This window comes from Abramis brama, assembly GCF_963993115.1.
Source record: "Abramis brama genome assembly, chromosome: 13".
NCBI classification, from domain to species: Eukaryota; Metazoa; Chordata; class Actinopteri; order Cypriniformes; family Leuciscidae; genus Abramis; species Abramis brama.
Genome location: NC_139975.1, coordinates 33,682,543 through 33,754,338, shown reverse-complemented (window position 1 = coordinate 33,754,338; position 71,796 = coordinate 33,682,543). Strand labels below are relative to the sequence as shown.

The following is a 71,796-nucleotide window of genomic DNA, read 5'->3' as shown; positions in this document are numbered from 1 at the left end:
AGTTGAAGAGATAAGCTTGGATTTGGATTTGCTTCTCCAGCTTTACGAGGCCCTAGTAAACGCCTTCTTTGAGGCAGCGTGGCCGTTGATGATTTCGGTGGGTCTTTGGGAGTCTAACCTGATGTTGTAGAGAGATGGGTTGAAGCCCTCTTATTTGGTGCCCAGGGGTGCGGAGTGGGGAAGAGTACGAGGGCGCCAGCGGCCCCCCAATTGCTCTGTCGCTCCCAACCCCGCGCGCTCGCTTAGGGCCCGTGGAGTGTGCGCGCGTCGAACTGTCTGTCTGACCCCTCAGTCGAGCCAAAAGCTGCTTCTCAAGGCCTTCACAGTGAAATTTGACTAGAGCTTGTATATTTCGGCCTGTTTTCCCTCAGTTCAACTTCACATCCCCCTGTTTTAGAGACATCTGAAATGTGGCTAACTGGGTTCGGGAGGGTTTATGTGTTCCCAACACTGTGCATCAGCCCTGGGCTGTGCCAGGCAGACAGATCGCTATTTGCACTCCACTGCACGCGTCAGACACCATGATAGAGAGAGAGAATTATACACGCGCGACACAAGCGTTGACCTCTTTATTTCAGAGCTGTGGAGGCTTCTAGATGAGTATGAAGTCCTTAAACACCAAGGCTTTTTTTCCCCCCCTTATCCATTGGCCAGGAGTCAAGAAAGCAGGAAAGGATAAAGGTATTAAACCATGTAAACAAAGAATACAGAAAAGGAAAACTATCTTTGATTACATTTCTTCCCCCTGGTATGTTCTGATTTATTAATAACATTCCCAGAGCAATGTGATCAGTTCATTTGGGTAAGATCAAGCCAGTTCGCCTTCCTCTTTTATACCTGTACTTGAAAATGTGGAACGGTTATGAACAGTTTGAGTCTGTGTGTAAATCTCAACTCAAAGCCTTTCTTCACTCCCTTGCGAACATATATTCCTGTTTGTAAAAAATGTAAAACCCTTTTCATTGCATGGGTTTAAACTGATGTTAGGTCATTTTTATATTTCGTTTTCTCCTTTTTTGGTTTTTTTGTCTTACTTGTTTTGCTTTGTCAATACAAGTTTTGATATCGATATGAAATGTCAAACTTTTACTAACGCTCTTGTTTTCTTATTTTGTCTCTTTTGGTTTTCCACCACTGATATTGTTATTGAGAAGGTTTCAGGTGGGTGACAGTATTCCTGCGTAGGTGCGGTCCGGTGGACAGGAACACTAGGACTATCAGTCTTCTCCTCTTCCAGCTGTGGCCGCCCCCCCCAGACAAAGTCCCAAAATATGGTAACGGGTTTGTAACAAAACAGAAAGAAAAACACCTTACTCCAATGCCTGAGTTCTTCTGTCTTGTGGCTTCCTTTGAAGAAGAACACAAAAACAAGGAAAAACAAAACCATAGTATTGGTAACAAAACCCAAGTTTTATTAGCAAAGAACAATGATTGGATGCTGTATGCAAATACAAAAAGCACAGTAAGAACCCTCTAACTCTCTTACTTGTTGATATTTTTTTCCTGTTCATTTTTGGATTATGATTTATTTTTTCTCCTTTATTTGGAGTTGCAGACGATGCGCTGTGAGTCTGCAGCGACGCAAGGGCTGCGCAGCGACAAAACCGCGACCAAAACGCGCGCGCTTGAACCGCACTTTCCCCTTCCCTCGACCCCCGGCTTGCGGGTTGCAGACCTGCACGCCCTTTTCCTGCTAGCATGGCACCCAGTGGCTACACAGCCCTGAACATGACTCTATTGGCATGACGAACATCTCCTTTAGGGCTTTAATGGATTTGGCCGTGGGAAACGAACTCTAGTCGAGTGCCTCAAAGGGTAGAGAGTTTCATAGTTTCGTGTGCCAGTCTGGTTGGGAGTGGGATCGCTCCAGGTCTGCAGTCTTCACCCTGAGCTGGCGTTAGCGCAGGCGAATGCGGGCGCTAGCGGAAACTGCGCAAGCGGCAATCTCAGTGCGGGTTGCCCGCGTGGCTTTGTGCGCTTGCATTACAGGGACCTCCACCTGCACACCGCACTTGCATTTAAGGTTGTGGGAATTAACTGAAGTCGTGTAAGGTCAATGATCTAAAGCCGTCTTCTCGGCACTCAATGTGTTTTATTTCTCTAGTCATGTAAAGTTAATGTGAAACTGCATAACTGAAGAATGTAAGTCTGAGTGTAGGTGTTGGTTGGATTTGCGCAGCGTAGGAAAAGTGTGCAGCTTAGCGCGGCAGATCTGGCGCACGCGAGCCCATGCTGCAGACTCACTTTTTGCTTTTTGTGAGAATAGATACTAACTCTATTTCTGTCTGCCCTTTTTGTTTTTTCTTCCTTTTTATTTGATCTTTTGTTTTTTTTCTTTTACAACCCCCTCCCCTGTCTACTCTCCGTTCTTCTCTCTACCTCCTCCTCCTCCTCTTCCTCCTGTTTTTATTTTATTTTCACTGTTAACCTGTTCAAGGCTTGTTACCTGAAAGCAATCGAAACTCAGCCAAACTTCGCCGTGGCCTGGAGTAACCTGGGCTGCGTGTTCAACGCCCAGGGAGAGATCTGGCTGGCTATACATCATTTTGAGAAGGTTGGTTGTGTATGACAGTCCCACTTGAGATGAATGATATGAATGAGCGCCATGTTCACATGGGCTGTTCTATGGGTTTACAGGCAGTGACCTTGGACCCAAACTTTTTGGATGCTTACATCAACTTGGGCAACGTTCTGAAAGAGGCTCGTATCTTTGACAGGTAAACAGTCACTTCTTCTGTCACTGCAGTTCCAGGATTACAGTCCTGGAAAACCCCTGAAAACGCCGTATTTATGAAAACGTACTTGAAAAGTGCTTGAATTAGACAATATATGTGAAATTAGTGTTTAATTTGATTGATAAAACAATCTTTTCACGCAAAATTAACGCTGTAGTCCGTCTCTGATATAGATATAGAGCCATTCTGCATGCCTATGAGTGATGTTTCTCATATAAATATCCAAGTCTCTGACACAGCTTTAATTTTTCAGGTAAATCATATATTCATGAGGAAAAAAAATCAGTTTGAATAAGGAAAGCTATATCTAGTATCCTTTCAATGATTAAAGTTTCCACAGTCATTGCATGTGCTGCACTTTATTTTATTTAGTTTAGTACTATTTTAGTACTTTTTATTTATCTGTGTACCTTTTTTTTTTCTTTTTTTTGAAGGCTTAGTGAGATCTCTGATTGTATTCACTTGAATTCCTTTAAAGTCCTGGGATTTCGTTTTGCAGTGTGTGTACGAACCCTCTCTGCCTCTTTCAGCCGCTCTGATTGATGTCATTTCCCCCACAGAGCCGTGGCTGGTTATCTGCGTGCCCTCAGCCTGAGCCCGAACCATGCTGTTGTTCATGGAAACCTGGCGTGCGTGTACTACGAGCAGGGTTTGATCGACCTGGCCATCGACACCTACCGCCGTGCCATCGAGCTGCAGCCACACTTCCCTGATGCGTACTGCAATCTCGCTAATGCGCTGAAGGAGAAGGGCAATGTAAGAAACTATATTCAGGACCAGAAATTAATAATTAAGCCTAAATGTAAAATAACACTATTTGTTCACTGTAGAAATTAAATATAGTTTCATATTTGTTAAAGCTGTATTTTGATGTTTTATTAACATTAATAACCGTACGGATCAACTGCGATCCGTTTCACCCCTGATGTCTGTATTCATGTCTTCATCTTGCTGATAGCAGATTTCTTTTGGTCAACGAGGCGAATCCGCTTGAACCCGTTGCAAACTATTTTGTCCTCTTGTGAAATGCTCAAATGTGTGGATTCCTATTGAATGAACTGAATTGCCCATGAAAGTTTGCAGAACAGCGGTAAATGAGCGGTCCAGTACCTTTAAAGTCAGCCGCTAACTTGCACATTTCCTGTTAGGTTTCTGAAGCTGAGGAGTGTTACAACACTGCTCTCCGCCTGTGCCCGACTCATGCCGACTCCCTGAACAATCTGGCCAACATCAAGCGTGAGCAAGGCAACATTGAGGACGCTGTGCAGCTCTACAGGAAAGCACTGGAGGTGAGGGGACCAGTGACGTCCACTGGAAACACACATCCGTTATTATGTGCCTTTAAAAAAGTGATTGGTTTTTAATCATGTCTTGGTTTTCTTTGTTGTAAAGGTTTTCCCTGAGTTTGCTGCCGCCCATTCAAACCTGGCCAGTGTCCTGCAGCAGCAGGGGAAACTTCAGGAGGCTCTCATGCACTATAAGGAGGCCATCAGGCATGTTCTTGTGTCTAGATACACTCATATGTTGTTTAGTACAGAGGGTTTGCACTGACGTCACTCCCTCAGCCGGACTGAGTGGCAGAAGAGCTGCTGTGTGACTGGAGTTAATAGAGGAAACTGCGAAAACACGAGTTAAACAAACCATTCTCAGCTTAAACTAAAGGCTGATCTCCATATAGTGTTTCTTACAACTTACCAAAGATCCAGTGATCCAGTGATCCAGTGATATTGACATGCATCAGGAATCCTGTTTCCTGACATTTATATGAGCCTGATTTCAACACCGGGGAAATAAAGCAAATTTGCCTGTGAACAATTTAAATAAATACAATATAGGTGTAAATCCACATATAGGTGTAAATCCCTAAAACTTGTATAGTTTTTTGTCAGTGTTTATTTAAAAATGTCCAATTATGCTGAATATACGAGGGTAAATATTTAATTGATGAGTTGTCAATACAATATATAACAATACAATATATAGGGAATGATTTTACCCCATAATTCAGCATATTGACACAAAAATGATAAGTGCAAATCCCGCGTTCTCTGCCTGGATGCAGGTGTTTCTGTGATTTGCAGCGATTCATTTGCTTCTCTGTTCTGTATCTTTCAGCAGTCTGTAAAAATTTACCTCAGATTTCTTGTCAAATCAAGTTGTACATTCAATCTCAAAGCTCTTGCTAGTTTTAGATGTGTTTTTCACGGCATTCACGCTGAACCAATGCTGCCGCTCCGTGTTTCTGCTGCTCAGTGTGTGTGACCGCAGTCACTCTGGCCGACGCTGACGTCACACGCACACCCTCTATTGGCGTCTTTCAAAGCCTCACTGTCTGTTTGTACTTCATGAACAGAATCAGCCCCACGTTTGCTGACGCCTACTCCAACATGGGTAACACTCTTAAAGAGATGCAGGACGTTCAGGGGGCGCTGACATGCTACACTCGAGCCATTCAGATCAACCCCGCTTTCGCCGATGCGCACAGTAACTTGGCTTCCATACACAAGGTGTGAATCTTGAGCCATGAAGAGTAATACTTATTTTCAGTGTTATTTTGAGTTCTAATGGTGCCACTCTCCCCTTAAAGGATTCTGGGAACATTCCTGAGGCGATTGCATCTTATCGCACTGCCCTGAAGCTCAAGCCCGACTTCCCTGATGCCTATTGTAACCTGGCTCACTGTCTACAGGTCTGTCATAATCACTCGTTAACAGACACGTGTGCATTACTTCAATGAGCTCGTTGTTTCTGCCTTAAATTATTACATCGTTTAAATGAATACATTTTTAGCTAACTGTGAATTGTATATGTGACCCTGGACCACAAAACCTGTCACATGGGTCAATTTTTTTAAATTGAGATTTATACATCAGCTGAAAGCTGAATAAATAAGCTTTCCATTAATGTATGATTTGATAGGACAATATTTGGCCGAGATACAACTATTTGAAAATCTGGAATCTAAAGGTGCAAAAAAATCAAAACATTGATAAAATCTCCTTTAAAGTTCTCCATTTATGTTGTTTATGCTGCATTCACATGTTTTATACATTTACGGTTGGAAATTTACAAAATATCTTCATGGAACATGATCTTTACTTAATATCCTAATGATTTTTGGCATAAAGAAAAATTTATAATTTTGACCCATACAATGTATTGTTGGCTATTGCCACAAATATTCCTGTGCGACTTATGACTGGTTTTGTGATCCAGGGTCACATGAGGATTTCTGAAATGCATAGCTTAAAACAGTTACCTCTGATAACAGATCACTCTGAATTGTAATGTGGATTTTCTGTAACGCTGCTTTGAAATGATGTGCGTTGTGAAAAGCGCTATGCACATAAATGTGAATGGAGTTGAATGTTAGCATCATGAACGTGCACATCTTCACTCCGCTCTCGGGTGGGAGCGTTTGTGTGATGCTGTGTTGTGCTCTGCTCTTCAGATCGTGTGTGACTGGACCGACTATGATGAGCGTATGAAGAAGCTGGTGAGCATTGTGGCGGATCAGCTGGATAAGAACCGCCTGCCGTCAGTGCACCCCCACCACAGCATGCTGTACCCCCTCTCGCACGGCTTCCGCAAGGCCATTGCAGAGAGACACGGCAACTTGTGTCTGGATAAGGTGTGTATATTACACTAAAGGGATTTACACTGGCCTATTCTGCTATAATGTCAGATCTTTCACTTGGCTGAAAGTGTATTTTTCAATGTATGAGCATCAATGTAATACTTCTCTTGCTTTATAGATCAATGCTCTTCACAAACCTGCTTATGAGCACCCGAAGGACCTGAAGGCCAGTGCAGGCCGTTTGCGTGTGGGTTACGTTAGCTCAGATTTCGGCAACCATCCCACTTCTCACCTGATGCAGTCCATCCCTGGCATGCACAACTCCGAGAAGTTTGAGGTGAAGAGTCTGTTATGTAGAGGTCTTTCTGTTTGTGTTGCATATGAGAAACGAAAGTGGAATGAAACTGCGCTACTCGTTTGAGCTCAGAACAGGTTTACTGGCGGGCCAATCTCGATCACACATCACCGTTACGACACTGTGCTGGGAGATCCAGTGAGGAGCGTTTGATTTCACAGCAAAATTAATAACATCGCAGCGAGATCTAGTGAGAAGTGTTCAAATTTGGCGTGAAATTCTCTGTTATAAACCGCATCGGATGAAACGGCGCTGACGTGGAAACCGGGAGAAACAATTTGCTGTGAACGAACAAGTTATAGAAGGCTTTTCAATCCACAAATCACCAACATTCACCATGGATTTAATGTAGTAACGCTAACTGTAACCATGGTATTGTGGCAGAAATGGTCGAATGTTTTTACATTATTCATCTCAGTGTTCGTACAACCTTTTGAGAGTGAAATTCAAACACTTTTCAAGGGCTTTCAAGTGCTTCACACTTTTTCCAGCACTTCAAATATCTCTCTCTCTCTCTCTGTCTCTGTCTGTGTCTCTCTCTCTCTCTCTCTCTCTCTCTCTCTCTCTCTCTCTCTGTCTCTGTCTGTGTCTCTCTCTCTCTCTCTCTCTCTCTCTCTCTCTCTCTCTGTCTCTATCTGTGTCTCTGTCTCTCTCTCTCTCTGTCTCTCTGTGTCTCTCTCTCTCTCTGTCTCTCTCTCTCTCTCTCTCTCTCTCTGTGTCTCTCTGTCTCTCTATATCTATCTATCTATATATATATACATGCACATACAATTTTATTGTTATTTTTAATGTGATGATTTTTTTAAAATTCAGTTTAAAGGAGCCGTATGTAAGATTGTGGCCAAAACTGGTACTGCAATCACTTTCAAATTACTGTAGAGCAGTGTATCCCCTCCCCCTCCCCCCTGACTCGAGGTTGCCAGATAGGCTGCAGGATCCAGCACGAACGTTTGTAGCTGCAGCTGTGGTAACTAGAGCTGAGCTGGCAACCCGGATGCTGAAACACTACTGACTTCGTGATTGGTAGATAGGTGGAGGGTGGCGCTTCAGGCCAAAACACAACATGACAACATCAACATCAGTTGAGGGCTGCAACTTCACTTTTTAAATGACAATATCCTGGCCGGACTACTGTTGTCAGTGATATAAGTATTTGAAATTAACATGATTTCTTAATGTCTAGTGACATATCAGGGCCATTTTATGATTAATTGAAATACATTTCTTACATACAGCTCCTTTAAAGATGTAGGAAAACTAACACTTTGTGGCAAACAAATACTTAAAAAAAAAAAAAAGACATGAAATAACCACTATAACCAGTAGATGGCGGGAGAGGACCACTTATTGATTATTAGCCATTTTCACTCTCTAATATATGGAAAATAAGTAGGAAGTCGCAAAGTCTCATGAAAAACACAAACTTTTCTCAAATTGTGACTGAATTGCACAGAAAACAAGTAAAGAGCGCTGCTTTTATAATCACTGAATCTGTCGGTCAGTTCAGCATTATACTTTAAAAGAACAATGGTTCATTTAACAAGAGTAGAATATTTACATTTTAGGTTTTTGCAAGTTACTGTTATTAATAAGTTAATTTTATCTGCATCTCAATTCATGCTCAGTGCTTTGACAAATTTCCAATAAACAAACATGTAATATTATTAGTAACTGAACTTACTAATGCAAAAATAGTAATTTTATGATTAAAGTAACATGATTAAAAATCCCCCTCATACTGTTGTGTTTGTGCAGGTGTTCTGCTATGCTCTCAGCCCTGATGACAGCACCAACTTCAGGGTTAAAGTCTTGGCAGAGTCTCATCACTTCATCGACCTCTCACAGGTGAGTACAGGCAGTGCATCATCATCATCCTCCTCTCAGGGGATCTGTTGTGATTTCATCACGCTTTCATCTCTCCACAGATCCCCTGTAATGGAAAAGCGGCCGACAGGATCTTTCAAGATGGAGTCCACATCCTGGTCAACATGAATGGTTATACTAAAGGAGCGCGCAACGAGCTGTTCGCACTGCGCCCAGCACCCATTCAGGTTGGCCTTTCAGAGTCATAGACTTGCATTGATGGAGAGATCTGGGCCATATTTAGAGGAGCCATGTGCAACAGATTCCTTAAATAAAAAAAATTTAGTGATAATTTTCTTACAATTATAATAAGGATTGTCTTGCACATTGGCTCGATGCAGCCAGAACAATTAGCATCTTGTGTGACCAATAAAATAGCTATTTTCTGATGTAATATATATTTTAAGATCTCATTACTGTGTTTAAAGCTGAATTTTCAGCATCATTACTCCAGTCTTCAGGGTCACATGATCCTTCAGAAATCATGTTGAAGACAGTTCATATTTTTGAGGAAACCGTGATATTTTTCAGGTTTCTTTGATGAATAGAAACAGCATTTTATCACGTCTTTACTGACACGCTTGATCAATTTAATGTGTCCTTGCAGAATAAAAGTACTAATTTCTTTAAAATAAAAAATAAAATAATCTTTCTGACCCAAACTTTTGAACGGTAGAGTATATCAGATAATACATAAAGATTTAGTTGAATAATAACTGTATTTTTTCCAATCCGCCCAGGCCATGTGGCTTGGATACCCAGGCACCAGTGGTGCTCCCTTCATGGACTACATCATCAGTGACAAGGACACGTCGCCCATTGAGTACGCAGAGCAATACTCTGAGAAACTGGCCTACATGCCCAACACCTTCTTCATTGGAGATCATGCTAACATGTTCCCTCACCTCAAGGTAACACTCAGTCTCGCATCACATGATTTTATTTTGGTCAATGACAGAAAAGAAGGTTCACGTTTTTCTCTTCACCCAATAGAAAAAAGCAGTGATAGACTTCAAGTCAAATGGACACATTTTTGACAACCGCATAGTGCTGAACGGCATCGATCTGAAAGCCTTTCTGGAAAGCCTGCCGGATGTCAAAGTGGTGAAGGTTAGTCAAGAGATCACAGCTTTAATCTACCTGTCATTCCTCTACCCTGCTAAACAGACATGCTAACGTTTCCCCCCCCGCTTTCAGATGGACTGTGATGGTCAAGAGGTGGCTGACAGTAACGGTGCCCTTTCCATGCCCGTCATCCCGATGAACACGGCTGCTGAGGCCATCATTAACATGATCAACCAGGGCCAGATCCAGGTCACCATCAACGGCTTTACCGTCAGCAACGGCCTGGCCACCACTCAGGTACGGCCCGAGGACCTCGTCTCACTGATTTCCCTGCTTCTTCCTGGCTGTGCGGGTCCTGGCTTGTGTTTACTCCTGTCCTTCATTCTCAGCATGACAGATCTGTGTATAATTGACCACGTTTACATGCACAACACCAGCCTTCATCCTGTGAAAGAGGGTTACATGCACACTGTTTTACATTCTTTTGTGATCCTCTATATTTTGACAAAATTCTGATTTGTGTCACTGGAGTATTTAATGTGTTCACGTGAATCATGCGCACAAACAGAATATATCACTCTAATTAATACTTCTGAATATGGCTTTGTATGTAAATGTGGTCCCTGACACCTCAATCATGCCCGAATTGTCAATGTCTAATTCATTATGGCGATTAAAGCAGTGTTGAGGTGCTCTTATCGAACGCGGCTGCGTTTGTACTCTCACGCGAGAGCCTTGATTTCACTCCGATTGGTGATGAAACGACTCTAATCACCTCAGATCAGTTTCCTCCTTCGATCAGCTCCTGATTGACTCCTGCTTTAAGGGAAGATCTGGCTAAAGACGATTTGATGACAGTAGGCGGAGTCAGAATATTACCACATGTTGTTGTTTTTCAGATTTTTACATTGGAGGAGGTTGTAGTATCTGGGACTGTAGCCTTGCAGGTATGGCACACTCGAGCTGGCTGAGAAACGCACACTTTGAGCAAGGATATGTGCAATAGGCATTTCCCCTTCACTTGGGCCTTCACACACCACTGCTGTAGGGCACAAACACGGTGGCGGAGAAGCTGGGATGGGCGACACTGTTTTAGGGAACATGCTTGTCTTCTCAGTACCTAAACTAGCAACTCATGTGTTCTTCAACCTTTCTGTTTAGATTAACAACAAGGCAGCAACCGGAGAAGAAGTTCCCCGAACGATTGTGGTGACCACCCGCTCGCAATACGGCCTTCCTGAAGACGCTATCGTCTATTGCAACTTCAACCAGCTCTATAAGATTGACCCTCCCACCCTGCAGATGTGGGCCAATGTAAGATTTAAAGGGGGAAGATGGGCTTTTATTGACAACACGTGTCTATGCAGTGGAAACGCAAATTGGAATCAGCACTTCATGATTAGAGAAAACAGACAAAAAGAGCTGTGGCATTACCTTTTGACAAAAACACCCATAATGCACTTTTGATTTTGGCGCTGCCCATCTGTCTATCCGACTGTCCGTGGGCAGTAATACAAAAATGCGGAAGTTCGATCTGTAGTTTGAACTAAAGCTCTAGAGTTGCCAAAATCTGCTGGATGATGCAAAACGGGTCATTTTGACTTTTGCTGACTCATAAACAGGGGTATCTGGGTGCAGATAACACAGAGAAAGTGTACATATTATTTATTTCCTCATTTACGCACAATAATAACATTAATAATACAAAGCTAGTTAAATCTGTCAACTTATTGAACTATTTCTATATTATTTACATAGTTTAGGGCTGGGCGGTGTAGCTAAAGGCATTACATCTACATAACTGTTTCGCTGTTGTTTCTCCAGCTAAATAATATCTTTGTTCATTAATACTGAAGTTTTAGCAGTTTTAAATTTTGAAGCCCCCCTGTGGTGAAAATCCAGCTTTTAATGTAGTTTATATGTCTGTGGTGTTTTTAATATGCTTTAAGACACACCGTGTGTAAATTCATCAAGGGTGTGATTCTTCCGGATAAATCCGACCTGAAAATGATGCTCTCGTAAATCATGCAAATCCGCTTTTTTTTTCTTGCTTTTTTTCGGGTTGCGCGCAAAGCACAGTTCGGGTGTTGGTAAGCATTATGACCGCTCACCGCTGTCAACGTTTTTTGTGCCTCTGATTCATGTCTTCATGTCACTCTGCAAGTAGTCCATTCATTTGTCACGATGGATCTTCATTCAGAGCAGAGCTCCACCAGAGAGCCTGCACCGCAGTCTATGGCCTGCACTCGTTGCAGAAGGTTATCTAAAGAATTTTGGACGTGTGGGGCGTACTATTTCTTTTCTTAGCTGAAGCCGACAACGGGACAAAATAAATGTAAAGAGAGACATAGTGGAGTTTCTATTTTCGTTTTGACAAGTATAATACATTCTGTAGTCTACCCCTTACATGACCTGGCAAGTGACATTATTCTAAAACTCAGAATAGCCTACGGATGCCCTGAACCGCAACGCAAAAAAGAAAGAGAGAAAGAAATCCGTAAAAAAAAAAAAAAAAAAAAAATCTAGCATTTCGAGATTAAAGTTGAAACACAAAGTCGGGTTTGAACGCTGTATATTTTCCTGCTTTTTTGTCCTTTGCCAATCACACCTATGATTCATAATCAACACCATTGCTGAGTATTTTCTCCCTAAAACTGCAGCGAACCGCGTAGAACTAACTGAGGCGAGGGTGTCGAGTTACATTCAAGATATTTTAAGGCATGAATAACTTTTTTCAAGGAAAAAAAACTTTTAAATATGTAATTGACCCTTCGCTAAGCCACGCCCGAAAACCGCCACAGGCCAATCGTGGCTTAGCAACCGTAACTAGGCGCGGGAGGTCTGGCAAGCTTTCGAGCGAGAGGGAAACATGCCGAAGCGTTGTGCGTATGGATTGTGCAAATCTGATACCCGGTATCCTAAAATTTTGGACGGGGTGGTGGATTTTGTTCCCTTCCCGAAACGTAAAACCCAAGGGGAGAAATGCCGGGCGTCATCTTCATTTATATAGCGCTTTTAACAATGTAGATTGTTCCAAAGCAGCTTTACATTGATAATAGGAAATTAAAGTAAAGTGTTTTGGCTTTATAGCAGCTCTAGAATAAAGTTATTGTCCAGCTCGTGGATCAAGCAGTGTGATTAAAGGCAAGATGGAGGCTCACTGACATAATTTAACGGTACTTAAAAATATATTTCAGCATTTTGTTAATCGACGGTCAAACTAGTAACGTTACCCCAATCCGATCGCGACTCTCCCGGTGTTAGTTCTAGTAAAAGTAAAATGAGGGAACATCAGGGGTCTTGCCGGAGATCTCCAAAGAAAAGGTTGGTATGCAAACTTAATCAGTTCATAACAGTAGTCACTAATGTGACCCACGACGTGTGAGCAGTAACGTTAGCCTGGTGCACTACAAATATAAGCGGGAGAATGTTATCATTGCAAAGTGGTCAGGCTAATGTCTTGTGTTTATTCCACAATACATATGGATAAGCTGTTTGATTTATAAATATTAGAATATTTTCACATTTCACTTACCCTGCTGTGCATGCACAAAGCTGTTCCTCAATTTGTGTGTTTCCCATTTGAATGGTCAGCGTATGCTTGCTTGCGCTGAGACCTAACGTTATAGACTTTAGCTTCAATTTTGATGAAATTATTCTCTAATCGTTTGCATATTATGTCGTGGATATAGCCCTCGAATGCATACTGCAGTCTTGCTCTCTCAAATTTTCACCTGTCCGCTAAAAATGACTAATTATCTCCTTAGGAATGTCTGAAACCAGTGCATACATACTGTAATAGACGTGCCAGGCGCAAAAGCTTGACAGGCGTAGCAACAGTAACTAAGGAGGGCGGGGCTTAGCGAAGGGTCAATTTTGGTTTTAAGAGATCACATTATTGACTACAGGGGGACTTTAATTATTTCAACCAAGCAGCCATTTTTGCAAAGCACATTCAAAATGAATTATGTACAAAACGTTCACAAAATGTGAAAAAAAACTATAATTTTTGTTCTTATATACACCTACAATATGGCCCGCAACTGTAGTGACCAGCAGAGGCTTCTGCAGACATGTTTTGAGTAATCTCAAATCTTTGTAATCTTCGACTCAGAGTAAATTGAAATGGTGGTGTTTATAATGGCTTCACTGAAGCGAACAGCATGTGCTGGTGGTAAAGCAGCTTCTCTCCGCTGTGCAGATCCTGAAGCGCGTGCCCAACAGTGTGCTGTGGCTGCTGCGCTTCCCGGCCGTGGGCGAGCCCAACATCCAGCAGTACGCCCAGAACCTGGGCCTGCCCGCGTCCCGCATCATCTTCTCCCCGGTGGCCCCGAAGGAGGAGCACGTGCGGCGAGGACAGCTGGCCGACGTGTGCCTGGACACCCCGCTCTGCAACGGACACACCACAGGCATGGATGTGCTGTGGGCCGGGACCCCCATGGTCACTATGCCAGGTAACACACACACTAGGAGCGAGGGGTGTAACGAGACCCTCATGTCACGATTCGATACATTTCACAATACTGAACTCACGATACCATATTATTGCGATACTCCAAGAAATATGATAAAAGATTAACAAAAGGGTTGGACTTGGTGCTGAAACCCAAAGCACAGGACAATAGAGACGCCAGAATAACAATATTCATGATTCTGAAGATGAAAATACAGGATTATTGTAGATGAATATGCTTGAACTCTGTCACTGACTAGATATGCCGCATCCTTCTCACCTTTTTTACCCCTGACCTGTTTTCATGCCTGAGTTTTGATACACACACAGTCGAACACGTGTTGCAATAGTTGGTATGTAATTCAAGTAGTATCTCCAAATTCACTGTATTCATAAAATAGTACTTGAAAAGTCCCCGGATGACCTACTTCTGGTGAGATTCTGAGGTGTGCATCTAATGGACACTTTGCTATCCCATGAGGCCACAGGGGAGGACTTGTGAATGGCTGGATCAAGCTAATGTGTATGTGTGCGTCTGACTCCAAAGCTTCTAACGGCAGCTGCAGTGACGCAATGACTTTACAAATCACCGATTGGCTCTTATTTAGGAGGCGGGACTTATTCCGCCATATTGAGCGTTGCACTTTTCTCATTAAAAACCACACAATTGATGCGTCTGGTGTTATTCTATAGTCTTCGGTACTACATTCACTTTTGGGGCTTTCGCACTGGATTTCTCTAGGAACGAGCCTCCAGGATGGCTCCCCGAGAGCTAGTGGTTCCCATAGGAAGGTTTTCCTCGTTGCGTTCGCACCGCCAGTAGGTGCTCTGAAGTGACGCAAGACACGCTTGTTCTTCTTCTGCGGTACGGGCATGAGTGGATGCAGAAGATCCGGAGGGATGACTTCAACCCGACCACATTTTTAAATGCATATAATTTTCAGTGTAGTTCACCTGTGCGTTTCTATGCTTTCTATTACTGCATTTTTTTTATTTTTTTTTTTTATTGCAGCATGAGTCAAATACAATCTTCTGTTCGTGAACAGTTGTATTTCATTCATTAATCTGACTATGCATCCGTGCATTTAATTGCCATTGGCTCATGTGTTAGTAATATTGATCTTAGTAGTATTTTAAGTGATAATTGATTCTATAAACAACTATAAAAGATAATTTTCGGCTTTCTCCGGCTCCCTGCACCGGGCGTAATGCGAAACCGGAAGTGTCTACCTGCACACTCGCTGATCCAAAATGACGGCCACGTGCAACTAGCCCATTAGTTCCTCCACAAGAGTTCCTAGAGCTAACATCGTTCCTAGATCCTGCGGTGCGAACACGCCGACATCCAGTTCTAGGAACTATGAAGAGGTTCCTCCGGTGCGAAAGCCCCTCGTGATGTCATTATCATGTGATCTACCAGCGCCAGTTGTGTCGCTTCACTGTCATTCACAAATCCTCTCCTGTGGCCTCATGGGATAGTAAAGTGTCCATCAGATGCGCAGTTCATGATCTCGCTGTAAGTATAAGGTCATCCGGGGGCTGTTCGCCTGCTGTTTCTCAGATATGATGTGTTTGGACATACTTCTGTTATAGACGCCCTGTTTTTCCCCTGATATATATAGAAGTATTCGCTGTGAAAGTACATCCAGCCAAGTGTGAGTTTAGCACAGGCCAACACCTGATGTTTCCTCCAGAATATGTGTGATGTTTCTCCTGTGTCTCCTGTGTCCTGCAGGAGAGACGCTGGCCTCGCGGGTCGCCACCTCTCAGCTCACGTGCCTCGGCTGTCTCGAACTCATCGCTCAGAGCCGGCAGGAGTACGAGGACGTCGCTGTGAAGCTCGGCACAGATATGGAGTTGTAAGCTCATTTTTCCAATTTCCACTTTCAAAACCAGACATGTTTGATAGGGTTGGGCTGATAGACGATGTCATCATGATCTCTTGATCTGTAGCGTAGGGATGGGACGATTACCGGTTTCACTATAAACCACGATAAAATGCACTGACGGTTAGTAATATCGTTTAAAATTTAATTATCATTAAAACCGTGTTTGATTATCGCGATTTTAGATCCTGTTCAGCCAGCAACAGTCTGATGCAGGCGCAGCGCGCAATGTTGTTGTTTTTTTTTATTCAAGAAGGAATTGTGGAAGGCAGTGACCGTGCTCGGGAGATTTTTCTGCCTTTTAAGAGAACCAATTCTGAGGTGTGGTCATATTTTGGCTTTAACAAAAATCCTGAGGGAAACTTAATCGAGGATGGTCACCCTGTCAGCTCTAACATGCACAAGAAAGTAGCCGAGTCGTCTTGTGTGACCATTACCCACTGTTGTATAGCGAACGCAAGGCAAGTTAACTTTGACCTCAATACCAAAACTACTAGGAAATAATTGGGCATAAAATGTTGTTTTAAGTTGAACTATTTTATATCAATCACTTGAAATAAACGTGAAGCTTCCGCAAAGAAAAGTTCGCAGCAAGTGGCTTTGAGCCAAAGACGAACGAACAAGTTCAAACAAGACTATGTGACATTTAAGGGATAATAATTTATATTCATTATACACTTATTACACCGATTTTTTTTAGCACATAATTACGGGGACATTGAATTGAGATTAATGTTTTAAATCTTACCTGTTTATAAATCCATTACAGCGTACAAAACAATCGTTCAGACAAGATGATCATCACAACAATATTATCAAACTCTGTAAACAATAAATCAACTCTGATTTAATTTTAAAATACAATTAAAAACGGAGACGCAAGACGGCAAGTTGTATTTGAATGAAACGAGAGAGCGCGTCCATTGTGATCATGGTGTAACGTCTGTCAGAGAGTTTGAATACTAACGTTACCCAGATACAAGACAGTGCAAATGAACTGTTAGTTCCACGAGACTTTTATAGATGTTTTCTCTCAGTTAAGCGCACACTTCACATACATGTCGAAGAGCGAATGTTAAAAGGGAAAATAAAACACTCTAAAACACGCTACAAATCAAAGTGGAAGTAAACACATTATAATAAAACAACGGTCAGCAGTAGAGGTCATCTTCCTCTTTGCGCGAGCAATCTCACTCTCACTGTGTGCGTGCGCGCTCACATAAAACCAGCATGCATACAATAACGTACGCCATAGAAGAAGTTATCTTAAAGGCACATCAACATTCATGTCATGAACACTACTTAACACTAGGCGGCCGTTACAATGGATGTGCGCGGTGTTATAATGCATTGCTATTGACGACCGTCATTATAAGGAAGGAAATACCACATAATAGAATCTTGCTTTAAAAAGTGCATAGAGCTGCTTGTTTTATTTGTTGTTTGTTGATTTTCAAATATTAAACTTCTTGAAATGTCTTCAGTGTGATCATCAACTCTTTTTGAAAAACTTTCATCTCGTTTTAACAAAACCGTGATAATATTGATAATCGCGATAATTTTGGTCACTATAATCGTGATATAAAATTTTCATACCGTCCCATCCCTACTGTAGCGTGAGATGGGCGCCGCCATGTTTGTTTGCGCAGCTCAGAGAGTCCTGTCTGTCGGACTCATTACAGCACGCGAATTCATCTCGTTTGTCCCGAAATACATGAAATTAAGTGGCCGATGAACTGGGAGAAGAATAGAGTAAACTTTATAGTTACTTACGCTATGTGTGTCTGATATTAATAAATCATGTCGGCAAATTTGTATTAAGAAAAGCATCTCAAGCTCAGTTCAAGCATCAGGTTGTTACATACCCCTTTTCCACCAACAAGAACCGGGTGCTGGTTCAGAGCCAGAGCCAGAGCTGGTTCAGAGTTGGTTCGACTGACGAGCTTACTAAGAACCGGTTTGCCTTTCCACCGGCTAGAGAGCCACAACAGAGCCAGATCTTACGTCACTGTATACGTCTCATGTTGCCCAGCAACCGCTAGTGCGGTAGCACCGAACACAAACACGCCAGGCTTGTTCGAGATGCATCGGCTTCTCGCAGATCGATCGCCGCATGACATCAAAGCACTGCGATAGCGATCTAAAAGCACAACACTCCCGCAGCTCCGATCGGTCCTCGCCGCTCCGATGCATCTCGAACAAGCCATCAACAATAACGGACGTTGCAATACTATGGATGCTCATGGGTTTACAAAAATACATCGGACTCCAACGCGTTCGTGCAGCTCGCCGTAACTTACATAGACGGATATTATAATCGAGCTGCTATTAGCTCGACTAGCTGCTATTTAAAAATGGCGGTCACAAGTTTCTATTCGTCTTGTTGGTCACGGTAACCCCGCCCCCAGCCCCTGACGCAAGCGGTTCTTTCTTGGCTCCGTTCTAGACCCTGCAATGATTTGGTGCTACTTAAGAACCAGTTTTACTGGTTCGGAGCTGGTGCTTTGGCGGTGGAAAAACAAAGAACCGATTTGAAACTAGGCTCTGGCTCCGAACCAGCACCAGCTCTGCCTTGGTGGAAAAGGGGTAACAGAATTAAATGGAGGGAAAAAAGCAAAAAACAAGCGTAATAAATGCTCACATACAAATGAACATATAATCACAGTAATATATGCATAGACATATAAACAACTAAATAAACTAGAAACAAAAATAATAATAAATAAATTACGTTTTATCCAGAGCTTGTCTCCTTAAAATAATCTAAAAATGGGCTCCAAGATTTCAAGAAAAGATCGGGTTTCATTCTGACTCCAAAGTTCATCTTTTCAAGTTTGAGGGCAGATCAAAAACCCACTTCAAAATTGTGTATTTTACAAACTATAAATGTATTGTTTTGCTAGCATGTATGTGCATTTAAATGTCTGAAACCTAAAATGAACCTTATGTGGTTGAAAACCCTGAATAGTGAGAGATGACCAGCGCTGGCTCAGCGTGAGAGCACAGTTCGACACCCGCTCCTCAGGGGTCAGCTGATGCACAGCCTGCCCACATCCAGACGAATCTAGTGGAAAATGAGAACGTTACGTTTTTAACGTTTAATGTTTCCCCTCCTGATGTCATCGGCCATCGCGATGTCTGAATGTGAAGATGCGCCACTTTGGTAGACATCGCCCAGCCCGTGTTTAAAGGGGTCACCGGATGCCCATTGTCCACAAGTTGGTGGGACTCTTTAGGGTCTTCATGTAAAGTGTGTAACAGACTTGGGTTAAAATTCCTCAATGGTCGTGTAAAACAGCTCCCTTTTACCTCCCCAAAAACAGCTCTGTTCACAGCGACCCGTTTCAGTGCGTGTCTCTTTAAAGGGTAACTAAACACTAAACCAACTTTTTTTATTTAATGATCTGTAAGAATGAGGCTTTATTAGTGCTGTTCATTGATTCGAGTAACTTTTTTGACATTTGGGTATAAAGTATTTTAATTTTACAATATATGGTGTAAAAACGTCTGAGTGCTGCCCTCTTAAGGTTGAACGGTGGCTACTGCAGTTGAATTTTCCTATTGGATGTTGCGGTGGCAAGTGACGTAAAAGGTGGCAGGTGACGTAAGCAGGTTCCAGCTCTACCACGCCCCTGGTACAAGCTCACCACGCCCTTGGTATGAGCTAGCGTAGATTTATCTGTGTACAGTGATGCTGGTTGCAACAGCACTGATTGCTGGACTGCATAGCTTTCCAGCAGACTTGGAAAATAGGCGCCAGTGTTTGCATGCACTTGGCCTGGAAGACCGTGAGTGTGAAACCTGCATTTTCGCGGGATTGCTTCTCCAACGCAATAGAGGTGGAAATGAGCTTCTCCACACAGCTCGCGCTGAAAAGCGACGCAGTGACAAACGCACGCTGCTCCTCCTGCATGGACTCCACCACCGCAGCGCCGTCTTGATGTGAGTGATCATATATATTTTAATCACAATTTATGGTTAGGCTAAAGTTATTCCTCTGGGGTCGACAAACGCGTCGGCGCATTTTGCTGGATTTTTTCACATAGCGGCAAAATATGAATATGCCTATATAGAGAGCGCGCGCTATTGACATCAACTCGATAAAACCTGAGAATGACGGGCTCTGATAAAACTCATCAGATGAATGTACTTTACGTCGTCTTGCGACCCTGTGAGCAAACTCCATTTTAGAGTCTGACAGCAGGTCTCAGGTGCACGCCCTCCCGCTCACGGTTCGTCCCCTCTATCTCCGCTGGGGTCTGCCCACTTTTCTAGCATTTTTCAAATATTGACAGTGGGTGGAGTCAGGCTCTGACCAGGGGTTTAGTTACCCTTTAAATGATAATGAGCAACTGCCCCCCCTCCCCACCCCCCTCATGAGCCGTGTCGACACAAGACGCGTAAAGTGCTGCCTTGGCGGACAGTATACAAATGGCTGAGGGCGGAAATATGCTAATACGGGAAATATGCTAATACGGGACAGTCTGTCAGTGGTTGTGGGCGGAGCATGAGCATTATGACATCATATTTCTCAGAAAGTCCAAACGGCCTGATTATTGAGAGTGTTTAGGCTTTTTGAGGATTAAAAAACGAGTGAATGGATTTTTTCCATTGTATGGTGGCTGTGTCCACACACTGCAAACACACATTTATATGCAAACGCCACATAAAAGTGAATTTTGCATCCGATGAGCCTTTAGGATAAGCGCACCTTAACCCCGCTGTTGTCCCTCTCTTGTGTTCCCGCTCAGCCTGAAGAAGGTGCGCTCCCGCGTCTGGAAGCAGCGCATCTGCAGCCCGCTCTTCAACACCAAGCAGTACACGCAGGAGCTGGAGAGACTGTACCTGCAGATGTGGGAGCATCACGCCGCCGGGGCCAAGCCCGACCACCTGGTGAAGATGCAGTCTGTGGAGAGCAGCGAGAGCACCTGAGCATGTGTGTGTGTGTGTGTGAGTGTGTGTGTGTGTGGCAGTCGATGAGAGACTCACAGGTGAGCACGTCACGATCACCCCGGCCCGCCGGACCGAGACCTCGCACTCTTCCCCTCGATGTTTGTTGGCTCCGCTGATTTTGTTTCGTTTTTCTGTGGTTGATTTGAAGTGGATCTGGAATACGGAAACGATCCTGAAATGTAACCGTCAGCACAAACATAATCAACACAGATAGGGTCTTCTTTTGTTAGTTAGTTAGCTGGGTCATGTGCGTCTTGAACTCTTTTAACTTCGTCATCATGGCTTGAACCCGGGTGACGGATGCACACCTCGGATCTCCAATGCTTCTCCCCAGATGAATGCCAACTCTGTGTCCGTATGCAGTCAATAGAAAAGAATCCCTCTCTTGTTTCTGAGAACACGCTAACCAGAGGAGTGTATCATTACACACACTGACTAAAGCCCTGCGCACCGCTCAAGTGTTGACTCCCGCTTCTTCTTCTTGATTTTTTATGGTTTTACCAGGAAAGGTGTAGGTAAGTATGTTGTAAGATGTTTGGTTTTGTACACTGTCTTCCTATGATCTGCTTTTATTTAAGCTCTGCCCGTGTCAGTTCTGCAAGGCTCTACATGAACTGAAATAAAGAGATGTGGCAAACCTTGAGGAGAGTTGCACATACTTGGCTGCGGTTTTCTTTTCTTTTTCCTTTCTCATCGTTCCAGTCCTTTCAGGAGCCGACACATATGAAACTAACAATAGTAACATACTGGTTATTGTGATGATATTGCTGTTACGTTGTTGCTGACTGAACTGTGATGTGCACCCATTGTAAATTTGATCGCTGTATTCAGTTTAGTTCAATAAAGAAATGCTGAAGATGTTTCTACACTTGGGTGGCCTGTCCTAGATCCTTCACAGTGGGTTAAACTCTTTTATTAACTGAGCCCTTAAGATAATTTGTGATGGACAGGGTTCGTACAAGACGCTTTAAGTACTTGGATTTCATGGAAAACCCATAATCAGTCATATTCAGGAAGAGGTGCTTCAATTATTAAGACAATATATGAAGAGTTCAGATAGTGAACTCTGACATTTTCTTCTAGAATGATCATTTTTATCAAGCTCGTATATTTAAGTTCAGCAATTTCACTTAAATGACAATGAAAATTACCTATTAATTGTCATTTAAGTGAAATTGCTGAACTTAAATATACGAGCTTGATAAAAATGATCATTCTAGAAGAAAATGTCAGATGGTGCTTAGAGGCTTTAGCATCTGAACTCTTCATATATAACATTAATTTTACACTTGTTTAGTTTTAATGAGTGTTAATACTTTTCACACAGAATGAATGCTGAAGCCGGTCTTGCACAGATATAGAGCCGTTTCTCATGGTTATGAGTGTGATATTGCTGTGGGATTCTCACAAAACCTTTGTTTCGCCGGGAAACTTTGCATTCACTTGCAAAGAGCTCGTTTGTGAGCAACATTTGTATTTATTTTATTTTTTGTGATCAACTTTTTATTATCTTTAGATATAACAGAATAACATCCGTTTGAACAATCAGACGGGGAGCAACAGACATATCAGTAATTTACAGAGCCGGACAGTAACGGAGTACATTTACTTGAGTACAGTACTTAAGTACAATTTTGAGGGATCTGTACTTTACTCAAGTATCATTTTTGGGGAGTACTCATGACTTTACTCAAGTACATTTGAGAGGCAAATATTGTACTCTTTACTCCACTACATTTCTATCCATAACTGTGAGTACCCGTTACTACTACTAATAAAAAAAAAAAAAAAAAGGAAAAAAGAAACATCTCGGAAACCCTCAATTTGTTGTTTCCCTCTCAAATGTGATTGGATTGTGCAGGCGCCACTGACTGGGACAGCCTATCAGCAATCACCTTCAGCTTTCCGCCAAAGTCAACTCCATGGTCAGATTTAGATAAGAGACGAAACCATGGACGAAACAATGGATGAAGACGCAGCAGGTCCACCCCGGGAGCGATATTTTTTTTCCCAGGATGGTAGGGGAAGACTCATGAATATTCATTAGGGAAGTCATCCCTGATTGGTCTTAACCCCAGTAACGGGTAGGTTTAGGGGCGGGGTTAGGGAGGTCATAAGACCCCCAGTGACGGGTAGGTTTAGGGGTAGGTCATCAGACCAATCAGGGATGACTTCCCTAATGAATATTCATGAGTCTTCCCCTACCATCCTGGGGAAAAAAAATATCGCATCCCGGGAAAGTGCCAACCCGTGCTCCACCTCGCCAGACTATTTAAATTTTCTGAACAAGTTAATGATAGTTTTCGCTTCAAGTGTTTGCTGTGTTTACCAATGTAAGCACTGTGGCAGTAGTAATGCAATATTTAGAAAATGTACTCTTTATACTCAAGTACTTTTAAAAACAAGTACTTTAGTACTTTTACTTAAGTAGACATCTGACTGTAGTACTTTTACTTGTACTTGAGTAAAATTTAGTAAGGGGTATCTGTACTTTTACTCAAGTAATGTAGCTGTGTATTCTGTCCGCCTCTGGTAATTTAGCAATCTGAAGAAAAGGGAAAAAAGAGAAATGTTTATATGGTCATTCCTTTATGTAATCCATTATGTCGGAAGAAAAACACAGGCATGCATTGCTGGATCTAGGTTTAGCTGTGTTCACTCGAGCTGTCGTCCATCCACACATCACTGTAATGAGGAGGATCATGGATCCAGCACACACACCTCCTGTGTGATGAGCGTCTGCAGGAGTCAGAGTCATCACTGAGAACACACACATCAGTCTGTAGGAGGAGGACTAAACTACATGTGCACGAGTCCACAGGCTGAGGACAGCTGGACAAACACGTGAAGAAAAGACCCTGATGATTCAGTGCCATCCACATCTGTAACATTTCATTTAGAAACTTTGGAAATACAGTTTAAAGATGATTGTGTGTCTGTATGTCATACTCCGCATGTCCAGCATCTGTTGACTGATCATCGTTCATGCTGACGAATACATAACTTGTGTGTTTTTATGTGTGCTTTAAATGCATTTAATACAGTGATTTTATATGTTATGTTTGCAGCCTCAGAATAAAAGTGTTTAGTAAGTAGTTTGACAACTATTTCTAGTTGTAATATGACACATGGAAAACACTCTTCACATTAGATTTCTAAATGTTGGACTAAATAGAATATTTCAGTTATGAAACTATGTATTTATGTATTTAAAAATTGGCGTCAACTCAAAACATTTGAAACATTAAGTTTTAAACATTAAGGCTAATGTTTACACTCACAAATAATATTTTATATAATTAAAAACAAACAAATAATGTTTTTAGGTCTTTGCATTATTAGCCTACATAATTGATAGAAATGCTGCAGAATAAAAATATTTTATACGTGAAATGTACCTTGCTTTAATTTATTCTGTTTTCTACACTTCACCTTCACAGAAACTGTCGTCTCTCTTTGGTAAATGGGAAACACTAACTTTTGATTAAACTTTACTCGTGGCAAAACTGCAGTCTGGTGTAAATAAAACATTGAAATGTTTATTTATTTTCAATTTATCATAGTTTTTCAATGAATCTTCAAAGAGAAAGTCTCCTCTACTTACTACTGTAAATCTGTATTAAATTATTATGGGATCTTCAATGCTTTCAGAATCTTTTTAAAATGATTTAAATATTATTCTATATTAACATTTCCATGACTGTATTTAATGAACAAAAATAAAAAGTGCAAACTTCGCTAAAGTGATTGGCTTGAACAAGTATTAACTTAGACATTATTAAAAACATTTTTTTTAGCTAAAGTGTTCAATCAATCCTGTGTGTGTTTTGCCCCGCGTGTGTGTGTGTGTGTGTGTGTGTGTGTGTGTGTGGGGTGGGGGTAAAGGCCCTCCTCGCCACATCATTTATATTAATACGATTTTTAAACAAAATCAACCACTTTTATGATTTATTTTCACACAAAATCTGTTGCTCCATCAATGTTCAACACAAACACATATTTTCCTCTTAGCCCCGGTGTACCCTACATGTGTAGCCTACATGTGTACCCTAATTTGACACCAAAAGAGAAAGCTTGACTGTCACTTGATGAGCTGCTATAGTCACACTAGATCTGAAGACAACTGGGCCCTGCTTACAACTATTTGTTGACAATGACATTATTTAATATGGCCATAAAATACAAACATGAGCCAGATGTTTTCTGCCATATCTGTGTTTTCTGCGTTCACACAGCGGCAGAACATTATAGATATGAAAACGGCTTATTTATTCATAAACTTGTGTTAATGTAAAGATATAAACATTAAATTGGGCATTTTTGGGCATACTATCCCATTCCTTTGCAGATTGTAAGTTAAATGATACACGTTGAATAGGCTGCTACTTTCTGTCGTTAAAAAGGAAACGTTTGATCAGGGCATGCAGATATAGCCTAATTAGAAAAGCCTTAAAATTAAAAAAACTGTTCGTGATGTACATTTTTTGTTTATTAAATTAATTATTAATGAAATATTGGGCCTTTTTGCAAATCAGCGAAGATGTAGGGTTGTGTTGTATAATTATAAACCCTTCTCTAGGAGCGCTGCTGAGACCGGAAGTTTTGATTCCTCACACTGATGACGGTTTCCGGTTGGCTGGATTTGAATGTGTCGAGTGCGCTGAGCTGATGATGGTTTAAAGCTTATACACTTCTGCTTATCTGACTGAAGGCGCGATATATATCAACCCGCTTTTATAAGGTATGTTGAACAAACAAAACATGTTGGCTAAAGCTGAACTTCTGTTAGGTTTGTTAGTAAGTGTGTGTGTGCGTTTGTCACATGCTCGATAGTTTAAACCACATTCATGATCAGTAACGTTAGATATGTGTTCACAAAGATATCAAACGCTAATAAATGTTGTTATTTGTTATGTTTAATTCTAGTTTTGTGTTATATTAATGTTTATTATCTATAAATATATAGCTTTAGAAATGTTGTATTAGTTATAATGTTGCATTGTATAATACTGCTATAATTGTACTCGTTTTTTTTTTAAAGTTAGTGTATTATTCATCATATATTTAATATTTTATTCATTTTATTCATCCATTTCAATGCAAACACATAATTCTACTCGTTTTTAAAAGTTAATGTATTGTATTTATCATATGTTTCATATTTTATTAATTGGATTCATCTAGTGTATTTTAATATTTTATTAATTTTATTCATCCATTTCAATGCAAACACACAATTTTACTCGTTTATTAAAAGTTAATGTAATGTATTCAACATATATTTAATATTTTATAAATTTTATTCATCCATTTCAATGCAAACACATAATTTTACTCGTCTTTTAATAGTTAATGTAGTGTATTCAACATATATTTAATATTTTATTAATTTTATTCATCCATTTCAATGCAAACAACATAGATTTAATGTTATTAATTTTAATCATCTATTTCAATGCAAACACATAATTTTACTCGTTTTTAAAAAAAGGAAATGTATTGTATTTATCTTGCCTCTAATATTTTTTACATTTTATTCATCTATTTCAATGCAACGTGTCACGTGACCGCAGGAGTGTCGTGTTCAGGAGCCGATCCGCAGTCTCCCGGTGGCGATGGATGCCGGGACAGTGTCTCTGTTTCAGAGAGTCTCAGAGAAGCTGGGCTGGGACAGAAACGGGGGTCTTGATGAAGCTGAAGAGAAGGTAAGTGCTTATAATCAACATGTACGTCTTTTACAAAACGACCCGTCTCACCAGAGCCTGTCCCTCTCTCCCAGCTGAGGAAGAGCCTGAGGAAGAGCCGGCGTCCAGCGCTGGGCAGCTCGGGGAAGGAGAATCGCACTCCAGAGGAACACCTGACCTCAGATGATGAAGACTTCGATCAGTGTGAGGCTGCGTCCCACATCACACACTTCCCCACTGTACACACCGCCGTTCAGACCAAGGCTGCATTTATTTGATTAAAAATACAAGCAAAACACAGTAATATTGTTAAATATTATGACAATTTAAAAAGCAGTTTTCTATGTGAATATACACTCACCTAAAGGATTATTAGGAACACCTGTTCAATTTCTCATTAATGCAGTTATCTAATCAACCAATCACATGGCAGTTGCTTCAGTGCATTTAGGGGTGTGGTCCTGGTCAAGACAATCTCCTGAACTCCAAACTGAATGTCAGAATGGGAAAGAAAGGTGATTTAAGCAATTTTGAGCGTGGCATGGTTGTTGGTGCCAGACGGGCAGGTCTGAGTATTTCACAGTCTGCTCAGTTACTGGGATTTTCACGCACAACCATTTCTAGGGTTTACAAAGAATGGTGTGAAAAGGGGAAAAACATCCAGTATGCGGCAGTCCTGTGGGCGAAAATGCCTTGTTGATGCTGGAGGTCAGAGGAGAATGGGCCGACTGATTCAAGCTGATAGAAGAGCAACTTTGACTGAAATAACCACTCGTTACAACCGAGGTATGCAGCAAAGCATTTGTGAAGCCACAACACGCACAACCTTGAGGCGGATGGGCTACAACAGCAGAAGACCCCACCGGGTACCACTCATCTCCACTACAAATAGGAAAAAGAGGCTACAATTTGCACGAGCTCACCAAAATTGGACAGTTGAAGACTGGAAAAATGTTGCCTGGTCTGATGAGTCTCGATTTCTGTTGAGTCAGAATTTGGCGTAAACAGAATGAGAACATGGATCCATCATGCCTTGTTACCACTGTGCAGGCTGGTGGTGGTGGTGTAATGGTGTGGGGAATGTTTTCTTGGCACACTTTAGGCCCCTTAGTGCCAATTGGGCGTCGTTTAAAAATGCCACGGCCTACCTGAGCATTGTTTCTGACCATGTCCATCCCTTTATGACCACCATGTACCCATCCTCTGATGGCTACTTCCAGCAGGATAATGCACCATGTCACAAAGCTCGAATCATTTCAAATTGGTTTCTTGAACATGACAATGAGTTCACTGTACTAAAATGGCCCCCACAGTCACCAGATCTCAACCCAATAGAGCATCTTTGGGATGTGGTGGAACGGGAGCTTCGTGCCCTGGATGTGCATCCCACAAATCTCCATCAACTGCAAGATGCTATCCTATCAATATGGGCCAACATTTCTAAAGAATGCTTTCAGCACCTTGTTGAATCAATGCCACGTAGAATTAAGGCAGTTCTGAAGGCGAAAGGGGGTCAAACACAGTATTAGTATGGTGTTCCTAATAATCCTTTAGGTGAGTGTATATATATATATATATATATATACACACACACAGTGCAATGCATAGGCTAAGTGAATACACCCATGCTAAAGCTGACTAAAAAGAGGAATAAAAAATCATATTTTGGAAATTGAACTTAATGCCTTAATTTAAAAAAATAGGAAAAATCCAACCTTTAAGGACACCAATTTTCTTTGTGAATGAATAATGTATCGTAAATAAATAAATGTTCTTCCTTAAAATACATGGTGCATAAGTGAGTACACCCCTATGTTAAATTCCCATAGAGGCAGGCAGATTTTTATTTTTAAGTATTTTTTTTAATTTTTTTTTAGGATACTATGCATCCTGATAAAGTTCCCTTGGCCTTTGGAATTAAAATAGCCCCACATCATCACATAGCATTCACCATACCTAGAGATTGGCATGGGGTACTTTCCATAAGATCATCTCTCAATGCAAATCAAACTAGCTTTTAGGCTAACTGAAATAAAACCATGCCAATCTCTAGGTATGGTGAATGCTATGTGATGATGTGGGGCTATTTTAATTCCAAAGGCCAAGGGAACTTTATCAGGATGCATAGTATCCTAAAAAAAAATGTAAAAAAATACTTAAAAATAAAAATCTGCCTGCCTCTATGGGAATTTAACATAGGGGTGTACTCACTTATGCACCATGTATTTTAAGGAAGAACATTTATTTATTTACGATACATTATTCATTCACAAAGAAAATTGGTGTCCTTAAAGGTTGGATTTTTCCTAATTTTTTAAATTAAGGCATTAAGTTCAATTTCCAAAATATGATTTTTTTATTCCTCTTTTTAGTCAACTTTAGCATGGGTGTATTCACTTATGCATTGCACTGTGTATATATATATATATATATATATATATATATATATATATATATATATATATATATATATATATATATATATATATATATATATATATATATATATATATATATATTTATATATTTATTCATTCCTGTGATCAAAGCTGAATGTTCAGCATCATTACTCCAGCCTTCAGTGTCACATGATCCTTCAGAAATCACTCTCATATGATGATTTGATGCTCAAGAAATATTTATTATCAATGTTGAAAACCGTTAAAGAAATCACTACTTTTATTCATCAAGGATGCATTAAATTGGAGTAACAGGAATAAGATGTATTTTTAATCAAATAAACACAGCCTTGGTGAGCAGAAGAGACTTCTTCTAAAGACATTAAACTCTGAGTGATCCCGGGCGTCTGGACGGCGGTGCAGTGGCGAAAGGCTCCGGCTGCGTCTGAGATCACACACTTCTGAACAGGCTCTGATTTTGCATAAGTAATTACTTCACGATCGTTAAAGTATGTTCTGTATAGTATGAGTGTAATCTGGACACTACATTCACCATGTTGTCATTATCATGTGATCGACCAGCATTGATTGCGTCGCTTCACTGTCATTCAGACACCCTCTCCTGTGGCCTCATGGGATAGTAAAGTGAAGCACACTTCAGAATCCCACCGGAAGTAGTAGGTCATCCGGTACTTTATCCTATTCTTTAATGAATACTGTGAATTCAGACAAAAGATACTCTGTAGTAGGGTAGGACATGATGTCAGATGCAGCCGTGTTTCGGCTTGGTTTCGGTTGAACACATAATTGTTATGTTATGCGAATGATTGAATTTTGTGTTTGATTTTTACTTCTCCAGTTCTTGCTGCAAAGGCTACACCAAAATCCGCATTAAAACACTCTACATCAGCTGTCCAGAAGCCACGGTGAGGATTTATATATCTGAAACACACTTTCCTATGCTAGCATCATAGCACCTAGCAGAAGGACTGCACTCAACACCTATTCTGCTGTTCTCCATGTTCATCTGTCTTCAGTGTGTGATGTTGCTGTTTGAGCTTGAAAACGCTCTGAGTTCTTCTCTATATCAGTGTCAGTGTTTCTGAACTCCCAAAACGCCTCCATTGTAGTCTTGAGTTTCTCCCGGGAATGAACACGTCACAATATTCCTCATTATAATAATAATTAATGCGCAGAATAAAGGGGCGGGGCCTGGTTGAGTTAGTTAGTAGTGTGTTAAACTGGCGGTTATGGAAAGGGGCGGGACATTTCCCAAACACACTCGAAGCGCTCGACCAATCACAACACACTGCTCCAGCCGACCAATCAGAGCACAGTGTGCTTTTCAGAAGGAGGGGCTTCATAGAGACAGGAACTGAACAGGAGTGTGTTTCCCGAACAGCGAAGTAACTCGCTTCTCCACTTCCACAGTACGACGCATCGTTGAAGAAATCAACTAGCCAGTCACGACTGTTTCCTGAAACCGTATTGTTGCAAATTGGTCGTTCAACCACGTTGGTTAATGATGTCACGCATGTGGTGGAGTAATAACTACTTTTAATGAAACCGTTTGAGATCATATTAACGCTAGATGTTTTGCTATAAATTACAGACATGCATCTGAGGACTATTTCTCATTTTTCTCAGTTATTTTGCTTTATTTCCAGATTCAATCAGATGGCGCTTTTCCACTGCATGGTACGGCACGGTTCGGCTCGGTACGGTTCGACTCGGCGCGGAACGGTTCGGCTCGCTTCGCTTTTCCACTGCGTGGTACGACTCGACTCGGTACGGCACGGTTCGGTTCGCTTTAGCTCGGTTGCTTTTCCATTGCAGTTAGTACCGCTTCAAACTGGGTGGGACTGATCGTTATAGTTGCCGCCTCTACTGCCATGACATCATCGTAAACGCGCCACATTTCAAACGCACAACACAGGGGATGGTGCTCTTGATTCTCGGCATGTGGATGTTTTTAAATTAAATTAAACGTTCTTATAATGGTTTACTATATGGAAGGAAAATGCTTAACGTGTAATTAAACGTTGCGTTCATATTCTGGGCTCATCTGATTTTTTGTACATAGCATAGCCTACTTTGTTATGATTTTAGTATCATAATGATTAATAAATGCACGCACAATTATCCGTGAACTTGATTTGAACAAATGCCTTTCAACTTGTGTGTGCAAAATTCAGAATTAAATGAATGTGCAGCAATCTTTACAAATAGAGTGTCTAGGCCTAATGTACTGTTTTAAACTAGCCTACTGCCATTAAAAAAGCGCATTTAGTTAATGTTATGTTATTTTTTTCCATCTGCCTATGTTGATTATGAAAAGTGAACAGCACGAGTAGAGAGACATGGAGCGAGTCGGACATCATTTTGACCACTTCATTAAGTTTTGTTTTGTAGAAAGCCTTTCTTTAAAGTGAATTTCGTTTTGTATAAATTGTATCTTAATTTTAATATTTTTTTCATCAAACAATTACCTGGATTGAATAAATAAGAGCAAAATAGACAATTTAATCATTGAGGCGCCCGAGCGGTCACTTGCATTGTACGTTAACTGGAGCGCATCTCATCCTCAAATACACAAAGCTTGAAATGTCTTTAAACGAAATAATTCAAAACAAAAAGAAATAGGCTACTCTCTTATGTAATCCATTATGTGCATTTCTCTCTATAGGCGCGTTTACTACGAATATGGCGATCGTCAACTTCATCTTTGCCATGCACAGACACTGACAGAAAACACTATTTTATAAATAAAAATCAGTGCGCGCGTTTTAATAAAATTAAAACTTTAATTGTGATAATTAAAATAATTGAATATTAAATATTTTGTGGCCAAGTTTTGCTCATTTATTAATAGTATATATATAGGCGTAATTTTATTAAATTGAACAAGCGCAAAATTCAGCATTCAATCAAATATTCAAAAAGACTTAATAATAATGTTATTTCAACATAATATCTCGTTATTTCGACATAATGTGCGTGCAACAAGCAAGATGTGCATTTGTAAATCCGGGGATGCGTGCATTGATTTTTATTTATAAAATAGTGTTTTCTGTCAGTGTCTGGCAAAGATGAAGTTGACGATCGCCATATTCGTAGTAAACGCGCCTATAGAGAGAAATAACATTATTATTAAGTCTTTTTGAATATTTGATTGCTGAATTTTGCGCTTGTTCAATTTAATAAAATTAAAACTTTAATTGTGATCATTAAAATAATTGAATATTAAATATTTTGTGGCCAAGTTTTGCTCATTTATTGATAAATATAAATATATATATATATATATATATATATATATATATATATATATATATATATATATATATATATATATATATATATATATATATACACACACACACAGCACATGCGTTAAAAATTATCCGGCGACGCCCCTGACTGCAAGAAACAGTTTGCAAGAAACTTTTTAACTGCAAGAAACTACAGCGTTGGCTGTTGTCTACTGGCTATTTAAATCTAGCGGGTTTGTCTCGTGCATGGTCTCGTGTCGCAAATACAATGACACTGGTAGTGACGATTCTGTCTGACCAATCAGTGATCTTCAGTGTTTTCACGTCACATTTTAGTATCGGTACGGTACGCTTGGAACCTCAACAGAGGTGGTACCATTTAAAGCGAGCCGAAGCGAGCCGTACCGTACCGTACCATGCAGTGGAAATGCGCCATAAGTGAGCCGTACTGAACCGAGCCGTACCGTACCATGCAGTGGAAATGCGCCATAAGTGAGCCGTACCGAACCGAGCCGTACCGTACCATGCAGTGGAAAAGCGCCAAAGCGTGCCGTACCGAACCGAGCCGTACCGTACCATGCAGTGGAAAAGCGCCAATAGGCTCGTTCTTACGCATTAGAGCACGTTCACACATGCGCACTCTTCAGAAACGGTGCTTTAAATCTCTCGACAAACTAAAAGACGTAACTGACATTTGTATGTATTATAAATAAAAGACACAGGTTGTCCTGAATGTCATCCTCTTATTTTGCTCAGGATAAGGATGTATTGAGTCCACATGTCATGCAAACTAGAAACTCTGCTTCGAACCACAGCGTCAGGGTACGCCGTAGGGTACGCGCACTACACACAGCCTACGACGTAGCTACGGCAGCAGTTCGACGCAGAAGTATAAATAGGCCTTAAAGGTGCAGACGTGCGGTCACATATATCGTTGTCTGTTCAAGGGTGAAATCCAGTCACTTCGATAGGAATGCTTGTGTGCGGGAGTTTCCCGTGCGGGCGAAGGGTTTCCCCAATGCAGATTTCACAGTGGGCTCGTTCACATGACCATCAGAAAACTGCTGGATCTGAAACAGTGATTTCTGTGTGAATTGTGCTGTAATATTGACAGTAGACCATAACGCTTGGAGGCCGTAGAGATTATATGGTGAATATAGAGTCTCCCTGCTTGCTGGCTATACTGTATATTCACTATATTCACATCAGATCAAACTAAACCTGTGTTTCTTCCTAGAGAACCGATTCCAGTTCTGTCTTCAGATAGTGATGATGAATTTGAAATATGTAAGTTCAAATATATCAACTATCAACCGCTTTCAAATCAAATAAGATGTCACACACAATTTTTACATTTACATTTTTCTTCTTCCAGTTTTAAATCGAGTGAAAACCCCGAAGCCTAAAGGCCGGCCTCAGTCGGTGAGCAGCAGTGACGACAGGTCAGTGTACACTACAGCTCTTCAGCAGATCAGCACTCCTTATGCCTGTCAATCATCAGATGCCTGTCAATCATCAGTTATTATGTCACCCCTCAGTCTGAAGCGCTTCATAGTGGACGTCATCTCATCTGATGAGGATTTTGTCGCTGAGAGGAAGCCGTCCGCTATTAAAGGTATGCTCATCTTTGAGTTTGCTTAAAGTCACCATGAAATCAAAACTGACAATCTTATTTTTCAATGGCATGTTAGCAGTGTTTATTTATCGGTGCACATCATTATTGTGTTAAACTCATGTTCCTGGTAATCTTCAATCAGAATAACTTCCCCTCCCTCTATCAGCGACGACATCTTTTCCTACATCTGTTCTTGTTCCGGAAGTGTTTCACTTGTACGTCACAGTAGGGAAGAAAAGATACATTTCTGTTTCTTGCCAACTTTAAAATGCACAAACTGCACATAATATCTCTGTCTTTGTATGTGTGCAGACAGCTAAACACATAAAGTCCCCCTGTAGTCAATCATTTTATCCCTTAAAACTAGAGATGCACCGAAATTTCTGCCGCTGAAAATTAGCGACCGAAAATGGCATTTCCAGTTATTGGTCGAAAATATAAACCGAAAATATCTTGCGAGCGGCTCCGCTTCTGAAGATGCACAACTTCAATCTCTGGTAATAACAGCTTTGTAGGACTATACATTTTGAATATTGATCAAAAAATAAATCTGGTAAATCTGATTCTGTTGCAACTGAATGAAGAATAATATATTGATATAAAGATATGAAAATATTGATATTTAATATTTTAATATAGGCCTATTTTCTGTCCAATTTTTGTTACTTTTAACAAAAGTGTGGTTATTTAATTTGCTTGTATTTTAAAAAAAATTCAGATTCAGTAAAATTATTGAATTTAATTAAAAAGTCTAATAATAATACAATTATACAAAAAACTAATTTAAAATAAGAAATTAATAAAAATAAAAAAATTAAGTCATTTTTGGTTTCGGTTTTCAGCCCAAAATTTTCATTTCGGTTCATCCCCACTTAAAACTCATCTTTGATCACCAAAATTACATATTTAAACTTTTTTTCCTTGGAAAATAAATTCTTCATTCCTTAAAATATCTTGAATGTAAATCGACACCCTTGCCTCATTTATATGAATATGCAAATGAGCCCCGCCTCCACTCACTCACTCAGCTCAGAGATCCACTGGTTGACGATCACACGTTGATCTGATTGGTTACAAGGTAGTTTGTGACGTCAGAAACACCAGCGATTTCAAAGCGTGTTTTTGAGACTGTCTTTGGTTCACTGCAGTTTTAAGGAGAAAATACTCAGCAATGGTGTCGACTTATGAATTTACACATGGTTTGACTTTAAGCAGATTAAAAACACCACATAGACACATAAACAACATTAAAAGCTGGATTTTCACCACAGGGGGACTTTAAACAATTCTGACTTCTGCTTCCACAGTGTGACTCTGATATAAATTAAATTTGCTTCTGATGTCTAGCCATCATATTTATAAACGAATGCTTATTTGAGTTCTGAATTATTCATTCATGGATCACACACCACTGTTCCTTTAATATAACATAGCCACTATATCAAGGTTTGTTTTTTTCTTTTTCTTTTGGCTGAACCCTGTTCTGTTGCTTCTGTACAGGGAAAGCCAAGCCTGCTAGAACTCCTAAGTCCGTCCCGCAGAGCGAGAGGCGTCCCCCGTCCCGCTGTGATCCTCCAGTGTTCCTGAGCGACAGTGATGAGGACAGCAGCCCTGTGATCAGGAGCACCTGGAGGACCAGACACACCCGAGAGGACGAGCCTCGTGTCCCAGTGACTGTGACTCCCAGCGCTGGAGACGACACCGGCAGCTCCGAGGAGGAGTTCCAGTCCTTACTGGACCGGGTCCGGCAGAACCAGTGTCTCGCAGGCAGAGCTCAGGCCAGCCCGAGGACGCCTGCAGGTACAGCTCAGTCAGACCAGTGTTGACCAGTCAGACCAGTGTTGGGGAAAGTTACTTTGAAATGTAATGCATTACAATATTGCGTTACTCCCTTAAAAAGTAACTAATTGCATTTTTAGGAAAGTATTGGGTTAAGGCCCGTGCACACCGGGACGATTATTGTGCCCGCTTATCACCAGCGTTTTTCGGCGCGTCTTTGTGTTCATACCCAGCCGATTTTCACTGGTGATGCGCCGAGTGATGCTTCACTCCCTGAATTGTAGTCGCTGTGGCGTTTGTCATAAAGTTCTTTGTGTTCAGACACCAGCAGCTCTACATTCATCTCGCCTCGTTGTTTCTCCCTCTTCCTCCTCTTCGTCTTCATCTTTTATCAGTGTGTGCTCGGCAAGATCGTTTTGTGCTTGAGCTCCACCAAGGACCATAGATATAATATTTATTACGTCTATGCCAAGAACTGTAACTTCAGCAGCTCCAGGCACGTGAACAAACGCGCTAATCTCATTGGTCGACCAGTTTTTAACGTGGCGTGTCAATTGTTTTGTTTTTTTTAACAAAATTACACTTTTCCGTCTGAAAAAACATCTGCTGCTGTTCTGGATAACGGGAGAATAGGATGCAGGAGAAAGAATTTTAACACTTTACCAATAAAACCCCAAAAATCTATAGTTATATGGAAGGTCAGAAGCAAGTACATTGGTCAATAAAGTGAGATTAAATGAATTTTTTATTTTTTATTTAACAGATTTAGTTATTGGAGGTTTGCATAATATTCTGATTCTGCATTTCAGTGATTTTAATTTTAAGGAATATTGAATCTTTTTTTATGTGCAAGTGACGGGACTAGTGTAACATGGAGAGGAGGGGTAGAGTCATTATCACCAGAGCTTCTCATTTTAGTCCCGTCTGAATGTGCATCTCAGTGATCATGACGGACAATGTCAGTAAAGATTACAGCGACTTTTACCTTCAGTAAAAAGGTCCGGAATAATGACCTCAGGTGATACTAATCCCGTGCGACTAGACCCGCTGTAAATGTTTACGTGAATATTTCATCATTTCCTGTTTAAAAGTAGTTTTCCGCTGTTTTTCAAGTATGGAGACGCTTGAAGCGTTCAGTCGCGTTCTAGACGCTGGGACGAGTCTGTGGCAAAACTCAAGTGTTTTACACACACCATTCAGATCAGAGAGAAGATCGACAGCACTTGTTAGAGGCACAAAACATCTTTTAGCGTTAGGGAAGATAACGCTCCCACTTCTGCTAGTTTTACTGGGATATCTTATCCCGTGTGAATCGGCCATTAAAGGGGAGGCTGATTATGATTTCACTTTTCTAACTTTAGTTAGTGTGTAATGTTGCTGTTTGAGCATAAACAACATCTGCAAAGTTACAATGCTCAAAGTTCAAAGCAAAGGGAGATATTTGCTTTTAAAGAAATCACTTTTTAAGGACTACAACAAACGGCTGGTAGAGACTACACCACATTCCTCACGGGTTAGTGACATCACCAACCCTAAAATTTACATAAACCCCGCCCCCTGAACACGATTTATAGATTATCATGACAGAATATGCTAATCAATGACTAGAAGATAACTACACATCAGCAACATAAATTCATCAACTAACCATTCAGAAATGTCCTGTTGCTTCTACATGTTGTCACTTCTTCTTGAGTCTCTCCATCTTTCTGACTCCGGTTTGAACATAAAAGGCTAAACGTTTTTGAAATGTTCAGTGTGTGTCTGTGTGAGTTAAAAGGACACAAGCTGTTGTAGCTCCGCCCTCTGTGCCGGGAGCAGCAGCTCATTTGCATTTAAAGGAGACACACAAATCGGTGTGTTTTTGCTCACCCTCAAAAAGTGACAACTTTAACTTGCTATATAAAAATATCTGTGGGGTATTTTGAGCTAAAACTTCACACACACACTCTGGGGACATCAGAGACACATTTTACATCTTGTGGAAAGGGCATTTTACCACCCCTTTAACATTACAGACGTCCTGTGGTAAAATTACATTTACTACTATGTTTACTATGTTCATCGTTTACATTCAAATTTGCACATTAAACTTGTGCGCAAAATTGGAATATCATATAAAACATTTGCGAATAATGCAGTGTTTCCAAGAGAACAAAATCGTCACTTCCTGGGAAACTGGTGCAAAATATCAGTAATAAAACTAAGTTTCTGCGATCTGGCTCTTCTTCCCTCCATCATAAATGAGTTTGAGCAGAAGAGACTTCTTTTAAAAACATTAAAAATCGAACCGATCCGAATCTTCCGACTGGTAGTGTAGTTCACAGCTGTCATGGAGCGAAATTATTTCTGAATTATTTCCAGCTATATTTGCAAACTGAACCAAGTATTCTTATTTTATTATGTTCTTGTTGTTTTCTCTCTGCATGTAGAACCCAAACCTCGACCTCCCTGTCTGTCGACACCATCTGCCGTGGGTAAGAGAGCTGGTAACCCAGCACCGGGTAAAGGTGCGTCAGTAACCCAGACCCCGGTGGCCCAGAGTCCCGTCATCAGACCCGTGAGCCGAACCGAACCCAGAGCTCCTCCCAGCAGCAGGTACTGATGAACCTCCCCACATCTGAGCGCCACACACACACACACACACACACACACACACACACACACACACACACACACACACACACACACACACACACACACACACACACACACACACACACACACACACGCCATCAGGGTCGGGGACCGTTTGTTTTTTTCACGATACCGGTGTCAAATCGATACTTTAAAAAAAAAAAAAGAGTCTCAAAATGATGGTGAATGACGTTAAAGGTGCAGTGTGTAATATTTAGGAGGATCTGTTGACGGAAATGCAATATCATATACATAACTGTGTGTTCAGTGGTGTGTAAAGGCCTTACATAATGAACCTTTATGTTTTTATTAGCTTAGAATGAGTCACTTCTCTCTACACACACCGCGGGTCCGCTTACATCCACATGTTTCTACAGTGGCCTTGAACGGACAAACACGTTTCGTCACTGTGTTGTTCTTCGTGCAAAGAAGCTAAAGCTAATGTCAGCGAATAAAACACTGACACAATGAGGAACAAGTGACAATAATATTCACAATAACATCCGTTTTACTGAATAATCAAGTAAATATAATTTTTAAATTTAAATACTTTTTATCCTTGTAAAGAAACCTCATTGCTGAACTGGCTACTCTCTGCTGTCTCTGACGACGACATCACTTCCTGTCGGCCATCGTAACTTCTGTTGGGTGCATTTCACAACCTCACCAATAGATGCCGCTAAAATTAACACACTGCACCTTTAAGTGGCACAGAAATGAGGCTCCGAAATCTGCGTTTTGATTCGGTCCGGTTACATACCGGTTCATTCTTGGCACCGGGTTTCAGTACCCGACCCTACATGAATTGAATTGAAGTATCTTTAATGTCCCCAAGGGGCAATTTGGTTCACAACAAGTAGCCAACACATACACATTCGCACAAAACACATAAAACCATAAGATAATAAATAAATAAATAAATAATACATGCCGTCAGCTCTGGATGATGATGCTCATACCCTGCTGTTCCCGTTTGCCAGAGCCCTGGTGTGTAAAACTCCCGGATGCTTCCTGCAGTCTCTGGCTGATCCGGCATCCTCGTTCTGCCGCAGCTTCAAACAGAAGAAAGAGGAGCTGACCGGCAAACTCTTCCAGCTCTACAACACCAGCGTGTTTGACAGTCAGGTACACGTGACCCTGCAGTTCCAGTGATGACTAGCGGCGTTTGCTCAGGCGCTCGTATCACCAGGGTTAATATCTAGGGTTTGAGGTTTAAACCCACATCGTATTCACGTCTCCTTCACTGTGTGTACTGCATGTTAAATTAAAGAAGGAGTAGTTCACTTCAGAATGAATATTTCCTGATAGTTTACTCTCCCCTAATAACACTCTTTAACCTTCATTCCCTCGCACTTTCATTCCCTCGCACTTTGTAACGCATCTTTCCCTCGCGGGTCAAAATGACCCGAAGCCCTAAAATTATACTTAATTTTTTTTTTTGTCCAGAAAGCTCATTTTATTTCATTTTGATAATATTTTTCTATTTTTAATTTTAAATTTATTTACTAGATTTGATCAATAAATAAAAAGTAATTTAAGGACATTCCTCACATTCTGTCTACTAAAAATTCAAACTCAATTTCATGCATAACCCTTTTAATTCAGCGTCTTTAACGACCTCTTGTGGAAATAATAATAATATATCATATTTCATGACTCTAGATGGCCTTATTGCTCTATATGGAGCAAATGAGCTGCTCCTCTGGGTCCTAAAGTCAGTTCGCTTCAGTATGCATTCAGATACACATGTAGACATTACACATGTCATTTTGTGGTAAAGTTTCAGCATTTTGAGTTTGAATTTTGAGCATTTTTAGGTTTTTCTATGTGTACTCAATCATTCCTCGCTTTCCATTCATTCCTTCGGGGGTCAAATTGACCCGTGAGAGAAGGATTTGTTACTTATTTCAACCACTAAACTCCTCGAATCCATTCAATTCTTTTTTTGTGTATATTTGTCGTTCAAGTGCGCCATAAGTCCTAGGGTTTTGGACCCCTGTGATGAACACTCAATTTTTTAAATCAGCAATTGTATAGCATTGCACTGGCAACCAGTCAAACACTTTTGCAGGGCAGAGGAATGGGGAAAAAAAGGTGTCTGGTTGTTTTAAAATCATTAGTTTCAGACATGACTTCCCTCCCCTCAGCTTCCCACGGACATGTCTGTCACATGGAACAAGAAGATGCGTAAGACAGCGGGGTACTGCGTCTCGGGCCAGGAGCGCGGCACGGGGACACGATACGCCCGCATCGAGCTGTCAGATAAAGTGTGCGACTCTGCAGGTGCTCGTCTTCACCATTGTAAGATCCTCCACAGCTCATCAGAGGCTTGGCAGTGAATATGATTTGTCTCCTCCGACAGATCGTCTACGGGACACGCTGGTGCATGAGATGTGTCACGCCGCCACGTGGCTGATAAACGGCGTCCGTGACGGGCACGGGCCCTTCTGGAGGCTTTATGCCCGTAAAGCAATGCTGGCTCATCCCGAGCTCCCGATGGTGACCCGCTGCCACAGCTACGACATTAACTACAAGTACCAGTACCAGTGCAACCGCTGTAACAACTCGTGAGTACACAACTCTCCTGCTGTTTGCTGCTACTGGTCGTGTTTTTATGGTGCTTTCACATTTACCTTTTTATATATATATTGCTTTATCAATATAGATTGTTTCAAAGCAGCTTTACAGTGATAATAGGAAATTATACTACATTAGCCATGTTTCGTAAAACTTTTTTTTATATATATATATGTCGATAAAAAAACTATTGAGAAATGACACCTTTCCATTAACCGATGTTATGCGACTTTAAAAAAAAAAGATTTCTAGGGCTGTAATCTCCCAGTCGATTATTGGTCAATACGTTCTGGCTCGACCAAAATTCTGATTGACGATGTTTTTTTTGCCACGTTCATTTCATCAGTTTTGTCGCTGTTTTTTATGTTTATTTATAATTAATTTAGGCGGACAACAAGGCTACCAAGTACTGTGCGCAGCTAATTAATTTAACGCTTTTTTTTTTTTTCTAACGTCATTTTTAGTCGATTTTTAGTCAAATTTCAGGACTTTAGTCGACCAAGATTTTCTTTGGTTGATTACAGCCCTATCATCTCGCGATAAATCATTCCAAACATCATGGCGAAGGATGTTAGTAGGTTTACGTATATCTCAGCTGCCGCACTAGCCATTATTGCTAACTGAAGGAGACGTATGCGTGGTGTTCAACATTAATGGCGAGGAAATCCTCTTCTACTGAGAGCGGCTCATATGAGGAGTTTCTGGGTGTTTCTCCCTCATTTCTGCTTCAAGCTCTTGATAAACTCTGGCATTTCTTTGTTGTTTATAATCCAGAATTCCCGTAATTCCTTTGTGTTTTATGAGTTTAATGAAGAAATCTGTCTCGTCTTCTGTCCAAACATACTGCGTCATCTTTAAAGAATGATCATGTGACTTATGTGCGTCAGGTGACCTGTAAATGTGAAAAAACTGTTTTAATTGCAGTTTTGCAAAATATTCCTTTTTCGAATTGCCTGAAAAACCACGTCATGTGAGCGTACTTTTTTTTTTTTTTAAAATTTTCAATTCGCAATTTTATTTACGTTTCAACAAATATATTTTTAAATTACAAATTAAATCTTGGGGAGCCTAGCATTTAATGTAAATTATATATTTTGTGTATATAAATGCAAAACACACAAGTGTACATACAACACATAATAAATTCAAAAGCTATGCAAATGTGTACAAACAGTACATATTCAAAACATTTATTTAAAACCTACACACAAATGTACATCGAGTACACGTACATCAAATGTATATACAGCACACACATTCTAAATGAAATTACAAAGAAGAAATTACAGTGGCTGTAATATTTCTATTTTAAAGAAGTTGCCAAATATTAAAGATGAAGTAAATATCGTTTGGCCGATATTAAAGCAGGATTTGATCTGCTGTGTAACAACAATCACCAGGCCGTCGCGCCTCTGCGGGCACTGCTATAATACATCATGCACACCAGATGACTGTCTTGTTTATTATATTGTGAGTTTTAAGTGTTTTTCTATAAAACTATAATATGATTACTTGATTTTGATACTTTATGTGAAACTATTATTATTGCCTCATTGTTATTTAATATGTATTTTAAGTCATTGTATGCTTGGGTCTATTTTATCACAAAAAAGCAATTACTCAATAACTCGACAAATTAACCGACAAAATAGTCGCTCGATTTATCGCCACAATAGTCGGTTGATTACTGAAATAACCGCTAGTCCTGCTGGATCCCGCACTCACGGATGACTGTGTGTGTTTCTGTCCCTCACAGGATCGGCCGCCACTCGAAGTCTCTGGACACCACGAAGTTTGTGTGTGCGCTGTGCACTGGACAGCTGGTGCTGGTGACGTCCTCGAAGCCGCGCGCGCCCGCACCCTTCGCCAGCTTCGTGAAGGAGAACTACAGCTCCGCCAGACAGGAGCTCGCAGGACAGGGTCACGCAGAGGTCATGCGCAAACTCAGCGCCGACTTCGCCAGCAAGACACGTCTCAGTCAGAGCTGATCTCTGATCACACACACACACACACACACACACGAATCTCAAATACCTCCGACCGTAGTTTGAGTTGTTCATATGCAGCATTAACTTACTTGAATTATCTCTTCAGTTTGACTGGTTTTCTACTGTGATGTTACTCTGGATAAAGGCCACAGAGGCCTGATGACATGAGCCGTGTTCGTTTACTCCTGTTCCCTGTTAAACCTCGAGACCGAAGGGAAGTGTGTGATCCTCTTCATCTGTGTCTGTGTGTCTCGTGGGCTAGTTATGCCTGTCTTCTGCTTTATTTGTGTTTGGATGTTTATTTTATATTTTTTCAGAATAAACAAATGAGTTATTTTATTCTCCTTTGTTCCTCTTTATTCTGTGCACACAATACTGAATATAAACAGATGTTGAGTTCCTCTGCTCACCACGGCTGCATTTATCTGCATTTTATATTATGTTTTAAAATAACTCGTAATATACAGTAAAGTGTAATTTATTCCTGTGATCAAAGCTGAATGTTCAGCATCATTACTCCAGTCTTCAGTGTCACATGATCCTTCAGAAATCACTCTAATATGATGATTTGATGCTCAGGAAACATTCATTATTATTAACAACAATTGTGCTGCATCATATTTCTGATTTCTTCATATTTCACAGTTCAGAAGAACAGTGTTGTAATATTGTCACATTTGATCAAAAATAAAATACTGAATAATTAAAAACTGGGCAAGGAAATAAATTGACAATAGTCATCACCAGCTTAATACAATATATTTTATTTTAAATAATACTTAAATAGCATCTCAAATATACTTAAATACAAAACATATGAAACCAGTTGTAAAGGTAGATGGTGCATAAAGGAAACCCAAGAGGAAAAACACGAGCACAGATCACAGTAGCGACGCGTTTACTAGAACTGCAGAGAAGTGTGTGTGAAGAGAAGTGTGTGTGAAGCCCAGGCACAGAGAAGTGTGTGTGAAGCCCAGGCACAGAGAGGACGTCCCTGAAGAAGATCATCATCAACAGGGTTAATCAGTGATATATACTCTAACGAGGCAGAAACATAAATGTAAAGTAGAATATATATATATATATATATATGAGTGAATGTGGAAAAAACACATTTGATATTTGAATTTGCCACGTTTACATGGACACCTTTAATTTCCAATTCCAAAACATCCAAACATAGTTTTCACATGAACGCTAAATAAGTGATCGGGTTGACGTGTGATTTATGCAACAAGATCTTTTGACATGCTCACACTGTTTCCCCCTTAATATTGATCTATTTCCTAATTTGAAGAGGATGAGCACATGAACTGCAGTAAAACAGCCCCGATCGTGCCGAGGATCTGTGGACGCAAGGGCTGATGGGACAGTGTTTCACAGACGATGAGTGGAAGGAGTGTGTTTGATCAGGGTTGGAGCTAAACTGTGCAGAACAGTGGCCCTCCAGGACCGAGTTTGAGGAAACCCTGATGTTTAGTAAGCTTGTTTCCCCCACAGAATAAAAAATAAAAAAGGTAATTGCAACTTTTTATCTCACAATTCTAACTTTTTATCTCAGAATTGCGTGATATAGGCTAAAGTCACAATTGCGAGTTATAAAGTCAGAATTGTGAGATATAAATTCACAATTCTGAGGGAAAAAGTCTGGGTAACACTTTATTTTACAGTGTCCTTGTTACTGTTACATGTATTTACCATAGTAATAATAGTAAATTATGCATAATTTTGTGCAACTAACACTCAACCAAATCCTAATCCTACCCTAACCCTATAGTAAGTACATGTAGTTGCTTAATATTACTATAATTACACTGTAACAATGACACCTTCAAATAAAGTGTAACCCAATTCTGACTTTATATCTCGCAATTCTGAGAAATAAAGTCAGAATTTGGAAATGTAAACTCGCAATAATGAGATAAAAAGTCGCAGTTATCTTTTAAAATGTTTTATTCTGTGGCGGAAACAAGCTTCCACATTTATGACTCATCATCGTCTGGCTCCGTGCATTAGTGTCCGTCTCTACGCCACTTCCACATCACTGCGCATGCGCAGAACTCTCCAGTTTCAGTTTTCAATCCGATCGAGTGTTTGCATGATCCATCAAACGGATAACAGAATGTCGAAACCACCCTCTACAATCCGAATGACGTTTAAATCAGTTCTTTCAGATTGAAGTGGTTTCATGTTTTTTACTTTTATAAACCGCTAGAAGCCAGATTACAGTCGGGTTATTAGGGTTCATGTAAACGCAGCTATTTCAGGAAAATTAAGAACAATCCAAATTCCCATTTCAAATGAAGCATCCATGTATCTTTTATCTTTTTGTAAAATAAAAATTATTTAAAAAATAAAATAAAACAAGCTTTATTTTTAAAGGCAAAATGTATTTTTTAGCTCATATAATGACAGATTGACAATATATTTGAGCCACTGTATGATCACTCGATCACTACAACCTCTGTTGTGTTTCTATCTTTCCCGATATGATCTGAGACTCTAGAGTGTAAACAGCTGACGTTTGGCAAACCCTCCCGGATCTGATCGGATCACTGGGGCTGACAGGCATCGAGGTTTTGGAATGGTACGCTGCATAAAACAGTCAAATTATATTAAAAATAGGGATGCACGATATATATCGGCCACCATATCGGTATCGGCCGGTCATGTTTAATGTTATCGTTATCGGCGATATATTATAACCGATGAATAATGTATTATTTCCTTGAGCTGAGACTCTTCAGATGCGCAACTGTTCACCATGATGGGTTTAAAACGCTTTAAATATGATGGGAATCACTTCAAAAAAGGAAAATAGAGTCCAGTGCGACATGAGCAGCGCAAGTCTGTCATATAGACTACATAACATTATAATGAGAACATCATAATTGTGTGTTTGGGACTCTGCTTTTAAGGATGACACTTTTATATAAAAAATTTAGATTTATCGTCCAATATATCGGTTATCGGCTCTCAAACATAAAGAATTATCGGTTATCGGTATCGGCCAAAATGTTCATATCGGTGCATCCCTAAAAACTGAATATGTTTACACTGAAAGGATTTCTGTGCTTCTGGGAACATTCAGTACAAACTAGTTTTCTTCATGATGCGGAGAAACTCCTGCTGGTTAACTTCTCCATCCCCATCTCTGTCTGCTTCATCAATCATCTCCTAAAGACAGCGGGAAAAGGGAAAGTTGAGACGTGATGACGGATCAGGAGCAGGTGTGAGAGAGAGCGATCCCGTACCTGCAGCTCCTCGTCCGTGAGGTTCTCCCCGAGCTCTTTGGCCACTCTCTTCAGATTCCGGAACGATATCTTCCCAGTCTCGTCATCGTCAAACAGCCGGAAAGCCTTGAGGATTTCTTCTTTAGAGTCCTTTTCAGCCTAGAGATGTTCCCAACAGCGGTCAGAGTTGCCTGGAATAACTGGATAATTCTGTTTAAGGAATACCTTACCATTTTCTGGTTCATCACTGCCATGAAGTCACTGAACGAGATCTTCCCGGTCGCTTCCTTATCCACCTCTGCAATCATTTTCTTGATTTCCTCCTTCTTCGGCTCGAATCCCAGCGCTCTCATGGCCACCTGGAGCAGACCCTCATTACTCACGGGAAACTCGACATACACACGTCATACACTAGTGACAATTATTACATTTTTATATTAGTTTCATTAGTCAAACATTTTTTGTTTAATTTTTTTCTCTCCAAAAAGTTCCAAGTTCTATATGTCGTGTCCATATATCTTACTTTTCATTTCAAATCACGGATATGATTTGAGACTATAGAGTGTAAACAGCTGACGTTTGGCTTTTTGACATCATATGCTATCGAAAATTATTCATGTTTGTATTCGTTCCAATAGTTTCAATTTTTTTGAAATCCTAGAACGCTCCAAGTTTAAAGTCGCCATGAAATCATTTGACACTTCTTATTTTTTTATGGAATATTGACGTTTATTATAAACGATTGATGTCGTCATCATTATTTTTCTAAATTCATTTGGTAATCTTGAATCAGAATAAGTTCCTCTTGCAGCATCTCTTTTCTTCTCTGATGACGAGGGCGGGGCTTTAACCTGTCACTCACATGAGATCAGCCAATAGCAAACCACAACCATCCAATCAATTCCTCATAGACAAAATTAATCCCCGCCCAACATTTGTTCTTGTTCCTGAAGTGTTTCACACAGATATACAGCACAACAGAGAAGACAAGACAGGCGCAACTTGTGACTTCATGCTGACTTTAAAAGACAATCATAATATATCCGATGTGGTCTCAGGGTTTTGGACCCCTCTGTATAGAGATATACGTCACTAAATAGAGATAATGCAGCACTAGGATGTAAACTGTGTTCATGTTTCTAATAAATGCATGGCATTATATACCTCACCTTTAACTCCTTCACCTCGATATACCCAGAAGCATCGGTGTCGAAGAGCTCGAAGGCCTCTCGGATCTCCTGCCTCTGCTCCTCTGTCAGCTCGGGCTTTGGGCTGGCTTTCTTACGAGGGGCTACGGCTCCCAGAGACGGTCTTTTGGGACTAGTGGCCTGTGTCATATAGCACAGAATAGAATAGAATAGAATAGAATAGAATAGAATAGAATAGAACCTCTATTAAAACAGGACCAGTTACAGTACAATGCACATTACAATACAGTTTATGAATACAAGACACATACTGTAAACATAAATTAAACAGTGCACATAAGAGCTATTACAGGTTAGATAGAATAAGATTGTTAGGTAAAAGAAATAGAGAATAACAGGAATATACAATTCTCTGCTTTTAAATAAGACTAGCATTTAATTAGCCGTGGTTGTAGATTCACTCCTAAATACCATGACAATTTTCTCTGTATGTTTTTTTCCGATGCAAAAGAAAGACCAGTAGCAATAATAAGCAACACATGCGATAACATATGTAACACAAACCTGAAGAAGGACATTTTTAAATACTAATGGCATTTAAACGGTCACTGAAAGGGAGTGACACTACTTTGTATAATAAATATAGAAAACACAGATTGCGACAGTTGCATTAATCGTCGTGACTCACCATCTTCACCGAGAGGAGAATAACATAAACCACACTATGGTGAAGGCTTGGCTCATGAATATTAATGACGTTCCGTGACGTTCGGTCTGTAGGCCCAACTGATTGGCTGAAAGGAAGACGTTGGCAAATGGGCGGAAACCTTGACTCGTCATGAATAATAATTAGGAAGCTGCAGGAAGCAACTTCCACACGGCCTAATTAATCAAGCCTTTTCGCCATAGCAAGCTTCGTAATAACCGTAAAAAAGCATCTTATCCCGATTATAACGCTTCTTTAAACAAACTGTGAGAATAAAATAGTATCCAGTTCACATTCTGCTTTTATCCCATAACTTGGGGGCTTTATAAAGTTAACCTTTTTTTATATTATTTTTTTATTCATAAGTGCACTGATTTAGCGCACTGATTTCTGATTGGCTCAGAGTTGTTACTGGTCATGTTATTTTCTATTGGTTTCTATTGTATTATTTGTATATCTTATAAAGTATCTTTTAAACAAATACACAAACGCGCTATATTAAATTAAATGTTCTAATAATATATAAATATTAGTAAAACAAAGAACATGTAGGAACTTGATTGGTGATATTATGAGGAGGTAAAAACTTTCTTTTTACTGATTGGGCCGCGCAGTGGCGCTCTTTGACGTAGCGCTTCTCTCATTGGTTAAACTCACGTGTCAGGCAGATTCCTGATAGTGGGCTCGACCAATCAGATGTTCCTCCGCGCTCTGCTCATACGGCTCTCGTGTTTCCCTCATTATCGTTCCTCACAGCTGTAACTCGAGTGTGAGTTGGACAGGTGAGTGCTAACTGAAGCTTACAGAACTAGAACAAACTATATATATTGTATACTGGGCTTCGAGCATAACTAATTTGTTAAAGTAAGTTTGGTTGTAGCGAACTATTCACTCGGAGTAAAACCTAAGATAGTATAAAGTGTGCAGTGAATGGTTATCCAGCGTAAGTTAATTAAGATGTAAGAGTAATTAGCAGTGTGTGTGTGATTGTTCTGTAGACTGCTGTCGGGAGCTGAGAGACACACACATGGCGACTCGTGTCAGACCGGTGAGTGTGTGAACACCTGAAACTCCTCACTATCACCTGAGTCAAGTCACCTCTGCTTATATACAGCGCTTTATACAAGACTGTTTCAAAGCAGCTTCACTCAATAATACACAATCAGCAATGTTGTTGAATAATAAGTGTATATAAACCCTATAACACTTGTGATGTTCCTGGTTAAAAATGACCGGCCTGAAAAAAATTGCTTATAAATCTCTCTTTATGCCACCTTATCACCAAATACTGGATTCAATCTTTTTGTCAACTTGTTTTCTTTAAAGTAGGACCAGTTTTGTGTGTTTGTTTTAGCCTGACTGATCTGAGCCTCGTTGGATAAAGGATAAAGTTCTCAAATCAGTGGAAAAAGAAAGCCTGTAATACTCAAAATACTCAAAACTAAAAATAGTTTGTTTGTGCACATGAACGTGTGTGTGTGTGTGTGTGTGTGTGTGTGTGCATAATAACCGAAAAAGGTGTTGCTTATAATGCCTACCCTTTATACATAATTATCTAATGAGCGCCACTTTTCTCTCTGGATTTGATTCATACGAAGTAAACAAACAGTTACATAAGACAATTTCCAAAATGTACATTCATGATTACAAAGGTACACATTTCAGATATTATTACAATAGTTTAAATATTGCATACACAAATCATTCATTTTAAATTATATAATTATTTACGTGTTGAATTTACAGAGTGAAATGCACAATTAATTTCTTAGCACAAATATTCCACAGTTAAACCCCATTGACGGATGTGCATCTGTGTTTTTGTGTTAGTTCTTGTCCTTACTTTTTTAAACACATCCATTCCTCTTAGTTTATACGGACTTTCTCTTATTGCGAACAGCCTCTGAATACAATTTGGAAGTCATTTTATTATATACTTTATACATTATCTGTGCAGTGTAACATTTCTCACATTATCACAGTTTATTCGCTATAATGGTGATGAAATGAAATGAGTTCTCAGATCAGTTGATATTTGACTGGTTTTGTCCGTCCTTCTGTTAGACTGTCTCACACATGAGTTATGTTGAATATCTGTCAGCTGTTAAATTTAACTACACAATTAGATAATACCAGTTTAGCTCAACCAGTGACCAAGCAATGCTTCATTTTGTTCAGTCTGTGTGTAAAAAGAGCATTAGTTATTACAGAGAAAACACACTTCAGCAAAACATGATCAGCTCAAAGTGTCTGAATCAGTTTTGGTCCAAAATGTTTATAAATGTCACTTGTAGTCACTGTATGAAGAATTATTGAGTATAATGTGTCACAGTTTACTTTATTTTGCTCTCCTCACTTACAGAAATGAACTATCGTGTCCTGCACACACTAGTGAAAAAATATCAAAAATTATATCTGGTGTCTGAATAATGTTTGGTTTGACTGTATGACCCCAACTCACTGCACAGTGACTCAGTTCACTTTTATTTATTGTCATTTGTGGATGTTTGTATTTATTGCTCTGTCTACTTGTGTTAAACGGTGTTAATTGTTCACCATAATGGCGCTGGTTGCAGCTGTTTGTGAGAGCGTGATGTTTTCCTCCGCAGAGCAGCAAGCGCTGTGCCGTCATCGGGGGCTCGGGGTTTCTGGGCCGGCACCTCGTGGAGCGGCTCGTGGAGCGCGGATACACCGTCAGTGTGTTCGATATCAGACAGGCCTACGAGCTTCCAGGAGTCACGTTCCACCTCGGAGACCTGTGTGACAAACAGGTGAGGAGGCTTCAGTGTCAGCACACACACACTCACACACTCTCACTCTCACACTCACACACACACACACACACACTCTTACTCACACACACACACACACACACACACACTCTCACACACACTCACTCTCTCTCTCTCACACACACTCTCTCTCACACACACACTCTCTCTCACACACACACTCTCTCTCACACACACTCTCTCTCACACACACTCTCTCTCACACACACACTCTCTCTCACACACACACTCTCTCTCACACACACACTCTCTCACACACACTCTCTCACACACACACACTCTCACACACACACACACACACACACACACACACACACACACACACACTCTCTCACACACACACACACACACACACACACACACACACACACACACACGAGGGGCTTTCGCACCGGAGGAACCTCTTCATAGTTCCTAGAACTGGATGTCGGCGTGTTCGCACCGCAGGATCTAGGAACTCTTGTGGAGGAACTAATTTACTCCTCCTTCAGAGTCGGTCTAAACCTGCGCTATAGGAACTACAGTGATGTCAGTGTTCGCTGATTGGCCGAACGCACTGAAACACCGGCACCCGCCATTTATTAAAAGGCTGTGAACACACAGATTATAGTCTATATATTTACTCCAGAAACGAACTCTACTACATGTAAAACAGTGATGGATGAATAATTATGAAGAAACATGATCATGTGTTTCTGCTCAGCAACACTGGACATCAAACACACGACATACACTAATAACTCGTCATCACTGTCTACTAGTGTATAACAGTTTAACTAATAACATATTAGACAGATAATAAACTGATGAACACGGAGAATGTGAGCGCTGTGAGCTCAGACTGGTGTTCTCAGAGCCGTCAAAATAAAGGTCAGAACAACAACTTACGTCACTTCAGAGCTCCTACTGGCGGTGCGAACGCAACCAGGGAAACTTCCTATGGGAACCACTAGCTCTCGGGAGCCGGTGAACTCCCGGTGTGAGAGCCCCAGTCTGCCGCCGATACCCCGTGGTCTCCTTCACACTCTCAGCTGTTCTGCTCTTGTCGTCTTCAGGCTTTGCTGTCGGCTCTGAGGGACGTGTCTCTCGTGTTTCACTGCGCCTCTCCGGCTCCGGGCAGCGACGACCGGTCCCTGTTCCAGAGGGTCAATGTCGACGGGACACGGACGGTCATACAGGCCTGTCTCGAGGCCGGAGTTCAGGTGTGTGTTATCATTCCTAGGGGTGTAACAATATATCATGTCACAGTATGTCGCAATACAAAAATGCAACTAGATGCAATAAAATTTACTGTGTGAGAAAATTCAAGTTTTCAGAGTTTTAGTGTCAGTTCTACATTAAACTACTATATATAATATTGAATATAATGTATAATAATGCGCTGGGGGGATATTTGTGTGTCCTGTTAATGCCAGATGTCTGATGTTACCAGTAAAAGTGGCCGACATTGTTTTAAATATATCTAGTCAGTGAAAGAGTTCAAGCATATTAGTCTAAAATAATCCTGTATTTTCAGCTTCATAATCATGAATATTGTTATTCTGGCGTCTCTATTGTCCTGTGCTTTTGGTTTCAGCACCAAGACTATTCATTTACACACACAATGTTACACCAAATTTAGCATTTTAATCAACAGTGCATTTTTTGTAAACATTTTATCATAAGTCTTGGAGTATCGCAATAATATGGTATTGTGATGTGTATCGAATCGTGACGTGAGGGACTCGTTACACCCCTAATAATTCCACATCGTGTGTAAGATTGGATATAACTACACAGAAAGCACTGGTAAGTGATGGTATCACACACACACATAATATTCACTTAAAGTCTACTAAAACTAAAGTAAATGAGCTAAAGTTCAACTAAACGTTTCTCTGGCCATCCCGTATTAAAATGTATCGTGTAAATAAATGTAATTTACACTGCCTTTCAAATGTTTAAGGTCAGTATGTTTATTTTCCTTTGAAAGAAATTAATACTTTTATTCAGCAAGGACGCATTAAATCTATCAAACATGCCAGTAAAGACATTTATAATGTTATAAAAGATTTCTAATAAAAATAAAAGTCTTTCTTATGAACAGTTCATTAAAAAATCCCTAAAAATGATTTTCCTCCCCTTTTTTTTTCAGCACAAACGTCTAAACATTCTCCAAACAAGATGCATTTACTTGAGAATGAAGATATTAAGTCTGTTTTTTTAGTTTTCTCAAGTTAATTGAGTTTATGCTTAAAAAAAATGCCAATGGGGTCAGAAATATGAATTGTTTTCAACATGGATAATAATCATAAATGTTTCTGATAATCAAATCATATTAGAGTGATTTCTGAAGTTTGTGACACTGAAGACTGGAGTAATGATGCTGAAAATTCAGCTTTGATCACAGGAATAAATAATTACTGTATTTTTGATCATATAAACAGCCTTGGTGAGCAGAAGAGACTTTCCAAACATAAAAATCAAATAAATCAGCCCAAGTATAAAGTACACGACTCACTCTGTTCATCAAATATCATTATTGTAATGTTTCTGTGATGTAAGCTGCCTCATGCTGAAGAATGAACATGTATTCGTTTGGTACATCAATACTGTTATAGTCTTGTACATTATGCACAGTGGCTCCATCTCGGTCCACCAAGGGTGTTCGTGTGTGTGTGTGTGGTAGTTGGCAGCATTGAGTCTATTTAATCTGGAATATTCTTTTACATTGTGTTCACAGAAACTGATATTGACCAGCAGTGCTAGTGTGGTGTTTGAAGGAACGGACATCAAGAATGGCAAAGAGGATTTGCCTTATGCAAAAAAGCCAATCGATTATTATACAGCGACCAAAATCCAGCAGGAGAAGGTGTGTATGAATCATATCTGGCATTATTTCTCTCCATTACTGTACTAGTATTGTATGGAAGCTTGTTTCCGCCACAGAATAAAAAATATAAAAGGTAATTGCGACTCATCTCATAATTCTGACTTTTTTCTCTCACAAATTGTGAGTTTACATCTAGCAATTCTGACTTTTTATCTTAGAACTGCGTGATATAAAGTCGCAATTGTGTTATAAAGTCTGAATTGTGAGATATAAACTCTCAATCCTGACTTTTTTTCTCAGAATTGCAACTTTATATCACGCAATTGGGAGATATAAAGTTAGAATTGCTTGTTATAAAGTTTATATTTTCACAAAAGTTTTTTTTTTCTTAGAATTGGACTTTATAACACACAATTGTGAGTTAATATCTTGCAATTCTGATACATAAAGTTTTATTCTGTGGCGGAAACCGTCTTCCATAGTCCTGCTCTTTAGCTCTCCTGAAATGAACCCTCCCTGAGGCTGGCTGATGTGTGTGATGATCTGTCTCTGCTCAGCTGGTGCTGGAGGCCTGCAGTAAAGAGAAGGGTTTCCTCACTGTCGCCATTCGTCCTCACGGCATCTTCGGGCCCCGGGACCCTCAGTTAGTGCCCATCCTGGTCGATTCGGCCCGCAGGGGAAAGATGAAGTTCATCATCGGGTGAGCGAGGGGGATGTTGGGCTGAAACACTTAAGCTAACTTTGATACAGGGTTCCCACGGCTCCTTGAAATCCTTGAGTTTGTGAATCTGAAAAAAAAACAAATCAAGGCCCTGGAAAGTTTTTACACACACACACACACACACACACACACATACGGGTCCTTGAAGGTGCTTGAATTTATGTTGTGCAAGAAGTTTTCTGGAAAACATTCCACGTTATTCCCTCCGGTGCGCTAATGTGTTGTTTCTCCAACACTTCATGGCAGGGCTGTGCAACTAATTGAATTTCGGTTTCGATTTTTGCTCCCAACGATCACCAAAATAGTACAATCGAGTAAAAACGATTATTTTGCCATGTTCTGTTTTGCAAGAACGCTCTTATTGTGTCTTGTGTTCTGAATGACACGCGCACGTCCGCCCTCCCGAAGCCGTAACTCTCTCAGCTTGAATGTTTAAACTGATAAGACTTAAAGAAGTGAAAATGATCAACTTTAGTTACGATGCAATGCTGGCACGATGTCCCGACTCCTAAACGCGAGAGTGTAGTTTCAATGCTTGCCTTGTCCAACCCATTCAGAGAGACGGAGAGAGAGAGAAGACGCAGCACCGCTAACACTCACGCGGTTTGTGAAATTGCGTCTTTGCGAAAGTTTTAAAATTATAGATTTGATTTTATAATCTGTGTGGATTAATTTAGGCGACTCATACAATCTACATGCTAAAGTGAATCAATGTTTGTGGGGGAATTTCCTGCATTATAAGTGGTAGACCTGCGGGAAAATTAAAACACTTGTTGAGGTATTATCTGTTATATTATTTATTTTAATAGTTCAAAAAGTACAATAAACGTTCAAATTTCAATTTAAGAATTGTTGAAAGGTGTCTTTTTAATAAATGCAACACGTTCCCAAAGTCATGTGAAATAATCGATTTCAATACTGACCAAAATAATCGTGATTATGATTTTTTCCGTAATCGAGCAGCCCTACTTCATGGCCTATAAACACTAGCTTGCTTGATTTACGTTAGTTACGCGCGTTTACACATTACGTTAAAGGAGTAGTCCACTTTAAAATGAAAGTTAGCCCATGATTTACTCCCCTCAAGCCGTCCTAGCCTTTATATAGGGAGCTATTCAGTTGGTGACAGGACATTACACAAGTGTGTGTTTTTTAACTCCTCCAGATGGCACTTATCTCACTTCCAAAAAGGGAAACAAGTCGGCACACCATGGCTCCAAAAATATGAAAATTTAATAATAGACTCACACACAGACTAAGTCTGACGAAGAGCCTATGCGCTCGATGTTTCCACCTGTGTGTGTGTCTATTATTAAATTTTCACATTTTTGGAGCCATGATGTGCCGACTTGTTTTCCTTTTTTATTAATTTTCTTGCCGAACACCAAATTTGAGCAACATATTGCCTTGGATGAGCGTGCTTTAGATCTGATTTTACTTTTCTCACTTCAAAAAATTGATTTTAAGGGCCTCCACTCTATTTTAAAGTGAAATATTGCATTTATTGAAAAAAATAAAATAAAATGTATATATTAGTTCTAATGGAAAAAAAGCTCATAAAAATTGTATCAATATTGCATAGTATCATAAATTCCCTTCAAAATTCTAAATAATAATCCAAAAATATTATTGAACAAAAATATATTACATTGGTTTTCCTGGAAAAAAAAGTTACATTTCTAGGTTTCGGTCACTTTTGACCGCGACGGAGCCAAGTGTGACCCCTAAATGAAGAGGACCAGAGGGTTGAGTCCTTGAATTTGAGGGAATTGGACTGGAAAGTCCTTGAAAGGTCCTTGAATTTGACGTTAACCCTGTTGATAAATTAGTGAAGTTGTTAGGCTTTTGTTAAGAACATTTCAAATATCAGAATAAAAAGTGACCTAACTATTGAGAAATGTGTCCTTATGATTGGAAAAACTGTAATAAAACTACATGCCAAAGGAAAAAGGCTCCTCTAAGGTCTCAGTGGCAGAGCGGGTTAGTCCACTAGGTGGCAGAATCACACCTGCAGTATTACCTTGACTGTCAGTCAGCATTCCTCTGACATGAAATGTTATATTAGTAAACACAGCAGTAGGAACATAACGATGAAGAATATCGGTTTCAGAGCAAGAAATCAACAAAATGAGACCAAAGAGCATCTCCACTGAACCAGTACCCTCTAGAAGTGTTAGATTACTCTGATACTGCAAAGCAGAGCGCACTGAGCTCAGCCCATAGTGGAGGTAATGGTCCCGCACTGCACAGTTTGGGTTCCTCAGTCACAGCCGGGAGCAGTCGCTTGTTTTGGGGAACTAAACAGACAATGAAAAAAATACATATTCTTATTCCTCTCTTTGGCTTATTGCTCACTGTGACCACGTATTGTGATGGAGATAGACGAGTTATGGGTTTTTCAATGGCTACCAGTTGCTTTATTTTCAGTGACACCATTGGCTAGAGAGCAGCTGGCTAACTCAAGTGTACACCTGTTACTTAAACACTTTAACACATTTCAGTTATTTTTCTAATCTAATTAGGAATATTTAAAAGCACCCTGATTTATCCATTGATAATGCTGTTGGTAAACTGTCCAGTTGACTCGAGGTAGAGTTTACACTTTTGTAGGGCATTTGGAAGAACTTAAAGGGGTAATGACATGAGAAATCAAACTTGCTTTGATCTTTTGACATCTAACACCGTGTCCTAACCATGCGATAAGATTCCAGCGACAAATAATTTGTCTGTCCACATTAGACGCTACTCTGAGATCAATGAAATCAATCAAAACTCACAGCCAATCAGAACAGCGTATGGGCGGACTCAGACAATCAGAACAGCGTGTGGGCGGAGTCAGCCAATCAGAACAGCGTGTGGGCGGAGTCAGCCAATCAGAACAGCGTATGGGCGGAGTCAGCCAATCAGAACAGCGTATGGGCGGAGTCAGCCAATCAGAACAACGTGTGGGCGGAGTCTTGTGGCAAGCGCACAAGACTACATGTAACATATACCTGCAGCATATATATATATATATCAGTGGCGATTTCTTTAAGACTGCAAGGGAAGCTCGGCTTCCCCTATAATGTCGAAAAATGAATGGTCAAATATGTACTATTGTATTAACATTTTATTGACTAAAAATGCGTTAGAAAATGTTCATCTCAAAGACGAGTTCGTTCAGAATCAGCTACATACCGCAGGTCGGCTGACTCGATCTCCTTCTCATACATTCCCGTAGCGTCACAGTGCATTTCCCCGTTGAAGCCCAGCTTCCATTGACTTCAATGGGGCTGCTTTGAACAGTTTTTTTCAGCGCTTCGAAACTAGACGGTCATTGGAATGCTGCGATTATGTCCCGCCCATGGAAGCTCAGCTTCTCTGGGGGTGAATGAGGAGTGGGCTGGCCTGGACTCCGGGCTTCCGCGTGATGATTGGACGGTCTGTTAAACGGCTGCATCTCCTTTTGACTGACAGCGATTTTGTACTATAAGGAATCACTGAAGCTATTCGCGCTCAGTCCCATCGCGGATTTCTCAAGTACAGTCGAAATAAAAACTGCTGCAACCTATTTCTTGATATTTGCTTGGCGAAATTGCTTGATTTTCATCATACATTTCACACAATTATACACCACATTCCTTGTTTCAGTTTTACAGAGTTTAAAATTTTTTTTTTAGATCGTTCATTCATTCATTCATATAGTAGGCTAGGCTAGCGTCGTGGGTGAAACTGCACACGATGGCAGACAGTGCTAATATTGTCGACCTGATTTTGGCGAAGCCATTTGAAAGTGTTCCTTACGAGGAAAAACTTAGAATTAAACAGCAGGGCAGATCAACACCTAAGATTGATTTAGTGCAAAAGATAGGGAAAAATAACAGGTCTTTTCAGCTCTCCTGGTATGACAAAATTAGCTGGCTGACTGGAAGTGCTGTGACAAATAAAATGTACTGCTGGCCATGTCTCTAGATGAAACCATCTCACGGATGTGTTGTTTGGTCAAAGGTGGGGTTTGGAGATCTGAATAACTTTGACAGGGCATATAAAAGACATGAAAAGAGCAATGCACATGTGAATGCATGTGCAAGATTAAGTTGCATGGGCAGGATCAGGGTTGAGCATGCAATCAATGAAGGTGCTCGCATTCAAGTGGCTAAACATAATGAAACAGTCAAACAAAACAGGGCCTTCCTAAACCGCCTTATTGATGTGACATCCTTGCTTGGCCGGCAGGAGCTGTCATTTAGGGGACATGATGAGAGTAGTGAATCATCCAACAAGGGGAATTACAGGGAGTTCACAGAAACATTAGCTAAATATGACTCTGTCCTGTCCACACAATTCGAGTCCTCAACTGTGTTTTCTGGTATGTCCCATACTATTCAAAATGACTTGATCTCTGCTCTTGCAGCCACCGTTTCTGATCAGATCAGAGATGAAATTCAGGATGCTCCCTTTTTTGGATGGCAGGTGGATGAAACAACTGATATATCCTGCCGTGCCCAACTCTCTGTCATTGTTCGCTATGTAGATAGTGCAGGTAAAATTCAGGAGCGCTTTATTGGATTTTTTGATGTTTCTGGGGGGCGAGATGCCCAGTCCGTTTTTGATGTATTAAATGAGAACATGCAGGGCTACAATTTTAAGGATAAGCTTGTGGCACAGACCTATGATGGAGCTGCTGTCATGGCTTCAGATCTCAATGGTCTGCAGGCCAAAGTGAAAGCAATAGCCCCCAGTGCAATGTTTGTGCATTGCTATGCACACAGACTGAATCTGGTGCTGTCACAGGGGGCTAAATGCTTGCCTGAGTGCAGAATTTTTTTTGCATCACTCTCTGGATTTGCCACATTTTTTTCAAAATCCACAAAGAGGACATCTTTTCTGGAGTCTGCAGGCTGTTCAAGGTTGCCCAGAAACGCTCCTACTCGATGGAATTTCACATCACTGATAGTGAGCACTGTGGCAAACAATTATGATGGCCTCCTGCAGACATTTGAGAACATCATTGCAGACACGACAATGGATGATGATACACTGGATTGTGCCAAAGGCTTTGTGAGGAAACTGGAGGATTTTGAGTTTGTGTTCATGTTGTACACATATGAACAAATCTTCTCTGAGACTGATGTGGTCTTTGATATTGTCCAGCAGAGGGCGATGGATGTTCTTTACTGCAAGAAAAGAATTGAATCTCTTCTTGCATTTGTCAAAGAGAAGAGGTCAGAGGGGGCTTTCCAAGCTGTTTATGCCAAAACAGCAGATCTCACATCAGACCCATGAGATGAGCCCATGAGAAAGCGCCGTCTGACCCAATTGCAGGATCCCCAAGAGCGATACAGAAATCTGTACATGGCCATCCTTGATAACATCTTGGAGCAGATTCCTCGACGTTTTTCAAATTTGGAAAGTATGCTCTTCTTAGAATTAGTCAATCCAGGGAAATTTGATGACATGAGACAGGTATTTCCAGAGGAGGCCTTCCAAAGTGTCCTGAAAAGTTATGGCCATCACTTTGATTCAGGGAGACTGAGGTCAGAACTTCAAGTCCTGTATTCAGATCAGGACTTGCAGGGTAACAGGGGAAAGCTGTGTGATTATTTGGTGTTCCTTAAAGACACGGAGTTGGACAGTGCAATGCCTCAGCTTTACAAACTGTTCTCATTAGTGGCAACAATTGGAGCAACATCTGCAGGTGTAGAAAGGAGCTTCTCCTGTTTAAAGCGGCTCAAGTCCTACACCCGTAACACAATGGGCCAAGGCCGTTTAAGCAGCCTAGCTCTGCTGGCCATTGAGAGGACACTGGTCAAGTCACTGGAAAAGACGCCTAGTTGGTACAACAGGGTCACAGACCATTTTCTTGAAAAGGAACGTAGGGCAGAATTTACTTTTAAATAAATGGACAATTTTATGATGTAGGCCGAAAATGAGCTTCCCCTCTTTGACAGACCAGTAGCCGCCACTGATATATATATATATATATATATATATATAATATATATATATATATATATATATATATATATATATATATATATATAGCACCAGAGAGTAATCTTGACGGCACTCGCAAGAAAATGGATAAGCAGCTACACAATCAAATTGACAAATATTACACCATTTAAACATTATTCAAACACATAGGCTACTGAGTTACTAAAACAATCTTTGTCAAATACACTTGTTTGTTCACAGTTTGAGCGTTCTTGTTTCCATTTGTTTAAGGTGAATTATCCATTGTTGCTTTTACAGCTTCAAAGCTGGAGCACTAAATGATATTCAGAGTCACATGACACGCTTTTAACATTAAATAAAGCACATAAACAGCACCTGAGATTATCACTGCCACACTTTGTGTTTGTTGTTCCAGCGCGACGTCGCAGAAAAATAGAAACCGTTTCTAAAATGGAGTCGTCGCGTGTCGCCGTGTCGCGGCTGGTTAGGACAAACACACTGATTAACATGGAAAAGAGGCATTTATCGCGCGTCGCGTGTAGTTAGCACACGGAGTAAGAGGTTTTTGTACCATTAAAACACCCTGCAAGTTTCATAGCTTAAATTATTCTCATGATCAAAGCGTTTATTTACTAAAGCTCCAAAAACGGCTCGTTGGGATATTGTGGGATCTGTGATGTCACACGGGCACATTTGCATATGCCCGCCTCTAGAGCTAGACATTAGCGAATAGTTATGAATCGTCGCACCATAGGCCCCGCCCACTGGTGTTCAGGCACGTAACGGCTGGTATTAGCCTACGCTGGTCAAAAGAAGCCATTATAATGACTGACACCGTACACTTACACAGATGTGTGTGTTCAGTTTCTGACGTCTCCACTCGCTCGGGTCTGTCCACAGCAGGACAGGTGGAGGAGTGAACAGGAGTGTACAGGAACGCTCGCTTCGAGGTGTCCTGTTAAACGGCTGGTTTGGGTCTCTGGACGGACTTCAGGAGGATCCCAACGTCAGGAACAAGCGGATGGTTCATTTCTAATGGCGTCCTGGATCCATATGTGTTTGTTCGGAGCGTTTGACTGCAAACGAGGCACAGTGTAATGGAGAACGTGTACTGACGAAAGCAGCAGTAAGATGTGTTGATCAGCAGCTTCATCATAATGCTTTCTGAAAATGATGGTTTTATATGGAGACTGTGTTTAAAGCATGCAATAGCGAGTGGGCGTTGATGCTGTTTCCTATCCAGTGACGTTAGCTAATCATAACAGTGGCCGTTTACTGAGAAGCCTTAAAGGAGCCGCACACTAAAAACGGCTCAGAATGAGGGTTAAACTTTGTGCATTATAAGAGAACCTCAAGGAACATTAAAATAATAATAAAAAGAGTCGATCTTTCAGTCTCTGCTCTTCAGTTGATGAACAAAGCGTTATAGCTCCTCTCATCCAATCAATCGCAACAAGCTTTGTGCTTCACTTATGATTTGAAACCAAGTCTCAGCTTTCAAATTCTGTCCATTTTATTATGAAATTCAAGCAATGAATAACGTTTTGGCTCCTTTTTACAAGATGTAACATTAGTCTCTGGTGTACCTTAATGTTTCTGTGAAGTTTCGGCTAAAAATACCCCACAGATCATTTATTACACCATGTTGTAAATGCCCATTTTTGAGTGGAAGGAAAAACATGCTATTTTCGTGCTTGTATCTTTAAATGCAAATGAGCTGCTGCTTCCTGCCCCCATATCCAGAAGAGGAGATAGATAGATAGATAGATAGATAGATAGATAGATAGATAGATAGATAGATAGATAGATAGATAGATAGATAGATAGATAGATAGATAGATAGATAGATAGATAGATAGATAGATAGATATCTTTTTTTTTGCTGATCTGATCACTGGCTCAAAAACCATAAATGATCCGAACCATGAACTTTGCTTTTCATTTATTACTTAAAGCTCATTTGAAGTTCTTTGATACTACATCAAACTACTAGCCTAACTGATAAAGTTCACACATTATTTAAAACAAGTGAACAGTCAGTAATAAAATAGGAACAAATACACAAATTACATCAGAGATGAAACTAAATAAAGTTACAAAGTCTAACAGTAGTATTCAGGTACAGAAATGAATAATTAAGCCTAAATGTAAAATAACACTATTTGTTCACTGTAGAAATTAAATAGTTTCATATTTGTTAAAGCTGTGTTTTGTTGTTTTATTAATATTAATGACAGACAACAGAAGGAATATTAGGCTGCTGTCACTTTAAGACCGAGTGAGTGAACTGACAAACATCCGTTTCTTTCTCAACTGTTCACTTCTGACAGAACCGAGAGAAAACTTGCAGAGACGGGCATTTAGACACGATTTGGTGTTTATGTGTCCATTCAAGGGCAAGGAAGCATGAAAGAGGAATCAATTCAGTGTTCGAGCGCTGTCTGAAACACACACTCTCTCTGTCTCTGTGTGTGCTTCGGGTGTGTGCGGCCGTGTGCACAGATAAAGCGCAAGTCACGATTTTCACCTCTTCTTCTGCGTTTACAATTATTTGAATGTGTAAATTATGGAGCTTATAATAAGACAAAATTATTTGAATTTGAATTATTGACGAGTGTAATCTACCAAAATGAATATTATGTGGAATTTTAAATAGTTCTGAATTTGATTTCTTTAAACGAATATTGAACATTTGAAATTTACCGAATTTAAATGTTTTATGGCTGATTTTTTTTTCACGTATTTTCAAACAGCTGCTTTTTTGTTCTCAATTCAAATATCCAGTTTTAAAAACAGATTCAAGTTTTCAAGATAATAAATTCAGTGCTGTCTGACTCTGATTGCAGAGACGGATCCAATCTGGTGGACTTCACCTATGTGGAGAATGTGGTTCATGGGCATATCTTAGCCGCTGAACACCTGAAGGCTGATTCCCCGCTCTGCGCTCAGGTATGTGGACCAGAGACCGAAGGAGAGCCTCTAGAGCCGCTGTCTTAGATCTAGTCCCACGTGTGTGTGTGTGTGTGTGTGTGTGTGTGTGTGTGTGTGTGTGTACTGTGTAAACATCCCGCATTACTGATACATAAAGCTTTGACTATCATATCCAGGGAAATGCAGTGATTAAACACTCCCTCATAGGGGTTTTCAGTCATTCATAAAGTGCAGCGACGGTCAATGAGTCTCTTTATATGCAGATTTTTAGCACAACCTGAGAGACCTTGAGTTTTGTCATGCAGTTGTCCAGTCAGGGAACATGAGGATTTCCTCGATGCTCTGGAAAACAAACATGGTGTGGTGTTTTTGGGGTATTTTGTAAGATGCGGCCAATAGGAGCTTGGGACAGCTAAAATATCTGTTTGATTAGCTGTCTTTCACACCAGTAAAGCCCTATTCGGACGGGACTAGTTTAACATGATAAAGGAGGGGTAGAGTCATTATCACCAGAGCTTCTCTGTGACTTTAGTCCCGTCTGAATGTGCATCTCAGTGATCATGACGGACAATATCAGTAAAGATTACAGCGACTTTTCCCGTGCGACTAGACCCGCTGTATATGTGTACGTAAATATTCTGTCATTTCCTGTTTAAAAGTAGTTTTCCGCTGTTCTTCAAGTATGGAGACGCTTGAAGCGTTCAGTCGCGTTCTAGACGCTGGGACGAGTCTGTGGCAAAACTCAAGTGTTTCACACACCATTCAGATCAGAGAGAAGATCGACAGCACTTGTTAGAGGCACAAACATCTTTTAGAGTTAGATAAGTGTCTATTACCAACACAATCCAATCTGAAGTTAATTAATACACCGTTCGACTGGACACTGTTTTATACACATAAATATAGGTTATATGTGTTTGTGGACGTGATATCAGGAAGCAGCGTAACACACATGACGACAGGAGTGACGGCGGTGTGTAAATCGAGTTCCTCTCCCACTTCTGCTAGTTTACTGAGATCTCTTATCCTGTGTGAGTTGGCCATTAATATTACAGACGTCCTGTGGTAAAATTACATTACTCCATCTCCCCTTGTAGAGCTAATCCTGTCCGAATAGGGCTTAAGAGTGTATGATCTGACTCTTGCAGTAACCCACATTAGCTGGCTAATGAACTACCAGTAGCATGTTATATTATCATAAATGCTCTTTCACCTTTTGCAACTAATATGAGCTGTTTATTTATCATGAGAGAGGCCATGTTAGTAGTAGTAGTAGTAGTAGTAGCAAAACCCATTAAGCAATGGTTAATTATGCATTGCTGAGAAATGCTGCCCCACAGCGTGCCAGAAACATGACAGGGCAGAGCTTCCTCTGTGTGAAAGTGCTTGAATATCACAGGTGTTGCTCACATACAGTATCTGAGAACCTCATAAAAGCGCTTTGTTTGGTGAACTTGTGGCTAATGGTTCTGCTGAACACATGAACATTTTGACACTGCTAGCAAACAGCTCTTGTGTGAACGTTTGGCAAATATTAAATTCTTCCACTGTTGGTAAAAAGTTATAGCAAACCTGTGGGAGCAACGGATGGACAATCATCACCGTTAACTTGGTTTAAAGTTTAAAGTCCACCACATAGACATATAAACAACATTAAAAGCTGGACTTTCACCACAGGGGGACTTTAAGGGCCCTATCTTATTTGGTCCGGATTTTCGGACTTTTCAGTTTGATCCGAATCAAAATTACAGGTGTGAAACCAGACGAAATTTGGTCCGATGAAAAGAGGTAGTCTCGGTCCGGATCAAGCTGAACAAAGGTTTGGTTCGGTTCTAGTGTGAACGCATTTTCTGTTTGGTTCGGACTTTCAGAACATTTACTGGAAGTTCCGGTGGTTCCCGCAGGATTGCTTGAGTCTTCTCCTCCTTTCCTGCAGGCGTCCATAAAATGTTCCCACAACGAGGACGTTGATTTGGCGAATGTGAGCTAGCCTGGAGTATAGCTGGAGCTGCGGCGAGTAATGCCGTAATAATAACAGTATAGCGGCAACGATATGCGTCTGTTCATTCATTCCTGTCAAAGTGACCCGGCGAACTGACAACACGCTGACGTCAGACGCACGTCTGTTTACAAACCAATCAATGTCGAGATGCAGCCCACATAGATGATGCATAATTGCAATGTGAAACCAAAACTAACCGAATGTATAAAATGTATCAAAACATGAACTTTGGTGTGGACTCTCAGCTGTGAGACATTTATTAAACCAAAGCTGTACCTCATCCAGTTTCACTGCTCTCGCACTAACAGGCTTACCACATCACGAATGACGAGCCGGTGCGCTTCTGGGACTTCATGTCGCAGGTCCTGGTGGGTCTGGGCTACAGCGCTCCTCGGCTGCACCTGCCCTACGCGCTGGTGTACGGGTTAGCTCTGCTGCTGTGGCTGATCGCGCTCGTGCTGCGCCCGCTCGTGCAGATCAAGCCCACCTTCACCCCCATGCGGGTCGCCCTGGCCGGCACACACCACTACTACAGCTGCGCTCGGGCCAAGCAGGACCTGGGCTACCGGCCCCCGGTGGGCTTGCAGGAGGCCATCGCGCGCACCGTGGAGAGCTACCCGCACCTGCGCCAGGGGGCGTAGCAGAGCTCGAGGATCTGCGGGATCAACAACGCACTTACAGGAGCAGTTCACTTCAGAACTGACATTCCCTGATCACGTACGTCATGCTCATGTCTTTCTTTCTTCAGTGGAAAAGAAATGAAGGTTTTTGAGGAAAACGTTCCAGGATTTTCTCCATATAGTGACTCCAATGGGGTCCAACGGGTTGAAGGTCCAAGTGTCCAGCCGAGGAATAAGAGTCTTATCCAGACAAACGAGCGGCCATTTTATAACAGAAATAAAAACATTTATATACTTTTTAATCATAAACGCTCGGCAAATCATTGTTTTACCTTTTGTTTATTAATTTCTTTTGTAAATGCCGTTTAATTTAGTCTTTGTAAACACTAGGTCTGTTCTTCCGCCTACGTCACACTTGACCTTTCAGCGTAATGTGTGGCGTATCACAGCTAGTGCAAGATGAGCATCTGTGGTCAAGTGAATAAGTGAATGAATGAATGAATGAATGAATGAATGATGGTTTGTCTAGATAAGACTCTTACTCCTCGGCTGGATCGTGTCGAGACTTTGAAGCTGCTCTGAAACTCACGTCTGGACCTTCGACCCGTTGGACCCCATTGAAGACACTATATGGAGAAAAATCCTGGAATGTTTTCCTCAAAAACCTTAATTTTTCCACTGAAGAAAGAAAGACATGAGCATCTTAGGTGACGTGGGGGAGAGTAAACTATCAGGAGATTTTAATTCTGAAGTGAACTCCTCCTTTAATCATTCCTATGCTAAACGTGCCTTTCCACCAGGACTAACAGCATGTGATGTTGGATTCAGATGGTAATGTGGACGATTGTCTCTTCCGACTTTGGTCCTAAAGAATTCCGACTATGTGAGAGCTATTCAGTTTTCTGAAACTTGTCAGTATAAATTTCACATCAAGTTTCTAATTGTCACGTTCCTTTTTCAGTACAACATGAAATGGCATTCACTTCCTGTTCTACTCTTTTTAAAGGGATATTTCACTTAAGAATGTACTTTGTCATTCCAAACCCATAAGAGTTTTTCCTTCATCTTCAAAACACGGAAGATATTTTTAATTAGATTTACTTGAGGTTTCTTGTCACCAATTGAAAGTTAATTACAGCAAAACTTGACTCTTCAGAAATGTTCATAAAGACATTAAGTGTAAATGTAATCTATGGAAAAATGTGGTGTGCGATAACTTAAATAAGCTGTTCTATATGCGATATGATATTGCTTTAAGTGTGTAAAATCAATTTAAATTAAAAAATGAAAATGAAAAATGTTTCTCATTCTTTCTGTGAAAATAAAGCATCACTACACCTTCTGAGAGTGAACTGCAGAGTTTTAGCTTTACAGAAATAATGTCTCAAATCTGACAATGGCATTTTAACATCAAAAACCTTTTGCTCAACTTGATGTATAGTTATATCAACCTGAAAACTTCACTTTAAGAACATCCAGGTAAACAAAAGCACCTGAAACTAGGGGTGGACGATTAGTTAATTTAGTTATTTAATTTATCTTTGTTATTAAAAATAAGAACAAAGAGGCAAATAAAGTAAACAGTGCTTTAGGTTTTTCATGTACATTAGATTAAACCGTAGCATTTTAATAAGAATCAATACAGAAACTGAATAATCAAATGTAAAAATAAAACACTGCGTAGTCTTCACTTGAATTAAATCTACAGTGCTTCATAACACAGCTACAAAAGTCATTGAGTCAGGAGCAGTGAGGGATTTCCTCTTGTCCTCTTGTTGTTTGACTGACAGCAGCAGGTTTACTGTGTGAGGCTGCTGTCACGGTCCTGTTGACACGCGTCCGATTACTTTCCCTACATTCACTGAAGACACAACTGACTGTGTTTACATGAATGCTCGCCAAGACAGGCATTTTGACACAACTGTGTGTGTTTCAAAGTGCCTTTAAGACGAGTCATTTCACCCAGCGGCCATCTTTGAAACGCCTATCGGGCATTCAAGTGCAGATCCTGTCTTTCTGAACGGGGAAACATCAAAATCTACAAAACTGCTCGATTACATTTCATGTTTGCCTAATGTACTCCATATGAAGCAAGCAACATGTCTTCTGAAGAGACTTTTTCTTGTTATGACACTGTTTTTAACTAAGAGCTGAAATCTTTTTACTTATTTACACGACAACAGTGTTTTGGGGGCCTGAAAACGCAAACTTTTGAAAACGTGTTTTTGAAAATGAAATTGTGAAAACGGTGGCGTCATGCGTGTTACTCGTTCAGTCTATAAGCGCGTAGTGTTTTACTAAGTGACAACATCGCCATCTACTGGCCTGACAGCAGAATACAGCGATTTAATCGTTTTCGCAGATGCGTGTGAACGGGATCATTTTGAGAACGTTGTCGTCAGTACACGGAAAACACAATAAAAAAGTTCCTGTTTTTAGTACATCATTGTCGTGTAAACGTACCCTTATTTTAGGCTTTTATTAATTATCCATTTTATTCATTATTTATTGATCAACACCATAGACTGTAAAAAAGAAAGATGGATGACGCACCTTCACTCTTCCATTGTAGAAAAGTGAAGCCGCCAATGTCCCAGTATGGCGCTGACATCTGCCGCAGTTTTTGGACCTATTTTTGGGCGTAGAAGATGATGACTACTTTGCTTTCGATCACAGCTGTCAATCATGACGTCACACTCCCGTTTTTATAGCATCAAATAAGTAACTAAGACCAAACTTATTTCAGCGTGATAAAAACTACCGAAAATTACATGTATTTGAAGTGTAATTGGATTGTTTAGTTTCCCTCGCGTCCCATTAGACTACATGGAGAGGGCGGGGTTTATGAGCTATACTGGGACCAGCCACCGGGGGGCGATCGAGACTCAGGGTTTATGAGCTACACTGGGACCAGCCACCAGGGGGTGATCGAGACTCAGGGTTTATGAGCTATACTAGGACCAGCCACCAGGGGGTGATCGAGACTCAGGGTTTATGAGCTATACTGGGACCAGCCACCGGGGGGCGATCGAGACTCAGGGTTTATGAGCTACACTGGGACCAGCCACCAGGGGGTGATCGAGACTCTGGGTTTATGAGCTACACTGGGACCAGCCACCAGGGGGTGATCGAGACTCAGGGTTTATGAGCTATACTGGGACCAGCCACCAGGGGGTGATCGAGACTCAGGGTTTATGAGCTATACTGGGACCAGCCACCAGGGGGTGATCGAGACTCAGGGTTTATGAGCTATACTAGGACCAGCCACCAGGGGGTGATCGAGACTCAGGGTTTATGAGCTATACTGGGACCAGCCACCGGGGGGCGATCGAGACTCAGGGTTTATGAGCTATACTGGGACCAGCCACCGGGGGGCGATCGAGACTCAGGGTTTATGAGCTATACTGGGACCAGCCACCGGGGGGTGATCGAGACTCTGGGTTTATGAGCTATACTGGGACCAGCCACCGGGGGGTGATCGAGACTCTGGGTTTATGAGCTATACTGGGACCAGCCACCTGGGGGTGATCGAGACTCTGGGTTTATGAGCTATACTGGGACCAGCCACCTGGGGGTGATCGAGACTCAGGGTTTATGAGCTATACTGGGACCAGCCACCGGGGGGTGATCGAGACTCTGGGTTTATGAGCTATACTGGGACCAGCCACCGGGGGGTGATCGAGACTCTGGGTTTATGAGCTATACTGGGACCAGCCACCGGGGGGCGATCGAGACGCTTTGGCTTCACTTTTCAGGGCTTGTGCGGCACGTCTGAACAACACACAAACACAGAGCACATCTAAGCTCAAAGCAAACAAGCAGCTCAAACGTTCTCCTTGGCACAAGAGCCAGTGCACCTGAGGTCATGCAAGTACACTGAACTTCTGTTTACCATATTTGATGTGCTCTGTGTATGTGCTTTGATCACTGTTTATATATGAATAAAAGCATACATTAAATCTGCTCATCACATAATGTCTCTTGATTAATTTTACAATATCATTTTTGTACTTTTTTGAATTCATTAAAGTTTGGGTTGCAGCATGAGCTTTCAATGAATGGACAAAAATGGAATAGTAATAATAAAAATACCTTTTGTGTTTCAAATGTAAGTTATGGTTGGGATTGAATGCAGTTTTGACTTCTGTCGCTTTAAATGCTTGAGCTCGTTAAAGCAGGATGGATTGTGATTGGCTGTCAGTGTTTTAATCGTTGAAAAAAACGTTCTGAAATTGATTCCAACGATATTATCGTTATAGTTATAGTGTTGTGAACTCTGCTATTCCTTTATAATTAGAACGATTCTTTGAACTATATATTTATTGTTATTATAGTAATCACTCAAGCTCAACTGGAAACATAACTGGAACAGGCGTTTAACAGTTATAAAGAGTGTAGTCATTATAATGCAGGATCCATCTTGTATCCGTTAGAGTAATTACTCCATGAATAGACACGACTACCCACTTACCTCTGCTATACAGTATCTCCCATCACTGGGTTCAGTGAACTATTGTTACGCCAGCCGTGCTGTAGTGAAGCGCAGTATTACGCCATCAGTGTTTCGCCAGTGCCGCATGTTTGTGATTCCTCCAGCAGGCGTTGGATGGGATAGGGGTGTTGTTCGTTCGGATAGCTCACATTCCCCACCCGCAGATGTGAATCGCTATCAGTGTGACTCACAGCGGTCAGACCTGTTCCTGTCCCAGAGCTGTAGGTGTAACCCAGGGTGAAACCAGTGCTGGTGCGTCTGCAGACCTGGAGACCGAACACACACACACACACACACACATCTGACTCAGCTGTTCCCCTCCACTGAACATCATCCAGTTAGCATTTAGACAAGTTTATGTAAGCGGTTACTGCTTAGCCAGGCATCACTGTAAAAGTCTGTGTGTGAGTGGTTTTGATTCACTATCATTGAATTCAAAATGAATTAAAATAAAAATAAAAACTCACCTGGATGTGAATCTATTAAGAAGTCCCTCATGTCACGATTCGATACACATCATGATACTGAACTCACGATACCATATTATTGTGATACTCCAAGACATATGATAAAAGGTTAACAAAAAATGCACTGTTGATAAAAAGCTAAATTTGGTGTTACATTGTGTGTGTAAATGAATAGTCTTGGACTTACCAAAACCCAAAGCACAGGACAATAGAGACGCCAGAATAACAATATTCATGATTCTGAAGATGAAAACACTGAATTATTGTAGATGAATATGCTTGAACTCTGTCACTGACTAGATTTATAAAATATCTTCATGGAACATGATCTTTACTTAATATCCTAATGATTTTTGGCATAAAAGAAAAATTGATAATTTTGACCCATACAATGTATTGTTGGCTATTGCCACAAATATAGCCGTGCGACTCGAGACTGGTTTAGTGATCCAGGGTCACATCTTGCTCATCCCTGCCCAGCTGATGAGCTTCTCTGGCCCTTGGGGAATCCCCTGCTGCCCGGTACAGATGTGGTGGAGACGGTCAGGTCTTTATTGTCTTTCTGTCCTTATTGGGGGCTGTCGCACTCCAGATCTGCAATTTATGCGCGATTGTATATATATGTGCACAGGCGTGTAGTCTTTCTTTACCGATTGACCTCAACAAATTACTTGTCTGGCCTTAAACATGTATAATACAGAATTATTCATCGCTTCCGCATAGCCATGTGATACAGAACTATTTTGACAGCGTTTACAGAGGTAGAAGGAGAAGGGCCTTCACAGGGGAGAGACTGTGGACACTTCTGATGACTGACGACACTGAACTGACTGATGTTCTTTTAACTTTCTTCCTTGGGGATCCCTCTGCGTATCTCCTCTGCGCCAGATCACCCTCACTCTTCCACAGGCACTGAAGGAGCAGCACACAGTAGTGCGCTTGTACACAGTGTCTCGAGGCCCTGGAGCGGAGGCTGATCCAGCTTCATCACCCCTCCTGAACCTCCATCCGGACTCCCTCATGACACCTCAACTGTCGGGAGATGGGGGCTTATTAGGGCTGTGTGATACACAATACATATTGTCACTATACATGAG

At 40.7% G+C, this 71,796-nt stretch overlaps 4 protein-coding genes across 6 annotated transcripts in view; 3 read left to right on the top strand and 1 right to left on the bottom strand.

Annotated features, from left to right (window-relative positions):
* Positions 1–21,755, top strand: part of LOC311095483 (UDP-N-acetylglucosamine--peptide N-acetylglucosaminyltransferase 110 kDa subunit) — a 30,238-nt gene extending 8,483 nt beyond the window's left edge. For both annotated transcript variants that reach the window (XM_084134012.1, XM_084134011.1), the window contains exons 5-22: positions 2,438–2,554; positions 2,638–2,717; positions 3,296–3,491; positions 3,884–4,024; positions 4,128–4,228; positions 5,089–5,242; positions 5,323–5,424; positions 6,187–6,366; positions 6,491–6,649; positions 8,423–8,512; positions 8,593–8,718; positions 9,271–9,441; positions 9,524–9,640; positions 9,728–9,892; positions 10,757–10,909; positions 13,797–14,049; positions 15,784–15,907; positions 20,686–21,755. In XM_084134012.1, coding sequence (XP_083990138.1) covers positions 2,438–2,554; positions 2,638–2,717; positions 3,296–3,491; positions 3,884–4,024; positions 4,128–4,228; positions 5,089–5,242; positions 5,323–5,424; positions 6,187–6,366; positions 6,491–6,649; positions 8,423–8,512; positions 8,593–8,718; positions 9,271–9,441; positions 9,524–9,640; positions 9,728–9,892; positions 10,757–10,909; positions 13,797–14,049; positions 15,784–15,907; positions 20,686–20,866 — 2,610 coding nt within the window. In that variant the 3' untranslated portion in view covers positions 20,867–21,755. The remainder of the gene's footprint in view (positions 1–2,437; positions 2,555–2,637; positions 2,718–3,295; positions 3,492–3,883; positions 4,025–4,127; positions 4,229–5,088; positions 5,243–5,322; positions 5,425–6,186; positions 6,367–6,490; positions 6,650–8,422; positions 8,513–8,592; positions 8,719–9,270; positions 9,442–9,523; positions 9,641–9,727; positions 9,893–10,756; positions 10,910–13,796; positions 14,050–15,783; positions 15,908–20,685) is intronic.
* Positions 21,756–25,464: 3,709 nt separating this feature from the next.
* On the top strand, positions 25,465–43,182 carry gcna (germ cell nuclear acidic peptidase). The gene is made up of 13 exons (XM_084134015.1): positions 25,465–25,628; positions 26,461–26,592; positions 26,667–26,775; positions 29,830–29,896; positions 33,480–33,529; positions 33,618–33,684; positions 33,781–33,857; positions 35,358–35,657; positions 38,069–38,234; positions 39,254–39,398; positions 40,421–40,556; positions 40,636–40,840; positions 42,607–43,182. Exons 2-13 carry the CDS (start codon positions 26,503–26,505, stop codon positions 42,836–42,838), a joined length of 1,644 nt encoding a protein of 547 aa, XP_083990141.1. The 5' UTR covers positions 25,465–25,628; positions 26,461–26,502; the 3' UTR covers positions 42,839–43,182.
* Positions 43,183–45,041: 1,859 nt separating this feature from the next.
* On the bottom strand, positions 45,042–47,953 carry cetn2 (centrin, EF-hand protein, 2). 2 transcript variants are annotated; one of them, XM_084132350.1, is made up of 5 exons: positions 47,908–47,953; positions 47,241–47,399; positions 46,302–46,430; positions 46,093–46,230; positions 45,042–46,015 (listed from the first exon to the last, which is right to left on the bottom strand). In XM_084132350.1, the coding sequence occupies exons 1-5, from the start codon at positions 47,908–47,910 to the stop codon at positions 45,926–45,928; spliced, it is 519 nt and encodes a 172-aa protein (XP_083988476.1). In that variant the 5' UTR covers positions 47,911–47,953; the 3' UTR covers positions 45,042–45,925. The 2 variants fall into 2 exon arrangements, with proteins under 2 accessions (XP_083988476.1, XP_083988475.1); XM_084132349.1 differs by having other exon boundaries at positions 45,194–46,015; positions 47,784–47,917.
* Positions 47,954–48,645: 692 nt separating this feature from the next.
* On the top strand, positions 48,646–67,019 carry nsdhl (NAD(P) dependent 3-beta-hydroxysteroid dehydrogenase NSDHL). Its single transcript, XM_084132275.1, has 8 exons — positions 48,646–48,707; positions 48,924–48,973; positions 50,535–50,696; positions 51,773–51,919; positions 53,440–53,568; positions 54,087–54,229; positions 63,034–63,136; positions 65,429–67,019. The coding sequence occupies exons 2-8, from the start codon at positions 48,953–48,955 to the stop codon at positions 65,759–65,761; spliced, it is 1,038 nt and encodes a 345-aa protein (XP_083988401.1). The 5' UTR covers positions 48,646–48,707; positions 48,924–48,952; the 3' UTR covers positions 65,762–67,019.
* The last annotated feature ends 4,777 nt before the right edge of the window (positions 67,020–71,796 follow it).

Excerpts from the sequence above, each read along its gene's own strand:
- gcna (XM_084134015.1), top strand. The coding sequence starts at position 26,503 with ATGGATGCCGGGACAGTGTCTCTGTTTCAGAGAGTCTCAGAGAAGCTG. Across the intron at positions 35,658-38,068 it reads CAGCCCGAGGACGCCTGCAG|AACCCAAACCTCGACCTCCC; the intron begins GTACAGCTCAGT and ends CTCTGCATGTAG. Across the intron at positions 40,557-40,635 it reads TAAAGTGTGCGACTCTGCAG|ATCGTCTACGGGACACGCTG; the intron begins GTGCTCGTCTTC and ends CTCCTCCGACAG.
- cetn2 (XM_084132349.1), bottom strand. The coding sequence starts at position 47,816 with ATGCCATTAGTATTTAAAAATGTCCTTCTTCAG. Across the intron at positions 46,431-47,240 it reads TCGAGGTGAAGGAGTTAAAG|GTGGCCATGAGAGCGCTGGG; the intron begins GTGAGGTATATA and ends GGTCTGCTCCAG. Across the intron at positions 46,016-46,092 it reads TCACGGACGAGGAGCTGCAG|GAGATGATTGATGAAGCAGA; the intron begins GTACGGGATCGC and ends CGCTGTCTTTAG.
- nsdhl (XM_084132275.1), top strand. The coding sequence starts at position 48,953 with ATGGCGACTCGTGTCAGACCG. Across the intron at positions 51,920-53,439 it reads GTCTCGAGGCCGGAGTTCAG|AAACTGATATTGACCAGCAG; the intron begins GTGTGTGTTATC and ends TTGTGTTCACAG. Across the intron at positions 53,569-54,086 it reads CCAAAATCCAGCAGGAGAAG|CTGGTGCTGGAGGCCTGCAG; the intron begins GTGTGTATGAAT and ends GTCTCTGCTCAG.